The 60,948-nt window shown below is 40.8% G+C and overlaps 5 protein-coding genes across 5 annotated transcripts; 3 read left to right on the top strand and 2 right to left on the bottom strand.

Annotated features, from left to right (window-relative positions):
- Positions 1-4,262: 4,262 nt before the first annotated feature.
- LOC130722464 (uncharacterized) lies at positions 4,263-7,087 on the bottom strand. Its single transcript, XM_057573195.1, has 2 exons — positions 5,812-7,087; positions 4,263-5,158 (listed from the first exon to the last, which is right to left on the bottom strand). Exons 1-2 carry the CDS (start codon positions 6,761-6,763, stop codon positions 4,662-4,664), a joined length of 1,449 nt encoding a protein of 482 aa, XP_057429178.1. The 5' UTR covers positions 6,764-7,087; the 3' UTR covers positions 4,263-4,661.
- A 916-nt stretch (positions 7,088-8,003) lies between these two features.
- LOC130748707 (uncharacterized) lies at positions 8,004-8,654 on the top strand. The gene has a single exon (XM_057601953.1). It carries the CDS (start codon positions 8,004-8,006, stop codon positions 8,652-8,654), a length of 651 nt encoding a protein of 216 aa, XP_057457936.1.
- Positions 8,655-27,786: 19,132 nt separating this feature from the next.
- On the top strand, positions 27,787-29,956 carry LOC130748677 (uncharacterized). Its single transcript, XM_057601921.1, has 3 exons — positions 27,787-28,246; positions 28,382-29,155; positions 29,358-29,956. Exons 1-3 carry the CDS (start codon positions 27,787-27,789, stop codon positions 29,954-29,956), a joined length of 1,833 nt encoding a protein of 610 aa, XP_057457904.1.
- A 10,873-nt stretch (positions 29,957-40,829) lies between these two features.
- LOC130722422 (ethylene-responsive transcription factor RAP2-1-like) lies at positions 40,830-41,678 on the top strand. The gene has a single exon (XM_057573146.1). The coding sequence runs from the start codon at positions 40,918-40,920 to the stop codon at positions 41,425-41,427; it is 510 nt and encodes a 169-aa protein (XP_057429129.1). The 5' UTR covers positions 40,830-40,917; the 3' UTR covers positions 41,428-41,678.
- Positions 41,679-52,414: 10,736 nt separating this feature from the next.
- LOC130748669 (uncharacterized) lies at positions 52,415-56,080 on the bottom strand. Its single transcript, XM_057601911.1, has one exon. It carries the CDS (start codon positions 56,078-56,080, stop codon positions 52,415-52,417), a length of 3,666 nt encoding a protein of 1,221 aa, XP_057457894.1.
- Between the last annotated feature and the right edge of the window lie 4,868 nt (positions 56,081-60,948).

The raw sequence follows: 60,948 nt of genomic DNA, 5'->3' as shown, positions 1-60,948 counted from the left end.
TCAAAAAAATATAAATTCAAACATTCAATTATAATGTTTTGTTCTCATAGACCGATTTAATCTATATAAAAAATTTCGGGAAAAAAGAATTAATTCAATTATGCACACATGTGATGTATAAAAGGAAGATTAAAATACATATATTTGGACTTATTAGGTTGAGGACTTACAAACAAAACCAATATATATATATATATATATATATATATATAATTACTCAAATTTAATTTAAAATTTGTACATTGCACCTAAATTATTTGAAAATAATTTTTTCTATTAGTTTTAATATGAAAGTGTATTCATGTTGAATTTTCTTACTCGTACACGGTGAATTTCACTCTTATTATTTAGACATGTACCGATACAATGATTCAAAAAAAATTGATATACTAAAATCAATATTTGTCAAATTTTTTAGTTGCTAGAATTAAGGGACTAAAAGAAATGAGTATTCAACAAAACAAAACCGCAACAATTATCACACAACCTGTAAATTTCCTAAACTTATTAAAAAAATTATGAAGAATATACTAAAGTTATATGAAAAATTATATTTTTATTAGGTTTAACATGATAGTATTTTCTTGTTAAAATGTTCCTCCCTGTAGGAGAATATTACCCTTGCAGTTTGTATAAAAAATAAAAGTGGACTATATCATTATGTTGAACAAATTTCCCATAATACTTTATTGTAAACCAGGGAAAAGTTGTTAAAATTTATTTGTATATTTATTTTAATGTGTTTCTCATCCAATAATATATCTTTTGCTGTAAAATAAATACTAATTTTTATGTGAACGTTTTTTTCATTCAAAATGTTCCTCCCAATGGGAGCTATTAACCTTGTAATTTAAATATAAATAATATAAATTATATATGCATTAAATTATTCTAATCTCAGTTTAAAAAAATGTCTTCTAATTTTTGCACGACATATTTTCATCATCAAATTATCACATATATATACAATTATATAATTATGAAAAAGTACTAAAATTATATTAGAATTTATCCTTAAATTAATTTTAACTTGAATTTATTTTCATGTAAAATATTTCTCATGTGGGAATTTCTTACCGTGTAATTCAAATATTAAAAATTGTAACTATATATATATATTAACTTTTTAATCTTAGTAAGACATTTTTAGTGTCAAATTGCTCTTGTAAATATCAGTTATTGTGTTATATTTGTACTTATGATAATATATTACTACATCCGTTGGAAGAGAAAGTTCACACAAATTAATGAAAAAAATTAATTGTGTTGATTTTCCTAAAAGTATTATTTGTTTTCCTATTTCAACCTTTAGAATGTATTTTATCTTGTTTCATTTATTGTTTATGTAAAGACATTTCTAGGAAAATCATCAATAATGCTCTCTTGAAAATCTAAGTGGATATAGGAACAAATTTATTTCTTCAAAGTGGACAGTTAATTAATAAAAATAATAACCTTTTTATATAATTGTAATTATTTATAATTTTAGATAATCAGTTATTATGAAAAAATAATTACTTTGAAATGACTATTTCTTTTAAGAATAATCATTTTAAATTTTCTATTACCCGTATGTGTTTTTCAATATCATTAAAAAATAATAAGTTTGAAATGTGTTAGTCTTCTAAGATAAAAAACTTAAGATACTAATTATTGATTCCCGTGCATTATATTTTTCAATATAAATGTATTACCCAAAGTTACATGTTGTCATTTTTATATTTTCAATTCATGTTCAACATTACTCATAAGTTTTTTTTGGTACATCTGAAAGATAAATTGCAGCGGCAGGAATCGATCTCTGGGTATCCCCTACCCAACTCATATGTCCCCAGCTCCTACCACTTGAGCTATTACTTTCACAATCAAATTATAATTCTTCTGTATATATACCCTTAAATTATTTACACAGTTTGGAAAGAGTACTAAAATTAAATTCTTTTAATTCCATCTTAAAAGTATTTTCATGTAAAATGTTTCTACCCGTATGAGCTTTATAATATGTAACTTAAACATAAATAAATAAAAGTTATATATGTTCATTTATTCCAATTCCCATCAAAAAAATCATATTTTTATATATATTTAACTTTAAACTTATGAAAAAAAATCTAAAATTTGTTGAAGTTTATTGATTGTTATTTTCATATTGAAAATATTTTAATATAAATGTTCTTCCTTGTGGAATCCATATTTTTACATATTAAATTACATTTTTTTACACTATATCATTGTGATTTCCTAAACTCTAAATAAATACGGATGCGTAAAAAAATTTAAAGGATGCAATAATAATTCTCTTATATAAAATACTATAATATATTTATCAAAAAGCAAGAACATTTAAGTAAAAATCGCAATAGATATCTCTGGTGGAAAAACACCACATTCCAGTAAAGCATACAAAATTTTTGAATTTAAAATCCAATCTATTTAATTGTTAACCACCAAGAAAAATAAAAAACACAACTGAAAAATTTCAATAATTGACTTTTATTATGTATTTCAAATTACTTGCAAACAATTTGAGTATGAGGGGGAGACCAAGAAGTGAGGGATTTCCAATACAGTCTCTACAATAACCATTCATGATAACGTATTTAGTTTCTACAATATACTGAGAAAAGAAAAAGGAAACTAGTAAAATGTGGAAATTAAGGATTTCTTTCTTAAGTAATTTTTCATCACTCATTGTTAGGCTCATGACTAGATACACAAATTTCTGAATACATTACTGATATAACATGGTTTATAGTTCACATTTGAATACAACACCAACAAACACCAACATGGATCTTTTACAGTCATATTTTCTAGGGCTTTCTGCTGCAAATTCTTGACCATTAATTCTTATATTAAATGGTTGAGATTGATTCATAAAAAGTTAAATTGGTCAATTTTTTTATACATTTATCATTTTGCTGCTGCGGAGGCAGAGGATCTGAAACATCCAACACTCCTAACTGGGAGGCTCCTCCTTTAACAAAACCACCAAACAGAAAACTACACCCCCTGATAACTGTCTATACAGCATACACCCTACTACTACTACTACTACTTATTCTCAATTCTAATTTAAGTCCAAACTGAAAAGCTTGTATGATGAAGAATGTCCCATTCCAAGGGTGTTTCCAACTCTATTTTATTAATTGTTGCCAGCAGTTATATATCCAGTTTCCGTACATTAATATCTATATTTGAACCTTGCATGGCAGCGATTGAGTAGTTCTGGCTATGTCTTTTCTGCTTCTCGGTCCCCATATCTTGCAAGTGCTGCCATTGGCATCCTGGAGGAAGAAAATCCCAAGTTGATAACAAAACTGAAGAATAACATTGTTGTTTTATGGTATGGTGAGCTTTGTTCACAGTGCAAGTTGCTTCAGTAGAATCCTATTGTACACTAGTACCTGCTTTTCAGCTTTTGCACAACATCTTGTGGAAACTGTGAATTACTGTTTATTTGCATTTTTTGAATCCATTAAACAACAGTATAATGTTATTTGTTTGGCAATGCATTGGCCAGTGGCCACTGCAGGATTGTCAAAAATATCAGGGTTGACTATTGCAAGTAATCCAGGAGCACCCATTGTTTACCTAATTACCTGAGATTAGTGAAATCAACAGGTTCCACGCAAGATGACCTACATCTGCTAAGCTATTGCTGAAAGTGTAAGGAGAGTGCTGTTTGACAATGTTAATGGCTTGTTATCACTTTTTGCTGCTTGTGCCTAATATGGTGAATTGATAGGTTTGAGAGGAGATTCCTTATTGGTAGTGACTTCCAAAAGATCTACATTGGACAAATGTCGTTTACCTGTTGGAATTAAATTGTTTGTTTCTGCATCACATTCAGAGTTCGATCTTCTCAAGGCATCTGAATCATTGACAAGGGTTGACTTTTATTCCCTATATTTTATAAAAAAAAAGTGATTTTACTCCCTCACCAATGACTAAAAATGAACACATATTTTAATACTTCTTAAAGATTAATCGAAAAAAATTTAAATAGAACGGGTTGCACCAAAACAAATATATCTAGCGTTTGGGTAGTACTTTTGGAACTCAGTGATGAGGTCAAAAGCAACCTTAGAATCCATTTCAACTTGGACTTTCGAAGGTTTGAGGGGAGCTGCGAGTCTTAATCCCTTTAGGACACCCCAAAGATCTGAAATATGGACAGAGTAACTCTTCTAGTAACCTCTTTAGTAACCTATTCATCACACGTTTCAGAAAAAAGAAGTTCTACAAAAAGTTGAAGAGAATGCCTGAAAGTACAAATTTTATTATATGAACAATATTTACAGAAGGGGAGACAATATCCTCTTCCAAAAGCAAAACTGAATGTTTAGCCACAAGATAAGAGTGAGTAAACAATTAGTGAAGACAAACTGTATATTACTAGTTAGTCAATGTTAAGGCTCCCCAATCAGGGATGATAGATAAACTAGTCTGCTACGTATATGAATCTCTTTCTATGTGTGTTCTGTGTATCCCTATAGCGCTGAATCATCAATCATCTGTGCGTAAGATCCCCCTCACATGATGAGATACAGCAAGCATTCTTCCAAATGAAGGCGATACATAGCCATGTCCAATTGGGACAAGCAACCATGATGTTAAATACCAGAGCCAAGACAAAATCCATGTGCACTTGTTGTAAGCTATGTAGATGATCTGTATGGAGATTTTCCAGGACCATCTAAGACAATTTCAAATAGATCAGCCTCAGACTCCTCATCGAAATCCATAGTTCGAAAATAATTCCCATTGCTGTTGTGGCTTCCTTTGGTTGCAGACCGATTAAGCCATTGAGAATCAATCCTTCCCATAGAGAATAGTTCCTTGCTGTCGTCGTAGCTCAGGGTTGGCGAATTCACAAGTGGTGCTATAAAACATGGGTTTGGTGTTCTCTGCGCATTTGCAGGTGCATATTTAAATGCACTTTGTCCAAAATTAACTAGTACCTGAATGTCTATATTTGCAGCCAATGTTGGATAGAGTGGAGTGCCAAATCCTTCTGACTGGCAATGGATTACATGCATCAACTCTGAGTCTAATGTGAAGAAAACTTTCTTCTGCCTTGGATCAAACCCACAGCCAATAACCTTATCAGCTCCTATCCATTCTGCCTTCTCAGACTCGAATACAAGTTTCATTCCTGTAAGGAAGTTTCATACTTAGATGTCTCAATATATGTACATATATCAGAAATATGAACTGTGATTCTGTGAAGCATGTTTTAATGTAAGTATGCATCTTATGTGGCAATCTAATCTGCTTTTTGAATCCCAATAGACTAGTAAAATAATGAAACTGAGATCATAGTACTACTGCTATTTGTTATGTGTGCCCTATGGACTGAAATCTTTTGTAATCAATTTGAGTCTCATTTTCTGTCTCACCAATAAAATTGTGACATATCAATTAAAAATCACAGTGTAAGTTTGTAATTGCCCCTCTATGTCTTTTTAATTGATATGACAAGATGACATTGGTGGGATGGGACATGAAATTGAGACATCATTTGATGACAGAGGATCTTGACCTGTATGACTGTGAGTCTGTGACCATGTTGTTATACGATGAAACATTGAAAAAAGGTTGTACTTTGTGCAATGAAACATTGACTGTGACCATATTGTTATCCTTGTTCCCTTCCTAACACATCAGACAAAAAGAAAAAAGGTTGTACATTGTGAATCTGTCATGTTCACACTACACCAGCCAACAAATCTAAATCTAAAGGAATGAAGAAATGATCATGATGCATTTGCTCAAATGGTAAATAAATGAAAGTGGAAAATTTGTTACCATCAAGATAGACAGAACCATTGGAGTTGAACCCAATACTCCCAGGGTAGCTGCCTGGAACATTCAAAAGAACAGGACCACCAGTCGTTAATCCTAATGAGAATTTCACAGATTCACTCTTTTTCCCACCCTCTCTGCTATCAAGCTTAATTTCCTCAACACTGTTGATCTTATGACCATTGCTGCTGGTTACATGAACAAGAGCCTCCGAATTCCCTTTAGCATTTGAATTCCCCTGAACCAGAAGCATGGTCTTCTCACCTTCACCACCTTTTCCAACAGATTCACTGTCACCAACACCAGAATACAAGATGATGATTTCAAAATAGGCTTCTTGTGGGAAAGCATAGTTTCCCAAAGGAGGACCAGGCAATGGTAAAACTGTTCTAATCACAGAAGCAACACCCATAGAAGGGTTGTTGTTGTTATTGTTGTTGTTGTTGTTCTGATGAGAGTTTCTCATCCCAGGGTTGAGTCTCACCTTCTGCATAAACTCAGCTGAACCCCTTGAAACTTCCCATGTTATCTCAGCCTCTGATTCTCTTCCTGAACCACCCACTGCTGGTGGTGCTACACACGATCCCATTCCCAACAGTGCAGACTTCTTCGAAGAAGAAGCCATGTAACTCTTATAGTTCGTGAAAGCAAATCGAGACCATCCATTTTCACCAGCATCAACAGCCATGGAAGGATTCTCAGCCCAGCTGAAAAGAGTTGTCCTCTTCCCAGAAACCCCACTTCGAAAGGCATAGAAATTTCCACTTTTCTTGCTCCCTTGATCCAATTGAAAAGGTGAAACAGAAACCCCTATTGGCGGATTCTCCGTTCCAGGCTCAACAGAATTCCTACGCTTCTTGTGAAGACAACACCGCCAGATGAGAACCACCAAAAGGGTCGCGGCGAATCCGGCGGCGGTCGCCGCCGCCACCGGAATGAGTATCGACTTGTTCATAATCTTTACGGTTTATTCAGCTTACCCTTTTGCTTTGTGCATCGATGGTTCTGAATTCTGATCGGAAAAGAAGAAGAGAATGAGAGAAAGGAGAAGATTATGAGGTGGCGGCGTGGACTAAGACTAGTTCAATGAAAGCATGCAGCAACAGAGTCAGAGAGATGAAACGATGAAGTGGCACACAAAACAAAATCAAAGGTTGTGTTTGTTTGATGAAACATTTGGATTTGATTTATGAGAACCGACAAAGTCTAATTCATAGGCAATGAACGCGTTTGATTTGATATGATTAATGTTTTGTTTTCAAAGGAGAGAGAGAATTTTAGTCATGGAAGAACTGCGGTTAAGTTGTTGTGTTTTTGTTTCCAAGTCTTAACAAGCACTTCTAGAAAACTAATGTGGCCCAATTATACTAGTTTTCCACTAATCAGAAAGCTTAATATTAATGAATTAGAAAGGGATGTTTTTCCTGATTAACTTGAATAATTTAGACTCATTTCTTCTTCTTCTACTCATTTTATTTTCTTATTTCATTCTTCTTTTGCTATCACCTATCACATGTATTAATTTGCTCTCTTCTATTTGCAAGTCTCACAAGATTAGAGGTAGAGTTTAGTATCGATGTAGCTGTTCTGGGAACCCTGACCGGGAACGGACAGGGCACCCAGGACGGGGCTGGGCCCCACGGAACGTCCCGGCTAGGGGACACCTCGAGGGAGTTTAAAGGCCCCCTACTCCTGGGCCCCACCACCAAGGGTGAGGACAAGGAGCCCGGGGCCCACTATGTAGAGGTTGACCTAGGCCAACTACCCTAGGAGGTAGGTTGGCTGGTGCAGATCCGTAGGACCCCCCAGGCCGTTGGATCACTGTTCCTCAGCAGGAGATCCAACGGTGATCCGTGCCCCCAAGTACGAGCCATGCATGACGTTGCATGGCTCCAACCCTAATTCTACCTCCCCTATATAAAGGGAACACTCTTTCAAGCTAAAGGTAACGTATCCTCTCTATTCTCACCATTCTCACCACTTCACTCACTAACTTTAGCATCGGAGTGTCTTGTAGGAGCCCCTCCCGGGACCTTGCCAGCTTGGAGTCCTTCAGCCCGTCCAGATCCCCCTCACCTACCCCTCGTCAACGGGTAGCTTGGTCTCTCCCAGTTCAATTGGCGCCGTCTGTGGGGATCTGGTAAAACTCTCCCCAGCACCGCGTGCCGTCGCCTCAAGTCATCAACTAGCAAGCTATGGTAGAGACACGTCAGACTTCACGCCGTCCTGTTCCAACTCCTGAAGGCCATGTGGAGACTGTCAACGAAACTACGGATCGCAGAACCCCTCCTCCTCCTCCACAACACCCTCCTCCCCCGACTCCTCAACCACAACCCCCTCGCTCACCGGAACCTGCGGCCATTACCCCGCATGCGGCCCATGAGGCGCTCTGCCGTTTGGAGGCTCGCATCCGGGCAATGGAAGAGGACAATGGGGAGGGGCGAGAGCAGGCCCATAGTATGAGAATCCGAGACGCTCAAGAGGAGATTCACATGCTCCGAGCACGCCTGCGACAACTTGAAGAGCAGGAAACTCAATCACGCCCCCTGCCCGCGTTCTCCCAGGAAGAGGAGACGAACGGGGGCCCGATCCCACCCCCTATTACCAGGAAGCGCGTCGCCGGGCACCCGCGGCCGAGCGGGTGGCCAGCCATACTCCCCGGAGACGCTACTCTCCCCGCCGGAGCCCATCCAGGCGCCGGAGCCCATCTCCGACTCGGGATAGGACGCACAACCGCCCCAGGTCCAACAACGCGCTTGTCACCTATCCAGCGCCGATCAGAGGTCCTCTATCCCCGGAGATCATGGCGTTTCCTTTCCCTCAGGGGTGGGCACGGCCCAAAGTGAAGCTCTACGAGGGAGATTCCGACCCGCAGGAGCACGTGAACTTCTTCGTAGGCGCGATGCAGTATGCTGGGGCTAGCGACCCTTTATACTACCGATGCTTCCCCATGAGCCTTGGAAAAGGACCCATGAACTGGTTCCAGAACTTACCGAGCAACTCACTGCACGACTGGAACGGGGTCGCATCCTGCTTTTTAGCCCAGTACTCCTCGGTACGCAGCATACCGAAGACCGCACAAACTTTGGCTTTGGTTAAGCAGAAAGAGAAGGAGTCCCTGAAAGCATTTCTCAATCGGTTCAACAAGGAGGCCGGGGATATCACCGGTCTCCTCCCCGACACCAGGTTGGTCCTGGCCACCGCAGCTCTTGCACCAGGACCGTTCCTGACCTCGCTGGACGGCAAGCCAGCCAACACTCTAGAGGAATTTCTAGCTCGATCAGAGAAGTTCATAAACATGGAGGATGCCGCGACCCTGAGAGCCGCGAGTCAAACACTCGCGATCAAAGGACCGCCGAAGATGAAGGAGCACAAGGACCAGCCTTCGACCCGGGAGTCCCGACGGAAGGGTCAAGACGAACGGAAGTCGAAGCGGAAGAAGTATGATAGTTATACCCCGCTGAACTCCTCCCTCTCACGTATCCTGAGGGAGAGAGCCTCCACCGACCTCAGAGACCGTCCCCCCCGCTCCTGACGAGAGGGGACAAGCTGGATTCCAAAAGATTCTGTGAGTTCCACGACAGCCCGGGCCACAAAACTGACGAGTGCCTGAATCTCAAGGACAAGGTGGAAGAACTAATCAGAGCAGGAAGACTGTCCAAATATGTAGCTGTGTCGACGGGGGCCCTCCAGCGCCCGCGCTCGCCACCCCCTAGGCGGTCACCGACCCCCCCAAGACACCGAGAGCGAACTCCTCCCAAACGCCGATCGGCAGAACGTCGAGACAGGACTCCTCCGCGTCGCCAGAGCCCCGAGCGTCGCCAGAGTCCCGAGCGTCGTGGACGAAGCCGAGAACGGAGAAGAAGCCCCGACCGACACGGCCGGGATGAAGTCAGGAGACATCATGGAAGCAACCTAGTCAGCGTCGGTTCAATAGCAGGAGGGTGGGCCGCTGGCGGGCCCACCAACAGCAGCCGGAAAAGGAGTACCCGCGTCATCATGTCCGCGGCTGGGCGACCCCCACCAGGGTCCCTCCACCCCCCGAGGCAGAAGGTGGCCATTACCTTCTCGGAGGACGATTACAGCGAGGATACCGGTGAGGAAGACGACCCCATCGTCATTGAAGCCCTGATCGGCAACGGTAAGATCCGAAGGACTCTCATCGATACAGGTAGTTCCGCTGACATTATGTTTTATGATGCTTACAAGAGCTTAGGGCTATCGGTGAAGGACCTGCTCCCCTACGACCATGATTTGGTCGGGTTCACAGGGGACAGAGTCCTACCCTTAGGATATTTTGATACTTGCCTTTCCTTGGGAGATTACAAAATTTGCAGGACTATAAAAGCTCGCTTTCTGGTGGTGGAGTGTCCAACGGCGTACAACGCCATCCTTGGCAGGCCAAGCCTCAACACTTTCAGGGCGATCATATCCACCCACCACCTAATGCTTAAGTACCCCTGGGCAGGAAGGGCAGTACCAGTACGCGGTAACCTAGAAATGGCGAGGAGCTGCTACAACTCCAGCTGCAGACTGGCCAGGGAGGAAAGGAAGAGGAAGAAGTCCAAAGTGCACGACCAGCAGAACAACTTTCACGTTCAACACACCAGTTTCATGACCGACCTCGACCCCCGCGTGGACCAGTCTAGAGACGATCAACGCCTCAAACCCGACGGGGAGTCCCACCCCATCCAGGTCGGTCCCCTTCCAGAGAACACCACGAACATAGCTCGGGGCCTTCCCCGAGACCTCTCCAAACGGATGGAAAAGTTACTACTTTCCAATGGGAAGCTATTTGCCTGGTCATCGGCAGATATGCCGGGCATCGACCCCGCATTCTGCAGCCACAGACTTTCCGTCGACCGGAAGTTCAAACTAGTTGCTCAGAAGAAAAGGCAAATGAGCGCCGAGAAGCAACAGGTTATCCAGCAACAGACCACAGAGTTGCTTCAGGCCGGGATCATTCGGGAGGTCAAGTACACAACCTGGCTCTCCAATGTAGTCTTGGTCAAGAAGGCAAACGGGAAGTGGCGCATGTGCGTCGACTACACTGACCTCAACAAGGCTTGCCCCAAGGACCCGTTTCCCCGAGCATTGATGCGTTGGTGGACAACTCCTCGGGTTACGAATACCTCTCTCTTATGGATGCCTATTCAGGCTACAACCAGATTCCCATGCATAGGGACGATGAGGAGAAAACTGCCTTCATCACCGACCGGGGCACCTACTGTTACACTATGCTGCCCTTCGGCCTCAAGAACGCAGTGGCAACCTACCAAAGGATGATGACCCGAATCTTCGGGGACCTAATGGGAAAATCGGTCGAAGTCTACATCGATGATATCATAGTCAAGACCCCGAAGGGAGGGGACCACGCAGCTGACCTCGCCGTCGTCTTCGAGCAGTTAAAAAAGCACAACATGCGCCTCAACCCCGACAAGTGTACTTTTGGCGTTCGGAGCGGGAAGTTTCTGGGATATATGCTCACCAACCGCGGCATTGAGTTGAACCCTGACAAATGCCAGGCGATCATGAATATGAAGAGCCCGCGCACGGTCAAAGAAGTCCAACAGCTGGCTGGTCGCATGGCCGCGATCGGCCGCTTTTTGCCAAAGGCTGCCCTCCGGGCCCTACCTCTTTACACACTCCTGAAAAAGGGAGCCACTTTTGAGTGGTCGGCGGAGGCCGATGCAGCATTCACTCAGCTGAAAGAGACCCTCTCTTCCCCCCTATTCTGACTAGCCCAAAACCAGGGGAGACACTATACCTATACCTGGCCGTGCGGGAAAAAGCAGTGAGCTCTGTCCTAATCAGAGAAGAAGAAGGAAGGCAACTTCCGGTCTATTTTGTCAGCCGTTCATTGAAGGGCGCGGAGCTCAGGTATAAAATGCTGGAGAAGGTGGCGCTGACCCTACTGACCACGGCGCGACAACTACGGAGGTACTTTCAAGCTCATCGCATCGTGGTGCGAACCGATCAGCCGGTCCGACAGGTCCTTCATAAGCCTGACCTAGCCGGTCGGATGGTTAGCTGGTCCATCGAGCTCTCCGAGCATGACATCCGCTACGAGCCCAGGAGAGCCATTAAAGCACAAGTCCTAGCAGACTTCTTGGTCGAACTCACCGATGAGGAAGAGCCTCCTGCCGAGACCACTTGGGTGGTCAACGTAGACGGCTCGAGCAACAAGGACGGTGGCGGGGCTGGGATCGTATTGCAAAGTAGCACCGGGATGGTGGTCGAACAATCCCTCCGCTTTAACTTCCCAACTACAAACAACCAGGCCGAGTATGAGGCCTGCATTGCAGGACTGGTCACAGCCCAAGACCTGGGAGCTAAGGAGATACTTGTCTGCTGCGATTCACTTCTGGTCGTCTCACAAGCAAACGGAGAAGCTCAAGCAAAAGATCCCATCCTGGAGCAGTACTTGGCCCATTTGAAGCGACTGGCTTCAACCTTCACCAAAGTGGAGTTCCGCCACGTCCCTAGAGCCCAGAATGATCGCGCAGATACCCTGGCCAAACTGGCCAGCACTGGAAAACCTGGCCTGAATGGAACAGTCATTCAGGGGACCCTAGCCCTCCCCTACGTAGCTGACCCTGATCGTCCATTAGGACAAGTTATGATGCCGATCGATACCGAAGACGATTGGAGGACCCCGATCATCAAGTATCTCCGATCAGGATGGCTGCCCGAAGAGAAAGCTGAAGCCAAGAAGTTGGTACGACGCGCCTCCTGGTACACTATCGTTAATGATGATCTCTTCAAGCGGGGATTCTCCACCCCCCTTCTGAAGTGCTTGGCTAAGGACAGAGCAGCCTATGTCTTAGCAGAAATCCACGAAGGTAGCTGCGGCCACCATCCGGGTGGGCGTTCCCTTGCCCGAAAGGTCCTCCGAGCCGGCTATTACTGACCAACCCTAGAGAAAGACGCTGCGGAGCATGTTAAGCAATGTGACCCCTGCCAGAGGCACGCCGATCTGCACAACGCTCCTCCTGCCCATCTTTCCTCTCTAGTCAGTCCTTGGCCTTTCCACCAGTGGGGCATGGATTTATTGGGCCCGTTCGACACTGCACCCGGCCAACTCAAGTACTTGGTAGTAGCAGTGGATTACTACACCAAGTGGATCGAAGCTGAGCCACTAGCAACGATCACCACAGCTCGAGCACAACGCTTCTTCTACAAGAACGTTATAAGTAGGTTCGGAGTCCCCGGGGTCCTGGTCACAGACAACGGAACCCAATTTACCTCTAAAGGGTTTAGGGACCTCTTGAACGGGCTACACATCAAGCAACGATTCACTTGTGTCGAGCACCCCCAGACAAACGGGCAGGCAGAGTCGGCCAACAGGGTCATTCTCCGAGGCCTCCGGAAGAGATTGGGGAGTGCCAAGGGCGACTGGGCCGAACAACTCGATCACGTCCTGTGGGCATACTGCACCACTCCGCACTCGACTATGGGGGAGAGCCCTTACCGCCTTACCTTTGGCACAGAAGCTGTGATTCAGGCTGAAATAGGAGAACCGAGCGCTCGGACAGCGGGTTTCGACCCCAACCAGAACGATCAACTCATAGGGGAAGACCTCGACCTCCTAGCTGAAAGGAGAGCGGTAGCCAACTGCAGAGAGTTAATCGCAAAGCAGCAGGTAGCCATTCGCTACAACAAGAAAGCAGTTCTCCGCTCCTTTACCGCAGGGGACTTGGTCCTCCGGAAGGCCAGCGTCGGGGCACGATCAACCGAACGGGGAAAGCTAGCAGCCAACTGGGAAGGCCCTTATAGGGTGGTCGAAGCAACTGGCACGGGAGCATACAAGCTGGAAACCCTGGCAGGGAAGGAGATCCCTCGCACCTGGAACGCAACCAATTTGAAAAGATACTATAGTTAAGCCGCGACCGACCAGGCACCCGCCATCTATCCAAGCGTTTTCTTTTAATTTAGTCTTTTGTAATCAAGGGTACACACCCATCTCGTCCAAGTTTGTAGACGACTAGAGCCACGAGCTCCAAGCGTAGAAATGAAGCAGTTTTTTATGTCGAATTTGAATTATTTGAACTGGCAATACATACGACCGCATCGACAAATAATTAAAGACCCTCCGGGCACCAAGACCCATAGGGCACTAAGACCCGCCGGGCACGAAATTATTAAAGACCCATAGGGCACCAAGACCCGCCGGGCACGAAATTATTAAAGACCCTCCGGGCACCAAGACCCATAGGGCACCAAGACCCGCCGGGCACGAAATTATTAAAGACCCTCCGGGCACCAAGACCCATAGGGCACTAAGACCCACCGGGCACAAAATTATTAAAGACCCTTAGGGCACCCGGGCCCGTCGGACACAAAAACATTAAAGACCTTTTAGGCATGGAATAACTCTAGGACGAGTAAAGAAAGAAGAATGCAGTGAAAACAGAAAATATAATAATAAGTTCTTACAAACACCGGGTGAAAGGTAGGGACAACAAGTCTTTACAAATACAGAACAATAATTAGAAACAACGGGTTTATACAAACACTACTAAACGATCAAATAAGCCCAAACTACAAATGGAAACCGAATCTCAAGGAGCTGGCTCAACTGGGAAGGACGGGGTGAACTGCTTCTGATCATCCAGCGTACCAATCTTCCCCCCCAGCACGACCTTCCTATAATGGAGAGGACCCACGTCCAACCCCGGGTGGACCACCTCAAGCTGGGCCAATGCATTGTCGAAAGAGGCCTTATGTATCTCCTTAAGATTGGTCCTCATCTTTTTCCTCTCAGCCCCCAGATCGGCAACCTTCTTCTTGAGCTCGGCGTTTTTCGCCTTCAGGGCCTCGATCTCCTTAAGCTCCCCCTCGCGAGCCGCCTTCAGGTCTTTCAGTTCCTGCTCGGCTTTCTCCGCCCGGTCGCGCAGATAGTCATTGTCCTTCTCGCTCATTTCCAACTTAGTTGCAAACTGCCTGGCCTTTTCAGTCACCTCATGCACTTCCCCTTGCAGTTTCACCTTAGCAGCGGTCAACCCCTCGACTGCCTTCTTGGCCTCAACCAACTCTTTCCCCGCCTCAGCAAACTTGCGCTCAGCTTCGCCGGCCTGCTCCTTGGCCTCTTCCACGTCGAGCACCGGTCCCTGCTGCACGTGACGAATGACGGAGGCAGCCTGAAGCGCTGCTTTCAGAGCATAGTTCAAGAGATTGTAGGGCTCCTTCGTGCTCAGGAACGCCTGATCAAGCTCGTTGTACACCAGAGCGTCGATTTGATTGTTGTGCTTGTCCGTATCCACCGCATCGCGACCCCACACAGAAATTGGCTCCGGGGGACCCACTTGAGTAATCGGAGTCGCTCGTTCAGGAGTACCGACCTCCCCACCTGAGGAACGGCGTTTTCTCTTGACCGGGCGCTTCGAGCCGGCCTTATCCACCTCAAGGGAACCCTTCTGCTGACGTTCGGGATTCATTGGGCCCGACCCGGAATCCCTGTTTCCTTCATCGATTACCGGCTCACTCTGCCCGGCCCCAACGGGGTTGGCCCCGGCTAAAGGTTGCCCCTGGTTGCCAAGCCCGTCCCCTTCGTCCCGAGAAACCTCCTGTTCCCCCTCACTGTCAGTCTCGACCGAGTCGACTGGAACCTGAAGCGCGGCAACCAAAGCAGCATTGACCTCCATCTTAGCACCTGCATAGGAATCACAAGAAGAAAATTAGTAGGACGAAAGGGCAAACAACACGTTGGACATAGTAATAAAAACACCCTACCTCTCTCGCGCAGCAAGCAAGCGTTCTTACGAACGCTATAAGTACAAAGATCGTAACAACGCAACGGCCGAATGCAGAATTCTTTGGGTGGATTACCCCTTACTTCCTTCCGTATGGCGGCCACCAAGAGGTTTTTGAAGGCCAAGTCCACCTCCGACAAGGCCCCAGCCTCGTAACCAAAAGCACTGATCTTTACGTCGTAGTGCTTGGCGTTCCAGGTCAGCGGGAACCGGGCGCGACTGCCGCCGTTCGGAGCTCTCTCGAACCACCAGTGAGGGGGCGGAGTAGTAGGCGCCACCCGGAAGAATTGATCTTTAAAGTCCCGGTAAGACTCTGCGAACGGGTGAAAGATCTGGAGATCTTTACCCGACCTCAAGGTCACGATCCCGTGCCCGCCATATCCTTGAGTGTGGGCCACCTCGAATAAATGGAAAAATAGCGGAATCGACGGCTTCTGGCCAAACAAGACGCAAGCAACCTCGTACGCTCGCACGAAACCCCAAGCGCCGGGATGGAGCTGCGACGGCGCGACCCCCATATGGCGAAGAACGTCACATTGAAAGTCCGTGAGCGGCATCCTCACCCTCACCTTCTTCATGGTGTAGATATGCATGTACACCCCAAACGACGGGGTGTGGGGTAGCCGCTCCTTCTTGCCCGGCGAATACACCATGTGACCGGGGCCGATCTGAGTCTGCGACATAAAACGCTGACTCCAGAAATAATCTTCCTTCTCGTTTGCGTACTCCGACGGGAGATCGAGAATGGTGCGGCACCACTTGTCATACACGGCCTCGTCCCCCTTCAGATGAGGGTACTTCTCCCGATCGATCTTCTTATTCTTGGGAGCCCCTGACCGGGGCCTAGAAGTTAAGGCCCCGCCCGAAGCCTCGTCTACGGTCTTGCCTCTCTTCTTCTGGGTAGGCTTCCCCATAACGACACCTGCACAAGGGAAAACGCCGTATCAACACCTAGGTCGTTGGAATCGGCTCAAAGAAGGACCCACCCGGAATCCATCTTTGCCCTAGGCAGGACAACGCGACCGTGCGGCGGCGTAGACCCTCAGAGAGAATCCCCTCCGCCGCAAGAGGGGGCCGCCAGGGGAGGGGAAACTCCCAACTCCCCCAAGAGCAAGCCACCCTTTCTGCTAGAAGAAAGAAAAAATTAAAGCCTTAAGAAGGAAAGTCAAGTGAAGCAAGGACTTACAAGAAGAAAAGGGAAAAGCTTCCAAACGACCACCGTGCGAAAGAAGACACCACCGTGAAACACCGGTACCTGACGGAAAGAAAGGAGGAAAGCTTGGGGAAAATTCAGAAATGCGAAAGTGCAAATGAATCCCCTCCTCCCTCTTTTATAGAAAATGAGGAGGGAGACGTGACGTTTCGACAGCCCTAGTTTCCCTAATCATGACGTTTGGGGAAACCAAAGGGCTTCGTCCAATCAGACCCTGCCACGTCAGAAAAGAGGCAGTGACGGCGAAGCGACACACGCCTCCAGAGGCACGTGGGAGAGGAGTCGCGAAACGACACGACCCACCCGGAAACGACACGTACCACCTCAAGAGTCAGGTACATTAAATGCAGTGGGCCCAAAGCCTCACACCGTTTCCTTCTCCCGCGTCTTTTTGACTTCTCAAATTCAAACCCTGCGACAACCCACTCGGTGTGAGACCCGAACGTCCTAAACCACTCGGTGTGAGACCCGAACGTCCTAAACCACTCGGTGTGAGAACCGAACGTCCTAAACCACTCGGTGTGAGCTCCGGTCGGTCGACTCCGTATACACAGCCTCGGGAGGGCGCGCGTTGACCACCGACCTCTACATTTAATGCCCCGTTTTATTTCCCAAGGGAAACTCCTAGGAAAAGGCTAATGGGCGTTACCACCCAAGAACGTTTCGATTATAAATGGTAACCACCCCCTTGCAGGATCCACATTTTCCTAAGGCCAGAATGACCTCCATGGAGGCTTACCTGAAGGCGCTCAGGGCCGAAGATCTAGACGACAACCTATACTACTTCTACCAAACGCAAGCCACCACCCCCAGTAGGATCAGATCCCTAGTTGGCAGAATTCTGGCAGAAGACCCTGATCCCCAACTGAAGGCGGGGCTGCTAAACTTCTTGGAGCTGACGGAGGAGATGTGGGAATTACACCGGCGCCGCTCGGAGGTTAGCATGCTGATTTGGGGCCTCGAGGTTTCTACCACGGAACACCAGGGCGAAAGGAAGGGAACAATGGACGAAATAAAAGCCGAGCTGACCCCCTCCTGACCGTGAGAGAGAGTCTCGACAGAGACCTACGAACCGTTCACCTCCGATACAATGCCATGCGAGTAACACCCCCTTTCTAGGGGTACTGAATGTAACGGCCAAACGGCCCCCCACCATTAATGAATAAAGCTTTAAATTTCTGACCCTTATGTAACGACCCCGAGAACGTCTATGACACCACAAACACAGGCTACGAATAGCCCTCGCTCCGCTGGAACAGCCGACCAGGGCTAGGGGGCTACTGTTCTGGGAACCCTGACCGGGAACGGATAGGGCACCCAGGACGGGGCTGGGCCCCACGGAACGTCCCGGCTAGGGGACACCTCGAGGGAGTTTAAAGGCCCCCTACTCCTGGGCCCCACCACCAAGGGTGAGGACAAGGAGCCCGGGGCCCACTATGTAGAGGTTGACCTAGGCCAACTACCCTAGGAGGTAGGTTGGCTGGTGCAGATCCGTAGGACCCCCCAGGCCGTTGGATCACTATTCCTCAACAGGAGATCCAACGGTGATCTGTGCCCCCAAGTACGAGCCATGCATGACGTTGCATGGCTCCAACCCTAATTCTACCTCCCCTATATAAAGGGAACACTCTTTCAAGCTAAAGGTAACGTATCCTCTCTATTCTCACCATTCTCACCACTTCACTCACTAACTTTAGCATCGGAGTGTCTTGCAGGAGCCCCTCCCGGGACCTTGCCAGCTTGGAGTCCTTCAGCCCGTCCAGATCCCCCTCACCTACCCCTCGTCAACGGGTAGCTTGGTCTCTCCCAGTTCAGTAGCGAAGGCACAAATGAAGTATATCATCGTGGCGGTTGATTACTTCACCAAATGGATAGAAGCTGAAGCAGTGGCGACTATCACGGCGGCCAAGGTCAGGAATTTCCTGTGGCGAAGAATTGTGTGCAGATTTGGGGTTCCCATGGCTTTGGTAATGGACAATGGGACTCAATTTACAAGTAATGTCACCCGGGAATTTTGCGCAGAAATGGGAATTGAAATGAGATTTGCCTCGGTAGAACACCCACAAACCAATGGACAGGCCGAGTCAGCTAACAAAGTTATTTTGAAAGGCTTAAAAAAGAAGCTGGATGAAGCAAAAGGGCTTTGGGCGGAGGAACTACCAGGCGTTCTTTGGGCATATAACACCACTGAACAGTCAAGCACAAAGGAAACCCCGTATCGTTTAACTTATGGGACTGACGCCATGCTCCCAGTGGAAATAGAAAACCAAAGTTGGCGAGTGGCTCGGTTTAATGAGAATGACAACGGGGAAAATCTGATAGCAAATCTAATTATGTTGCCGGAGGAACAACGGGAGGCACACATAAGGAATGAGGCGGGAAAAGTGAAGGTTGCAAGAAAATTCTCAACGAAAGTAGTGCCAAGAAAGATGAGGGTAGGAGACTTAGTGCTCCGAAAAAATACAATACCCGACAAGCACAACAAACTCTCGCCCAATTGGGGCGGGCCTTACAGGATTATAGGCGATGTTGGAGGAGGAGCTTATAAGTTGGAACAACTTATCGGTCAAAAGGTTCCACGAACATGGAACGCCTCCCACCTGAAACAGTACTTTAGTTAAAAGAAACAACAAAGGTGAATGAAGCCGCACTCTTTTTCCCTTTCTTTGGAAAGGTTTTTAATGAGGCGGCATATGTAAGAATGAAGGAACAATTGTTTCCATATATGAAAAGTAATGAAAAGATCATTTCAATAGTATTGCTTATCTTTTGATTTCTATTACGAGTTTTATGCAGTGCAAATCGTATCAAGGTATACAATACCGCGAGGAAACCTTTCGGAATAAGAAAGTATCGCCATCAAATGATAAAAGCCTTGGCAATTCTAGTGGCCACTAGAAACCAAGCCACGTTGGAAAATCGGCTAGAGTATATGAAGCCAAATAAAAAGAACAATTTAGTAAACAACAGCTTAAAAGTAACAACGATTGAAATTAAACAAGTCATATTGAAAAAAGGATAAAGGGGCGAAGCCCACACATGATTTAAAACAACAAAAGGAGCAAAAAGGGCAAGGCCTAAAGCTAAAATTTAAACTTAACAAAATAAAAACAACAGAATAAATTCAAGCTACGTTCTCGTTGTTGGCGCTGTTTCCCTGGCCTGCAACAGCTTGAGGGTCTTCCTTTCCTTGGTCCTCGCCCTTGTTCTGGCCATCTCCATTTTTGCCATCTTCTTCTTCTTCAGGCTCACTTTCATCATCAAATTGAGGAAGGAGATCGAGGCTAACGTTATCCTCGCCAACCACTTGGCCATCCTTAATGTCCTTCAAATAGCCAATGCGGGAAAGATCAAAGCCTGGCTCAACCACACTTATCTGCTCTTTGGCCGCCAGAAAGCCTTGAGCAAATTGGAGGGAGGCGCGCCCTAAAATAGAAGCATTCAGACGATCATACTTCTTTTCCAGCTTTTGACACTTGGCCTGAACAGCAGTATGTTTGTCGTTGATGGCTTCTTTCAGAGACTTGGTCTTTTGAAGAAGCAGGTCTGAAGCCGCCAAGTCATCAGTTAACTTAGCACACTTCTCCTCAGCAGATTTCAGCTTTTTGTTGGCAGTCTCAGCATCAGCCTTAGCTCGCTCATATGCAGTCTTGTAATCGGCTGCCTTCTTCTCAAAACGGTTCTTGGCTGAAATCAACTCCTTCACACACTGAGCCATTCCCGCCACAGTGCTGGCGGCAGAAAGGGCGTGATGGATCGCCATAGAAGCAATGTTGGGGGGCCCTGACCGGAAATATCCTTATGGATCCGGTTGTCAAACGTACGAGTCATAAAGTCCAACCCGTTGAAGTGAGGATCAGATAAGCTCAGCAAAGGGGGAGGAGCCTCGCCACCAGTGGCTGAGCTAGAGCCAGCTTGGCCAAACGGAGTTGGCGGGCAGTTGATAATGCTTGAGTCTTGGTGGGGCGGCGGGACGTTGTCGTTTCCTTTCTTTTTCTCCGCCGGATGACTTTTAGAAGCTAAACCGGCTGGATCGAGTGTGGATTGATGAAGAGGTTTGCCGCCAGCAGCGCCTGAAGTCCTTTGGCGCTTTGGGTCCCTGACGTTGTCAGAACCCGAAGCACCGTCATTCTTCTTCTTTTGCTCAGCTTCGGCGGCCCTCTTCTTCGCCGCCGCAGTAGACTGGGCGAGGTATTCCTTCATCTTGATTGGGTTCGCGTCAACCTTGCTTTTTCCCATCGTAGCTGCATGGAAAGCACCAATTAGGCGAGATACATGAACAAAAAGAAAAACAAGTTATGTGCAAAGATTATAAACTTACTAAAAAATTGATTTAAAGTGCCGGATTTCGACGCCTCAATCAAGTCATGACCAGAGATTACTGGTAGTGTGCGAAGGTAATCGGCGATGCCTTGTTCAGATTCATCCAAGGCGTCGTATGAAACAGATATTTTTCGGCGAGGGTTTTTTGTCCAGTAAAAAGGGAAGAGGGGGTTATTGTCGGAATCTCGGAACAAGTTCTTTATTTCGGGCGACTCCATAACTTTGAAATATTTTTTCTGCCATACTTTGTAATGGCTTTTAAGGGCGGTGAACCGGCTCATGTTCTTACGGGCCAAAAGGGGAACCCATTTCACAGAAGTAGGTTTGGTGGTGACTGACTTATAGAAAAGGAAAAACAAGGGGTAGGTCGGAGTGAAACTCAAGTGTTCACAAAGAATTTCGAAGCAGCGGATAAAACCCCAGGCATTGGGTTGGAGTTGACAAGGCGCCACGTTCAGAAAGGAAAGAACGTGACATATAAAGGGCGAGAATGGAAGTTTGATATTCAAGTCTAAGAAAAAATAACCATAAACAAAAAAGAAATCCGGCGATTCATCGGCTGGTTCTTTGCGCAAAAGAACGTAGTCATCCTCGCCACATGGGAGAACATTCAACTGAAGATCTTCATTGTTAGATGTGGCGGGATTTATCTTCGTGAACCCTTGGGCAGATATTCGAAGCGAGTTAATGCTCCCAACACTGCTCCAGATGGAACGCAAGAGACACTTATCTTCAACCAAATGTGCATTTGAGCGCCATTCGGGTGAAGATAACTCTCCATTTGAGGAGAGAATTGAATCTACAGAGCCGGCGGGACCGGAATCATCGTGAGTAGAAGGCGAGGAGTGAATTTCAATGACATTTGGGACAGAAACTTCCCCCTCCGTAGAAGGTGAAGAAAGCTCCAAGGAAGAAATAATAAAATTTTGCAGTGACATACCGGGTAGTTTCATAAAAAGAAAAAGGAAGACGAACAGACTCAAGAAGAAAAAGCAAGAAGAGGAACAAATTCAAGAAGAAAACAGAAGTAAGTGAAGGGTTTCAAGAAAGAGGAAGAACTAACCGGGAGATGAACTGCAAGATTGAGTAAGGAGGACGTCGGCTATGGGGGAGCACCGCGCAATGATGACGGCCGGAGCAAGGGAGGTTTGCCGGAGTTTGAAGAGAGAAAAGTGAAGAACCGCAAAGAAAGTTTTCAGGAAAGAGTTTTAGAAAAGTGAAAAGTGAAAAGTGAAAAGTGGGTTTTTATAGAAGGTGAAGGAGGAGAGAGAAGGAGTGGGGGAAGATCGTGAAGAGACGTGGGATTCGAAATTTGAAAAGGCATGAACTGAAAAGATGTAACTCCTCGAGACGCACAACAGCATTTATGGCAAATGATGACGAAATCCCGGAAAATAAGGGTTACGTGCGTCAGTTGAAAAGACGTGACTGACGGCTAAGAAAATGGCGGTGTATCAACCAAAATAAACATGAAAGTAGCGCCATAATAGTGAACAACAAAAATGGCGATGAATAAATAAACAAGAGTATGGCGACATACCTGCAAACGGCGAAAGATAATATCGCGACACATCGGGCGACAAAACAGTATATAAAGACGACAAAACAGTATATAAAGACATTTCGATTCGAGTTACCCGAGTCTCATGTCTTGGGGGCATGTGGACTAGGCGGGACATAAAAGTTATTTATGCCCGCCCAAAAAGGAGCAATCATGCTAACGAAGACAGCCTGGCGAGAATCAACGACACGATGTAATAGCTTTGCTCTTCCTCAGGTGGACCCGCAAGCCAGCTGGAAGATTCTCTTGGATTTGTCTTATATGCATAGGGATTTTGGCCCTGATTGTCAGGCCCAAATATAGGAAAAATTCACATCATGACCGCACCCTCTATAAAAGGGGAGGTCATCAACTTGTACTAGACAACTTTTCAGCATTAATGAGAATATTCCTTTTATGATATTTTTGCCATTCCAAGTACTCTGCTAGGGTTTACTTTCAGTCATTCTCTTACGTAAGCTTTCCCTAGTATAGAACAGATTTGAAGGCCATTTTGTTGATTACAATTTACATTTTGTGTTCTTAAGACATTGTCCTAGTACCCTTTCAAAATGGAAGGGTTTGGAACTCTTCAATACATTATTTAGAGTATTTTTATTTTGAAAATTAAATTTTAACTATCTTTCAATATATAGTTTATAGATAACCACATTCGAAACGAGAACACATGAACACGAAACTATAAAAAATACTCAATTTTAAACTAAAGAATTAACATGATCATAATTCATAAACCTTATGGAAAACAAGTAACTCTAGCTCCTCTAACTTCTGCCACCACTAGCACCACCACCACCGCTATAACAACGGTATCTGCCTCCACCATAACCATTGTCGTCGTTGTAACCACGGTTTCCACTTCACGACGACCATCGCCGTGGTGTCCTCCTCGTCTACCACCTCCGCCTCCATTACGAGCTTGAGCATCATTTACGATGATGTTATGGTTGTCAAGGTCCTAATTGTTAATCCCCTCGATCACGTCTCTCATGAACTGCTATTTCTGATTTAGAGATTTTTTTTAAAATTAAATTCAGACTATCCTTTCAATAAATGGTTTATAAACAACCACATTTGAAATGAGAACCACATGAACACAAAACCATAACAGGTACTCAATTTTAAACTAAAGAACTCACATAATCATAATTCATAAAACCTATGGAAAACAAGCAACTCGGTCGGTGTATCATCTTTTTTCTCATTTATTAGTTAAATACTTTTATTTACTTAGACATTAAACTAAGTGAGTGTTTTTTCTATATTTTGAATTTAATAAATTTATAGTATATTTTCAATTTTTTTTTGAAACAGTATATTTTAAAATAAAAATCCCTTAAACTTTTTTAAAAACTAGTGTTTTAAGGGCCATTGTTAGTATTTAATTTGTCTCATAAAAGAACCAGCTAGCTCCAGATATAATATTTGTCTCATTTGATGAATAATGGTCCTTCCAGGGTGTCAAACTCATTGTTGATTGTAGGGGATACACCTCCTGAACGAGTGCAAGCAATATTGGTGGTCGGTGAAGCCCAACTAGCTAGGCAGTCAAATAAATACAGTAGTACAATGGGCTTTAACCACTTGTTCCGGTGGTTATATGAGTACACTGTTTGTAGTATTAGTTAAGTTAAAATGTTGTTTTTTTTGGAAGTGTTAAAATGTTGTTAATGTAGAAATTATATTGATAGATATATGATAGTTATTTTTTTTTAAATGAAAGTGACATTCTTTTGCTTGGGGTTGTATGTTAGTTCACCAGAGTGGTATAGATATATGACAATGAAAAAGTACTTATTAAAATGGTGTCTGGTCTGATATGGACAAATCAATGTATCTTACAATTGGGCTGACCAAACTTATGTACCAAATGGGCCGGGTAACCCATGGTCCAACCGGATCAAAACCCAAGCTATAAATAATAGGCACCACCCAAGCGGTGGGAGACCTATCATTTCACGCATTTTTACTCGTTTGTTTACTTCTTGTTTGCTCTCTAGTTTGATTAGCCTTATCGGCAGTTCAATACCGGAACATTGGCGCCCACCGTGGGGCCGAAGGATACTTTCCTAGGCTTCATTTTTCACTGCAATGGTGACGCGATCCGGTGCGAACGGAGAGAGGAATCATGTCCAACAAGATAATGTTCCTCCCGATGTTCTTCAGCGGATCATGGATGATCTCAATGATCTCCGTCAACACAATCAACAGTTACAAAATCAACTTACTGATCTCAATCAGACTCAGGGCTTACGAGAGGGCGATCGACGAATGACTGAGACGGTGGTGGATTTCCAACCTTTCACAGAGGAAATAGCAAACACCGTCGTCCCAGATAATTTGAAGACACTAAAGCTTGATTCTTACTACGGCGACACAGATCCAAAGGACCATTTAGTGTATTTTAACACAAAAATGGTTATTGTAGGCGCGTCAGACGCGTTGAAGTGCAAAATGCTTCCATCAACTTTCAAGAAGTCAGCAATGATTTGGTTTACAACTTTGCCTTCAAGGTCAATCGTCAATTTCACGGAGTTATCAACAAAGTTCTTGTCTCAATTTTCAACTAGTCGTGCTCAAAAGGTGACTCCAGCGACATTATTCAATGTTCGTCAGGGACCAAATGAGACTTTGCAGTCTTACATGGGGCGATTCAACCAATTATCTGTTCATTTGGAGGATAAGATGCCGGAAATCTGCATTGCAGCTTTTGAATTGGGTTTGAAGCCTGGAGGCTTAAACAACAATTTAAGTAGGAAACCTGTGGAAACAATGGCGCATTTACGTGAAAGAGTGCAAGGGTACATCAGGGAGGAGCAAAGCGACCGAATAAAAAATAACCGCCCAAATGCAGCGGTTACGGGGCAAAAACAGCAGTTTGAGGCGAAGAAGGGAGCAGTTACGGATCAATATTCGAAGGGAGGGACTGAACGTGGAGATACAGGATATAATAATCGAAACCGTTATGACCGTTCTCATTTCAAGAATCGTGCTCAACCGTATGGAGTGCGTGGGCCAGGGCATTCGATGACGTGGACTCGGAATCAAAATGATCGTGTTGCACCTTTGGCGGTTAATTTGACCGATGCTTTGCACACGTGTTTGGAGGCGAACGTTATCTGTTTTCCGCGGCAACCAAAGCCGTCAACAGGTTATGTGGATAAGACGAAGTGGTGTGAATATCATAGGATTTCGGGACACAATACTGATGATTGTTTTACTTTGAAGAAAGAGATAGATAAATTGGTGAAGGCTGGATGTATGAAACAACTTGAAGGGCGAAACAATTCAGATGAGGCAGGAACTTCAACAAAGCGAACTGAAGATGGAAAGGAAGTTGAGAGTGATGGTCAAAACAGACAATCAGAAGGGAAAGCGAAGGGACGAATTCATTCTATCTTTGGTGGATTCCGAGGTGGGGAAATAACTAATTCAGCTCGAAAGAGGTATGTTCATTCAATCAATGCTTTTTATTCTAATGATTGGAGAAGTTGGGCAACCAACCAGCCAGATACTACTTTTACTGTGCGAGATTTTGAGGGAGTTCAGCCTCAGGAGGACGATCCAATTGTGGTGATGCTGACGATCGCTGAATATGAAATTGAGAGGGTAATGCTGGATCAAGGGAGTTCAACGGATTTAATTTATGGAGATGCTTTTGAAAAATTGGGGCTGACAGAATCTGATTTGCAACCTTATGATGGATCTTTGGTGGGTTTTTCTAGCGAAAAGGTGTTTGTCAGAGGTTATGTGGAGTTGAGCACTATATTTGGAGAGGGGGAAAATGTGGAGACATTTGCTATTAAGTTCCTAGTAGTAAAATGTACTTCACCATACAATGTGCTTATTGGGAGACCCTCATTGAATAGATTGGGGGCGATCAATTCTACCAGACATTTGACAGTCAAGTATCCGCTGAGCAAGGGAGGAGTTGGAGTCTTAAAGGCTGACCAAATCATAGCCAGAAAATGTTACTCTGAAAGCTTCAGACAGTATGGTCATATGGGAAAGAAAGCTGTGAAAGAGGGACATCGGGTTTATGAGATTGAAATGAATCAAGGCGAAGCAAGTTTGGATCCTCGTAATAGATTTATAGAAAGCAAGATGACGTCAGAGGAGGAAACCAAAGTAGTGGCAATTGGCGAAAGGAATTTAAAAGTTGGCACGAGTTTAACAGTAAGTCAGCAAGACAGGTTGGTTAAACTTTTGGCTGAGAACATGGATTTGTTTGCATGGAGTGCGAAAGACCTTCCTGGAATTGATCCGGAATTTATTTTTCATAAGTTAGCCTTAAATCCAGGAGCAAAGCCAATTGTTCAGTTTAAAAGGAAGATGGGTGAAGAGAAAGTAGAAGTTGTAAAGGTAGAAACTAATAAGTTATTGGAAGCTGGATTTATCAGAGAAGTAAAGTATTCAACGTGGTTGGCGAATGTTGTTATGGTGAAAAAGGCTAATGGAAAGTGGAGAATGTGTACTGATTATACAGATTTGAACAAGCATTGCCCGAAGGATTCTTATCCTTTGCCAAATATTGACAAACTTGTGGATAGGGCGTCTGGATTTGGAATGCTCAGCCTTATGGATGCATATTCTGGATACCATCAAATCAGAATGTATGGACCGGATGAGGAGAAAACAGCTTTCATGACGAATCAGGCGAACTACTATTATCAAACCATGCCATTTGGGCTCAAAAATGCAGGAGCAACTTATCAAAGGTTGATGGACAAAGTTTTTGATAAACAGGTGGGGCGAAACATGGAAATTTATGTTGATGACATGGTGGTAAAATCAGATGAAATGTTAACGCATTGTTCGGATTTGAGAGAGGCTTTTGGGGAGCTCAAAAAGCATAATATGAGACTTAATCCAGAGAAGTGCTCGTTTGGGATTCAGAGTGGAAAGTTTCTGGATTTTATGATCACAAGAAGGGGAATTGAAGCAAATCCTGATAAATGCAAAGCTATTATTGAAATGCAAAGTCCCACCTCAGTGAAAGATGTGCAAAAGTTGACGGGAAGAATTGCAGCCCTAGCGAGATTCTTACCATGTTCTGGAAATAAATCAACTCCATTCTTCCAGTGTTTGAGAAAAAAAACAAGGCGTTCCAATGGACAGAGAAGTGTGAAATGACGTTTCAAAGTTTGAAGGAGAACTTATCAAAACCACCAATCTTATCAAAGCCAGTGCCAGGTATTTCGCTGTCAATATTTATTTCAATATCTGATAGCGCTGTTAGCTCAGTTTTATTGCAAGAACTTAAAGATGATTTGAGGATCATATATTTTGTGAGTCATGCACTCCAAGGGGCAGAATTGAGATATCAAAAAATAGAAAAGGCTGCTTTGGCCTTGATTATATCCGCCAGGAAGTTAAGACCTTATTTTCAAGGCTTTCCAGTGGTAGTCAAAACTGACTTACCACTTCGCCAAGTGTTACAAAAGCCTGACTTAGCAGGAAGAATGGTTTCATGGGTTGTTGAATTGTCTGAGTTTGGAATTTCATTTGAGAAGAAAGGACAGGTTAAAACACAAACTTTGATTGATTTTGTTAATGAAATGTCTCCAGACGAGAAGAGTGAAGAGTTAGGTGAATGAAGTTTATCAGTTGATGGTTCGTCCAATATTAAGGGTAGTGGAGCTGGAGTAATTTTAGAAGGACCAGGGGGCGTAACAATTGAACAGTCATTGAAGTTTGATTTTAAAGCCAGCAATAATCATGCAGAGTATGAGGCTATAATTGCAGGTCTGAGATTGGCGATCGAAATGGGCGTACAAAGCATCAGGATCATGACAGATTCACAAATAGTGTCAAGACAAATCCAGGGAGAATATCAGGCGAATGATGCACAGTTAGCCAAATACTTGGTGAAGGCTCAGAATTTGATGAAGCAGGTGGCGAAGGTGCAGATCAACCATGTTCCAAGAGAAGAAAACACGAGGGCTGACATCTTGTCAAAGTTAGCAAGTACCAAGAAACCAGGGAACAACAAGTCAGTGATTCATGAAGTTTTAAACAGTCCCAGCATTGAAAATGAGGAAGTTATGGCAATTCCAATGGTGATAGATCAAGACTGGATGGGTCGAATCAAGCTGTGTTTAGAGGCGGAAGGGGCTGATTTGCTTTTATTTACTAAGGATCAGATTCGAGAGGCAAGCCACTACACCCTTTTGGGTGATCAATTGTACAGAAGGGGAGTAGGAGTTCCACTGTTGAGGTGCGTTTCCAAAGAGGAGGATGGCATAATTATGTTTGAAGTGCATGAAGGAGTGTGTGCAAGTCACGTAGGTGGAAGATCTTTAGCAGCAAAAGTCTTGAGAGCAGGGTTTTACTGGCCAACTTTGAGGTCAGATTGTATGGAATGTGCAAAAAAGTGTGTAAAGTGTCAGATGTACGCAGATTTGCATAGAGCACCGCCGGAGACGTTGAGTTCAATGAGTTCATCATGGCCATTTGCAATGTGGGGCGTGGATATCTTGGGACCTTTTAGTCCAGCAGGTTCACAAGTTAAATTCGTCTTAGTGGCAGTGGATTATTTTACTAAATGGATCGAGGCGGAATTAATGGCGAAGATAACAGCTAGAAAAAGTTAAAAAGTTTTACTGGAGGAAGCTAATTTGTAGGTTTGGTGTTCCGGCTACAATCATTTATGACAATGGGACACAGTTTACTAGCTGAAGTGTGAAAATATTTTGTGCAGAAATGGGTATTGAAATGCGTTTCGCTTCGGTGGAGCATCCACAATCAAATGGGCAGGTAGAGTCCGCAAATAAAGTGATTTTGAATGGAGTCAAAAAGTGTTTGGCCGAAGCAAAAGGATTATGGGTAGATGAATTGATTATTGTTATTTGGGCATACAATACAACTCCACAGTCCACAACGGGCGAGACACCTTTCAAGTTAACTTATGGGGTTGATGCTATGATTCCAGTGGAAGTTCAGGATGTAACATTCAGGGTGTCAACTTATAATGAGGAACATAACGATATGAATAGACTTGTTGATTTGAATTTGGCTGATGAGACTCAGGCAGAGGTTCGTTTGAGACAAGCAGTGGTAAAGCAAAGGTCAGAAAGGCGATACAATACAAGGGTGGTTCCAAGACAGATGGAAGCAGGTGATTTGGTGCTGAGAAGTAAGACAAGAGGACCCGACGATTCAAAGTTGTCGCCAAATTGGGAAGGACCTTACAGAATTCGAAGGGAGTTGGGACAAGGGGCGTACCATTTGGAAGAATTGTCTGGGCGAAGGATACCGAGGGCTTGGAACGCACAACATCTCCGTTACTATTACAATTGAAGTGCAAGATGTTCGTCCAGTTTGCTTTGTGTTTGTACAGTTTGTTTCAGTTTGTGTGTTGAAGACTACGTTCGTTGTTTCAGTAGTGTGTGTGAAAGATTGTGTTGGTTCTCCATGTTGTTTAGGATTATGTTTGTTGTGTAAGACTAAGTTTGATGTGCTCTTTTCTCTACCTGAAAATGAGAGTTTTTAACGAGGCATCACATATTAATGAATAACAGGTATGCACTCTTTTCTCTACCCCAGGCGGGAGAGTTTTTAACGAGGCATAACCTTTTTAAAAAACGTTCAAGGGCGTAACATTTTTTTTTTCCTATAGCGGAAACGTATCAACTAAGGTCTATCAATTGGGAGACGTCAGACAATTGAGAAAGAGTAAGTCTCTTAAAACAAGAGCATTTGACCACGAATTCATAAGCACAACCTTAAATTGGATTTAAGCTTGTCCAAACTAAGCACAAGTCTCCACGCGAGCATATTAATGAAATCAAATATTGTGACTTTGATTTCCATGGATAACTAAGTCAAAAAAATGAAAATTTTGACTAAGTTATATACACAAAGGCCTTATGATTCCAAAGTAGTTGATTGAGTTTAAACTTTACAAAATCTGTGAGATTCACTCAACAGTATTGTACTATATACAGTAAAATAAGAAAAGCGAGATGATTCTAATCGCTTAACACGTTTTTTTTTGTTATAAACAATGAGGAAAGGCGGAGCTCTGATGAAAAGGTCAGTGAATGAAATTTCCATTAAGTTATATTTTGAGCTTTGATATTGAGGTTATATCTTTAGTTTGATAGTTGCTTAACATAGGGCGTTAGTTAAAGAATAAGTTACTTTTAGATTTCTTTGTCTAAGCGATGCAGTAATTCAGTATGCTAGATGAAATGTTTATTGGGCGAAGATTTTGAGTGGGCGAAAAAGTTAGACATTTATGCGAAACTTAAGCATTCATGTGATACTGAAAGGAAATTCATCGCATTAAGGGAAAAGTTTGTTACATGCAAGCAAAGGGAATAAAGGAACAAAAAACAAGAGAGAAAGGAACATAAAACTAGAGAGACCGGAGGTCTTTAACATGATTTGCTAAAAAGGAGGAGTACAGGAATTGGAGCTAGTGGTTCTCTCCTTCCCCCTCTTTGTTGGTGACATTTTCTTCTTCATTTCCTTTTTCTTCTTCTTCTTCTTCTTCTTCTTCTTCTTCTTCTTCTTCTTCTTCTTCTGCATTGTCGGGGCTGATCAACTTACCATCCACAATACGGGCGTAAGGATTGGAGCCTTCAAAGTTGATAGTCAAATTATGGTTGAGAAAGGTGATCTGATTCAGTGCTTTGGCGAAGCCAGCCTCAAATTGGTCTAGGACAGAGCATTTCAGTTCAGCAACTTCAGATTTAAATTTGGAATTTTCTTCCAAAAGTTGGTTGTGTACAGTAGTCATCTGGACGATATCAGCTTTCACCTTTTCATTCTCTTCAGTCAATGCTTGGAAAGAAGTTTTGTTTTCTTCAGCAGTCTTCTTCAAATTGGCAACTTCCAATGCCAAATCAGCAGCTTTTTTCTCATTCGCCTTGTTGGATTTGTCCAACAACTTCATTGTAGCCTTCATTTTTTCAATTTCCTTCTCCTTTTCATCAACAAGTTTTGTGCTGGCGAGACCATTAAACCCAGCAGATTCTAACTCAATCATCTTGGAGATGGCAGCAATCTCTAAGCCTTTAGTCATCATGGCCTGACAAGCTACCTTCTCTCGGTCCGCCTTAAAGACTAAATTTGTTTCCACCAAAGAGTTGAAGTCAATCTTTGAGTCCCACAGTGAAGTTACTTCATTAGAAGATAACTCTTCAAATTCCTTCAACAGGTTTTTCCAGCATGGGAGTGGGCCAATTGACGAACAACCTTTGTTCGTCTCAAGAGCACCGCTTTTGCTCATGAATTGTTCCAGAGAAGTTTGGTTGGAGGCCTTGCTCTTGGCAGAAGCAAGATCTTCATTTTTCTTCTTCTTCTTAGTAGGATGACCCGTTTCAGTGCCTGAATGGCTAGTGTCTTGATCAGCAAGCGATTTTGAAGGATTCCTCTTTTCACGAGCGGCTTGTTGTTCGCGGCGGAAACGAAGGATGTCTTCCTCTGATAGGCGAGCCATTTTTCCTGCAACAAGTAAGAGTGTTAGAGTACCAGGAAGCATAGCGTAGAGCATGAAAAGAAAATGCAAATTAGGATGCCTTACCAATATACATACCCACTTGATTTTTAGAAAGAGCGGTCATAAAATCTTTAAGGTTTAGTCCTAAGTTCGACAGGAATTGGCAATCAACTAGTTCTTCAGGAGTCAAGGCATCATCAGGAATTTTGATGATAACTTCATATTGGTTCGTCCAATAAAATGGAAATCGAGGACTTCCATCGTCAAAATAGAATATATCCTAACAGCGATCGGATTCACGAAGTTTGAAAAATTTTCCTTTGAAATGTTTGTAATGACTCTTGTAGAGAGTAAATAGCCCCAAACCCCTAGCAGTAGCGAGCGAAACATATTCGCCTCTAACATTTCGCCCACATGTTTCAAAGAAATAAAAATATTTGTTGCTAGTGGGTTCGATGTCTAAGGTAAGGCAGAGAATTTCGAAAGCTTTCAGGTAAGCCCAAGCATTACCATGAAGTTGGGTAGGAGCTACGTTTAGGAGGGTTAGAACAGAGCAGGTAAAGTCAGAAAAAAGGAGGTTGTATTTCAAATCAGAAAATAGATTTTCAAAGAGGTAAGTGAAGTTTCGCCCTATATTGTCTGGTTGTCCAAAACAACATGGTTCGTCAGGGGAGCAGGGAATTATGTCCAAGTGGGCATCTAGGCCATCTTTCCTAAAGTTATATTTGGTAACTAAATCTACAACAACTTTTGGAGTTTTGATTTTAGAAAACTGTTTTTTGATTTTGCTAGCAACCCAAAGTGAATTAGCAGTAGGTGAGACGTTAGATGCAGAAACTTCTCTACGAGTACGTTTAGAAGCCATTTTCAAAGGTTCCTGAAAGTAGAAGTTCGAAAGTGTAAGATGAAGAGAGAAATCAGGTTTGAATTTCTGGGTTTGAAATGCAGAACATTGTTTCTGGGTTTCTGGGTTTGGCAATATGAGATGTTCAAAAGTTCAAATATGGAATCAGGTATACAAAAGAAAAAGAGGAAAGGGAAAGAAGTGAAATTTACCTTGAATACGTAGAAACTTGATTGATTTCTGGGTTTGCTGGTGATGAAGGCAAGGGAAGGATGTTGAATGATGATTGCACTTGTTGATGAAGCAATGAAAGGGTAATCTCTTTTCGTTGCAGTGAAAAGAGAGAATATGTGTAAGGGAAAAGTGAGAGTGTGGAAGAAAGGTAAAAAATTTGGACCTTATATAGAGAAAGAAGAGAAGGTGAAAAGGTGAAGTGAAAGGGTGCGTTAATGGGTGAATTAAAGGATGAGCAGACGCGTGCCTTCACACATGCATTGAAGGGACATATTCTGACGGTTGGACGGAAAGGGCATATTGGTCTGACTAAAATTTGAATTTGAAGAGATTTGATTGGAAGGGACATTTTCGTCCGGGAGCAATGACGTTCTAAAAAGGTTTGAGCTTTCTCACCGAATGGAAAGGGTATGTTAGTCTAAGGAGAAACGTTTCATGAAAGGGTATGACCTTTCACATCTAAAATTAATTATGCTTTTAATAATATTTATTTGCTTTGATGATCGAGTTAGTGGGATTTGCAAGTGTCTATTGATACTGTGGCACCAAGTTCCCAAATATATGCAGGATCTTTTGTTGATATATTATGGCAGGTGGAGTAATGGTAACTTTGAAATTTTGTCACGGTCAGAGCATGTGAAGTGACAACTGAAGAGATTTGACGATTCAACACGCGAAGAAAGAAGATAAGAGGAAAGTTAGGTTGATGTGATTATCGTTATCTGTTTGTCAAAGTTTACAAGTATTAGAATTTACACGCCCATTATTGGGCATTGTATTTGATTTAATAGTTGAGGGCTTATTAAAGACACATTCGCCTTATACTAAGTCTTAGTGTCTTGAGGGCTTGTGGTCTGATATGGGCGAATCAATGTATCTTACAATTGGGCTGATCAAACTTATGTACCAAATCAGCCGGGTAACCCATGGTCCAACCGGACCAAAACCCAAGCTATAAATAACAGGCACCACCAAGCGGTGGGAGGACCTATCATTTCACGCATTTTTACTCGTTTATTTACTTCTTGTTCGCTCTCTAGTTTGATTAGTCCTATCGGCAGTTCAATACCGAAACAGTGTCAAATACATTTCTCAAGAACAAAAAATTTGATAATCAATATACCAAAAATGCATCACGATCCACTTGACTTTTATTCATCATGAAATGATTCACTCATGTCATGATTTATTAATATAATGCATTTCATGATAAATGAAAGTTTAGTACAGCATAAGATTTTTTTACATATTGGTTGTCATGGTTTATGTATTTCCTTCAAATGCATTAGAGATTTTTTTTAGAGGTGTTTTCTCTATTAGCACCTATACTATTTCGGGAAATTAACATATAATCCCCGATAAAAGAAGGCACTTTAGCTTATTCAAAAATTATTATACATCTTTGACGTGTACAATTGAAAATTATATTCAGAGATGTATGATATTTTTTAATTGAACGAAAGTAACTCCTTTTATTGTGGATGATACGTTTTTTTTATGGGAAAATTTTAAATTTAAGCAAATTAAGTCTTTAAAAGACGATCAATGACACAAGGAGATGCTAAAACGCCTAAACCAAAAGGGCAAAACTTATGTGTAGTACCTTAGATAGGTACTACCTTAGATAGGTATTGGCTGGTCTTAGTATTAGCCAATCATAGGATAACACATGAACTAATAATCCATGCCAAATGGTAATTATAAAGTAAAATAAAAACCTACTAACGTTTTTGTTAATCTCATTTTTACTGATAACTGAACATACCATGAATGTATTAATTAAAATGTTTATCAAAACACAGGAACAAATCTATGTTCAAGAGGAGGGAGCAATTGTCCTGACAACATTTTCATACGCCGTACTAGTAATAATAGTATATTATGTATCAATAGAGTAGCTGACTGATTAGCTAAAAAATCAATGAGTTGAAATTTTGTTTGCATTTGTGTTAGATGAGTTTTCTTAGGATTGCAGGGATGAGTTTCATTAATAATATCTGCCCTAGTTTAGGATTTTTGTTTCTGGGCCTTTGACCCAATTTTAACAAAAATAAAGAATGTGTTAAAATCACATGTAACATTGCTCCCACAAAATAAAGTTTATGAATCCCCTCAAACATACCATAATTCTAGGTAAATGAGATTCTGACTGACTATTATCTTAATTAAATGGATCATTATAGATACGGTCACATATGCAAGGAAAGACAGTGAAGCTTAAAGTCCTTTTCTAATCAAGCAAAATGGAAAGGGAAAGAGGAAGAAAGCCACCATTGATCGCAATCATCAAGATATCGAGGGGGGAAAAGGCTATTCGATCATAGCGGAATTTAAATGTAAAGACACTTTCTTTATTTTTATTTTTTGAAACTAACACTTTCTTTATTGATATGAGTAAAATTGTGAGCTATATAATGATGATGAATAGCTTCCATTTTTCCCTTTCTCATTTTTTTTCTTATCCTCTTTCGAAAGCTATTGTTAGAACAGTACCTCCCTTTACTCAAAGGGGGTCAAGAAATGCTAGAGCTTTTAAGAGCTCATGATCTCCTTTGTCTCCATTCTTCATTGCAGAAATAATATCTGTTCCTAATATTGATTAACAGAACCAAAGAAAAAAACATGTCACTCGATGTCACACCCGCGTCAGCAAAACAGTTAAACTCTTCAAGTTTACACCTCCAACCAACATCAATTTAATTTCATATATGTAATTTTATTCTTCAAGCTACTTCTAGTGATTTCTCCTATGGAGAATCAATTTTTGGATCGGAGTACTCTAAAATGAGAGATTCACTCTGAGGATAAAGTAAATCATTACAATTAAGTAGTTTTATCGATTTTTTAAAGTATGTAATCACTATTCGTGATTGTAACTGTATCTCATTTCAGAGGATGCAAATACATTTTTTTTATAAAAAATGTTTGGAATAGATACCGATAATTGTCAAACGGCCAACTTATTGTGAAAATAAATCTTAAAGAGCATTAGGTAATTCATTTTTCAAACATTTACTTAGGGTGATTAGAGTAAGAAAAAGAAGGACAGCCTTTTCTTTGTCAAAGGCCAGCCGCCAGCCCATCTTGACCTGGCTAAATTGACATGACTGTAGAGAAAGGCCCACTTTTTGTCAATAGAAAGGCCCACAAGAAGGTCCATGAGGGAATGTCTTGAAGCAGCTCAATTGAATGCGGTTTGCTATAATTAGTAATAGTTTTTTTTGACCCAAAAAAAAAAGTAATCGTTATTGTGATAGCAAGGTAGAAAATAACCAATCTTATTCTATGTTGTGAGTGAGATTCAACCCAAGATGGCATCAAGATGTATCAAAAGCTTTGGTTGATGTTGGATTTAAACTTCTTGTGCGCAATGTGATATCTTTTGAATCATAACCTTCATTCCATTTTTTTCTTGCCCAAAGAACATAAAATTCACATCTTCTTACTTGCAAGTTAATTATTACAAGAAATTTAAAAATACTCTGATTCAAGAGTAAAAGAAAAAGAAAAAAAGAATTTCTATTTACACAGTCATCATCCTGCGTGTGTATGTAGTGAGTAGAACATAGTCCACATGAACTTTTCACATCACTTTGGTCTAAAATTTCTTTCGATAGTTTTATCTCATATTTCCCTTGTTTTCTTCTTCCTCTCCCCCCCCCTCCCCATCACCTTTTCTTCCCAAAATTACTTCGGGCAAACCACCCTCACCCACCCATCTTGCGACCGCTATTAACCACCACGCTCAGACCACCCTAAATCTCCCTCTTTAACCTTCACCATTCGAACTATACTCCAATCCAGCCTTCGTCACTCCAAGTCATAACCCAACCAAGCCCTTTTACTAGCTAACAACAAGCACACAACTTCATTTTCGTATTTATCACCCCCCACCGAGCTAAGTCTCGGACTACCAACTCAAAACATCACCTCTTGTTCCAAGAAAATCATTCATCGCACGACAATGCCCCCATGATTTCTCACTATCTTTGCTCCATCCAACCCACACGTTTCCCTCAAACTGCAAGCTCCACTACAAATCTGCTTCTCGAGCCACTAGTCTCATCGTGCATTGGGCAAAAATGGTACATGTAAGTATTATGATGTCACCTGTCCTTATTTTAAAAAAGCGAGACTAAAAAGCTATGCAATTTGTTTAGGGTCTAATTTAGATAACCCACTATTTATCAAAGACTATAAACATATGTATGAAAAAAAATTAAACCAATTAGATATTCAGCCCACTTGATATATTTATGATTTAACATAAATTTGTGTAGGCTTATAATATGAGTTTCACGACTAATTCCAAGTTTCGAGTTTAACTATAACTTCCACATTGGTTGATGGTTTGAGCTTCCTGTATCCAGTAAAATCTTAATTGATGAGAAATCCTCCACGGGGAGATCTGCTAACGCTCTTGGGGCCATATATGCTGACATAACGTTAACTCGCTTGCGGTAATAGCTGGTCATACATACTTAGGAGTATGTTTCTGCTGGTCTCCTGAGCATGTCACTCACACCCAATAGTCTTAATGTCTTTTTTCCCTTTATTATTATTTTCAACAAAGGAGGAACTTGTGGTAGTGGGGACTGGCGATGTTACATGCCTCTCATTATAGCAAGAAGGAATTTGATGAATGTCTAATCGCCGCAGAACATGCGTTTTCATATATTTATAGCAGTTGGGAAAGCTACATGGTGGTTAATTTTATATCCATAATGTATGATTTGTGAAGGACTAGAGGGGCTTGGGTAATTAACCATGTGTGTTGAACGAATGCAAGTTGCAGCTTGCAAAGACCAGCAGTTAGTAATGTCGAATGTATCATGATTCATTCAATGATTTTTTTCAGGTCGAATTCAATGAATTTTTATAAGTGGACAACTTGGGTTGCCGACTGAACTTCCTCCATGATGGGCCGTCAGGTGGTACCCGCGCCTTACATCACCTAGTTTTTCATTCTTTTTTCCCCTTGTCTTTACGTATGATGCACTGAATTGGATCTCTCACTATCCTTAAAAACTGTATTGATACGATCACACTTATTTTTACTAATTTCCTTCCTATTTTTTTTTTCATATCACTTATTATATTCTTGTATATTTCTAGTTTTTACTAGTAGTACATAAAATTCAAGAAAAGGAAATCAGCAATTGGAAGTCAGTGACTCTTTGGTAAATAGTTATGATCTATTCACCTTTATATTTCACTTATATTCATTTTCATCAATTTATTTTTCATATATTTCTTTTATTTTGCAATCACATTATTTATTATATTATATATTTTCTTTTACGTGTGAGTGGAAATTAAGTGTAAATAAAAACTTATTATTTGAAGTATTTGTAAGCCAACATGACCCGACATATACATCACTATCACACTTTCGCTATTCACATTAACTAGCTATTACTATTAGTGTTTCGCTCCAACTGGCAATTGATCTGTGTAAACTATTGTGCTTGACTGCTTGCCCAACATATAGTGATGGAGCCAACAGATGGTTAATCATCAAAACTTTATAGAATGTTTCTTTTGAGGATCCAACAGTACTAAGCATGGTAGAAATATTTTTGATTCACTCACACTTACTTTTCTTTTCATTTAATATGTAGCGGTTTTAATTATTATAATCTTCATGCATTTGAAAAAGAACATGAACTTGCAGATTGTATCAGTTAAAAAATTACCACAAATCTCTTAACTGCATGCAAGGTCTGAGACCATTATAAAGAAGACTAATGAAATCACACAATGTAGTGTAGTCAGGGGCGGAGGCAGGAATTTCATAAGGGGAGGACTAGGATCTAAAGAAGTATAATTTGTATGAAAATTCCAAATCCCTTTATTGAAGGCTAATCTTAAAGGGGACTTTTTACAAACACTTGGTGTGCATAATTTTATTACTTTTTTTCCAAGTAAAACACAAGCACCACAAATTCAATCTCATATAATTAGAGCAATTAAGTAAAAAAAAAAACAAAAATGAACCAATATTCGAGTTTGAACTCATGAAAATTTGAATATCCATAAAAAAAGCCATATGTAAGAAAGTGAAGAGCAAGAGAGAAAATAAGAAGGTTCTTATTAGTTTAGCAAAATTCTTGAGTTTTCTCTCTTTGCCTTGTTGGAGTTAAGTTTGAATTAATTTTTTTTATCAATTAATGAAGTGTTTCATTAAAAATGCTAAAGGCCCACAAACTCATACAAACGTGGATAAAAAAAAAAAGCTGAAGCTACAAGGCCAAGAATAAGAAAATGAATTAATGAAATAGTGCCTGCCAGCTCTTTGTAGAACTGTAGGTAAAACATTGAGAAAAGTAAAGAAAATAACAATAATGAATGCACCCACTAGATACTCGAAACAAAAGCTTTCTTCAACAAGCAAAAGAAATTGATCTGGGAGCAGTTTGTCTTCAAAACTGAAAAAACGAAAAAGCATATCAGCCAAGGTAAGTTTTTTTTTAGTTGCAGAAGCTGTAGCAGCTAGTTCATGAGTCCTTCTATTGCCTTCCCTTCCCTGGAAAACACTTCTCTCCTTCCCTGAATTCCAACCCTTCCCATAAACCCTAGTCCATCATCCCAGAAACTCCAGCTTCCATGGCGTCAAAGAAGAAGTAATCGGAAGCCATCCATGTACAGGGGTGACTTTCTCTGCTTCAATTTTTTTTTGCTGAGAAATTCCAAAAAACCAGGGGTGACTAAGCAGGGGAAGTCACCCCTGTGCCTCCGCCACTGAGTGTAGTGGTTATTGGTTAATTCACTTCTTACTTTAATTATGAGGTTGGGAGTTTGATCTCATTCGTTGAAATAAAGCATATATTATGGTCAGCTTAGTGCAAACATCAGCGGTGAAGAGATTAATCATTACTATTAGCGATGGATACTCTGGACTAAAAAAAATAAAGACTAACACTAAGTTTGTTATGCATGAGTTACATGAGAGAGAGATTTGGGTGTCCAAGTTGCTTGTATCAGTTGTATCATGTATGTGTACGTATGAGCGCTGTTTTTAAATTAAATCATTAAATAAAAGCAAACGTGTTTTCTCTTCAAATGCCTAAACCCGTCGACCCTGGCGGTCACGGCACCACAAAACGCCACGTTGAATTTAATATTCAAGAACAAAATTGCCTTACAAAATTCTGATTATTAAGAGAGAGATTTATAGTTGTGATGGATTATGTCGGCCATCTTTGGATTTATCTTCAAGAAACCAATGCCCAACGTGGCGGCTACCCTAGTCGACAGATAGACTTGCACCCAAGTGGGAAGGGAAGTTCATTCCTTTCACTTCACCCTTCCCACCCTTATTATACGATCATTATTATAGTACAATTCATTAATAGTAGTATATCTATATATATGTATTAATTAGAATACGCTACCGACTCATTTTGACACTCACTTTTCAACATAATTTTTGTTAAAATTTATGTAGATTTTATTTTTAGTTTAGTGGAATCCACATCAATATTAACTAGATTGAATTGAGAGTGTTAAAATCAGTGTTGTTGCTCATTATTTTTTAATTTTTTTCATAATTGTCTTGATACAAATACAAAACAACACAAAACCAACATGAAGGAAGTGTGTGTGAACAGAATCTCCATGACCTGTAGCTTTTGCTTACACTTAGCAATTCATATATAAAGAAAGTTGGTCACATGTTATTAATACTAGCTAGCTAGGTACTTCAGCTAGCTGCACGTTTTAGTCGCACGATTCGTGATGATGATTAAACTCATGGAAGAAGAAAGAGATTGTTGTTCCACGAATTCCACGATCACAACCACCAGCAACAGCAGCAGAGAGAATAAACGGAAGCACCAACAAGACAAGCCGTACAGAGGAATAAGGCAGAGGAAGTGGGGCAAGTGGGTTGCAGAGGTTAGAGAACCTAACAAGAGGTCCAGGATCTGGTTAGGCTCTTATGCTTCACCGGTCGCCGCTGCACGCGCCTACGACACCGCCGTCTTCTACTTGAGAGGCCCCTCCGCCCGCCTCAACTTCCCGGAGTTGCTGTTCGAGGACGGCGGTGTCATATCGGCGGAGCAAGGCAGCGACATGTCCGCGGATTCAATACGGGAGAAAGCCACCAGAGTCGGCGCTAGAGTGGATGCTCTGCAAACCGCTCTGAAGGCATCCTCGTCATGCTCCGGTTCAAGTCAGACCACCACGGAAAAACCAGATTTGAACGAGTATCCAAAATCTGATGATGATGATGATGAAGACTCCTAGCTTTTACCTTGAAGATTAATTAGTCACGAACCTATTAGCGTATGTTGTTGTTATGTGTGGGATTTGAAAGTGCCTCTTAATTCGCCTATCTTCTTCTTGTTTATTCCTCTAGCAAGATATTTCCACGGTCGACAAATCATAGGACTAATTTCCTCAAAACTTAATGGGAGATCATATTAATTAAGTATATATTCAGAAGCAGAGAATATGAATTTGATTCTAAAGAAGTCCAATTATATACCGTTATGCTATATCTATTTTCTTCTTTTTGAGTTTAGTACGTTTATCATAGATTTAGAGTACATATTTTCTTTCAGTTCATTAGAAACTAGCATTTAGCAAGAAAGGAAGAGTACTAAAATCATATTTGTTGTTGATTTTCAGGGTTTTAATTTTCATTTTTTATATTTAAGGATATTAATTAACAATATTTATATTGATTCAGTTTAATTAGTAACAAATTGGCATTGAAGAAAAGTCTTTGATTAATTGTGCTTGTGAATTCTATCATGTGTTATCTGGATGATTGATCAAGATATGTAACAAAAGGCAATACGTCGGTGGGAAAAGAGGCCAAGGGGGAATATAGATAAAGATAGGAACAGCAGTGGCCAAACATAGCCGCATTGATTCGAAACAAACAAACAAACACAAATGTTTCAGTCGACAAACACTAGTACGTACTAACAAACAAGTGGATATAATAGAGATAAGAAAGAGACCATGAGCACCAAAATTAGCAGTTGCTCATGACACCACACAATCTCTTCTATCCAAAAACATTGAGCAAGATAGGCGGCGGATAATAGTGTAGCTCAATCCCAAAGAGAGGTTTTCACATGCCACAGTCATGGGGGAGTAATTGGGGGATGGTAGCTTAGAGATAGCTTTGTTTTATATGCATTAATAGCATGCGTTTGGATATTAATTAGATATTAATTTTTTTTTTGAAAAGAATTAGATATTAATTGAATTGAACGTGAATCGATTTTCTAATTAAAAGAGTTCAATTCATTTTTTATTTCAAAGTGGATGTTAATAGTATTTGTTTTCATAATTAATATCGGATATCCAAACAAAGTCTAAATTCTTTTATTTATTCAAATACCTATTTTAATTTAGATAAAAAAACAGAAGCAGAAATACAAATACATGTCGGAAAGATTTTTTGTCAAATTAATATTTATGTTTCTCAAGTTGCAATTGAATTTTATTTATAGGGTGTTATGTATTATAATTTTTTCCCTTTTGGTCAGTGTTACTAGTACTAGTCAAAATGTTCAATCTTCAGGGAATCAGGGTTGGGCGGCTTCCGTTGCGGCTATTTCATTTAGTTTTCCAATCATTGCAGAAAGATTCCACCAAGTCAAACTTCAAAAGTCTACTATGAATCACAAATAGAGGCTTTTTTACGCATACCCTTATTAGTTTACTACTAGTAATTATTTCAAGCTGGAGTCAATTTTCTTCATTAGTTGGTGCACTATAGGTTAGGTGGTAATTATTCTAATAAGTATGCTTTTAATCACATTACTTTGAAGTGCTAATTCAAAGTTGTAATTTTTAAATGCTAGACACCGTTATTTCATTTCTAGAGAAAGAACTTTCACTCTAACTTGTCAGGACCATATTGATTGGGAGGCGGCTTCCCCACTTCGATTTATTCTTCAAATGAAAAAATAATAATAAGATATTAATGACGGTGTGTAACCTAGCATGACATAATTTTAAGGAGTTAATGAAGACAATAAGCTCCATTCATGTTTGGAAAGGGCTTTATTACGAGGGAAGGAGCTAGAATGCATGGAGGATTTATTTTAAGTTTTTAAATTTAAAACATCAAATAAAATTTGTGATAATATATAAATAATTTATAATTGCATTTATTTACGTAAAGCTAAAATTTCATTAAAAAAATAGAGATTGAATGAATGAATATAAGATTGTAAACTAACAGGAACATTAACGGACATAAGTAAAAAATTTAAGAAAAAGTGAGTTACCACATTCTATAAACACTTGAAGACGAAGTGGAGGTAAAGCATGAGCTAAGACACTTGATCTAATCAAGCACAAGAAACAAATAAGAGTTGTGCTTCACCCTCCCATTACTGGCATTCATCGCAGATTGGCAATCATGTTCAACCTCAAACTCTTGAAATTTATGCTCAAAGCTAATTGTAGACCCTTTCTAATATTGTCAACTGCTTTCGCAAGTTCTTGTCCTTGATCAATATCCTCTTTAGAGATATCATTGCTCAAATCACTTTTCCCTTTTGATCACAAGTGACCACCCCAGAGCGCCACTTAGATGAACTTGTGTTCCATCAGAGCCTAGCTCAAGAAAACTAGCATACCGAGCTTTCTCGCGCCGCGATAAATATGCATAATTTCTTCCCTAAGTAGTAACACCTTCTGCAAATCAAATTTGTTGGCTTACTCGAAATTCACATAGCTCCCTCAAAACCCTAACAATAATAGTAGTAGCCTCAGCCTCGGTCCTTCAAAACAAGAGTAGAAGAAACCAATTCAACGATTTCTGTTTGGGCTTTCAAAATTAATTTAGTACCAATCCATTGTGGTTAAAACTCAGTTGTAATATATAATGGCGACTCCCATTTGACGTCCAAGACTGAAATAAACCATACCCTCATATATACTTCCAACTTGTCACACCTCGGACATCATAGTTAAAGGGCACTCAACACCCACATAATATTTTTTCATAAGACGGCATAAAAAGTGAGTATGACAAGGAAGGACCTTTAGCTTCCACAAATGCTTCCAAGTGTCATAATCAGGTGTGATTGAGGACTCGCAATGTTAGAAAAAGATCGAAGTCGCAGTATTTAGTTCACTCAGGATTGGGTTTCTTTACCATGTGTTCTACTTATTGCTTCGAGAGGTATTCATGTTTGACATCTCCCACTCCTTAATGCATCGGTAGGTCGGTTCGACCAAGAAAAAACTATCTTGATTATCAGCTCAAACCAAAGAATCACTCCCTTGGACCAGCTTCAAAGGGGAGAAAATACCTTTGCACCAAGTCATGGTCCCAACACATAGAGCCTCTATTAATAAGACCAAAAACATGAGAAACCCCATCATAATGTTTGAGGGACCCCACTTTGAAGTCAGATTGTTGCAGTAACCAATTGTCCCCCCAAATACGAATATCACAATCATTATCAATTCTCTTAAAACTTCTTTTTTTAATAATTCAGCTCGCTTGTTCGATGCTCCTCCATATATTTATGCTCAATTATCACTTTTTTATTTTAAAATTAGTTAGAGTTTTTTTTTTCATGTACGCTTAGTATAAAACTCATTTCTGCGTTGATATTCAATGGTTTCATGTCATACCATTTTTTTTTTTTTTTGCATGGAACATGTCATACCAATTTAAATGCTCAAGAATTTAAAATTTATTTTCTGAACGTGTCAAAAAATTATTGTATGTCAGTGTAAATGAGTTTTATGAATATTAAATCCAAATAAAAATATGTCATCCTTTCAAAAATCTCTACCAGAATTAGTGCCAGGGGATTATACTATCTTGTATATAGTAACTTTTGACGATGTTCACTACGCATAGACACATTGGTCCAATTTCATTTGGAGCGTTGCTGCTGCAGCCTGTCCACTGTCCAGTGCCCAATGACTGGATTGGCCTTTCAATCCATGGATCAAAATATCTCAGGGCCTGCACTTTGTGGGCCTAACTCAAATGTTGACAGCCTGGTCTATCATGAAAATGGATTGAATATTTTGTGGATGAACATTTGTGGTGCTGTTTTCTAAAGCTTTTATTTTGAGCTTTAATTTAAAAGTTACTTTTGAAATAAATAAAAGTTGGGTTAAAACAGACTTTGTTACAAAAATAGAGAAACAAAGAGTAATTTCAAAAATTGGAACATTTATTTGTTTCATTTTTTCTTGCATAGTATATTTGTTTTATTTATTTATTTTAAATGTTCTTATGATCCTGTTTTTTGAACTAAGGTGTTGCAGAGCTAAATTGTGTCTTACTAATGAGAGCAAATTTAAATCTCACTCATATAAATTTAAAGATGTTATATTCATATTTTTAATTGATATTACATAATTTCATTAACTGATGGGAAAAGAAATACCGCTTAGAGACAAATGATCATGATCCTTCTATAGCCAAATAGAGATCTCATGTCTCCAAAGTCCAAACTGTGTCTCAACTAAAAACCACCATGTATGTTTGCATGTGTCACACTCCTGTTATTTTTAATTTGATATGTCAAAATTTCATTAGGGAAAGTAGATCTCGTTCAAAAATTATACTCAAAAAATGTTTTACTCAAAAGCAAAGGTAATGATTAAGATAGACTTGGCAACAATAGTCAAATTTGAGCTCTTTGAGTTTGTGCAAACAGCACAAAGAGGTAAAGTTAAAGGAGCATATAAGAAGTAAAAGGAAAAGAAGAAAAAGCCAAAGAAGCTAGGAATATAAGCGGGAAAGTTTGTACAGGGAAGAAGGGGTCATTCAGTGCCATCAAGTCAACTAATTATGTTTGGACTGTCTTCCATTCACTTCCCCTAACCCAGTCCAGAAAAACAAATTCCTTTTCTTTTCCCTGCCAAATTTGCACCCACTTTCCCTTACATGAAATGACACTCATTTCACCATGCGATCATGTCCTTCATTCCTTCGCTTAACTTTCTTTCCCTTTCTCGAGAAAAAAGGAAAAGGACAACGGGGGAAAAGGAAATTAATTACCTGTAAACACACAAAGTCATGTGTTAAGTGCATATAAATATATATGCCTCCTCTAGAAGTAAGGTGGTAATATAAATATCATCCAATGAATGATTTCTACCCGCATTTCACTTTAATTGGCATTATACATTAGAGCAATTCGTGTTTTGTATTCACAACAACCATCCCTTTCCGCAATTTTCCAAGCTAAAAAGGCTTCTAAACAAAATGAGGACTAGGAGATATAAATATAAAGTTACTGATCGTGCAACAAAATAAATGGGTGAACGCAAAATCTACCCATGTTCTTTTCCTTTTCACCTATATATATAAGAAAAGTATATACACTCTAGTGTATGGTTTGTACATTTGGGTCATCATACTACTCGCTATTAGAACTATGGAGGCCTAACTCAATCCAAAAGTTGGTTCAAGAGTTGAGGGTTGCTATATCCTTTATAAGTACTTATTTGGTCACATCTCTAGCCAATGCGAGACTTCTAACACACTACATGATGTACCAGGGCGGCGGCGAGGCTGGATGAGTAGTTGTTGGCGCGGGTTACGTTGGAGAAGGAGATGATGAGGCGCCTGATCGGATTAGTGTTTGGGTATGGGGGCTGCGGTGATTAGAGTTACCACAGCAGTGGAGAAGAGATACAACAAAGGGAAAGGGAAGAATTGAAGGAGGTTGTGCGGAAGAAAGGGTAGGAAAAAAAGTGGCGCGGCGGCGACGCAAAGCCTGTGTGCGTGAGGCGGTGCAAAAGTAGAAAGGTTGCACGGTCGTCAATGAACGTAGGGAGGCTAGGGCTTGGATCAGATAAAGTCTCGTGATACCATATAAGAATATGAGATAATGTGGTGCCTTTCATTGATCATTATCAAGAGTATATATATAGGTAAAGTCAAACCTAGGAGTAATTACAATTACAATAAATCAGGCTTAATTACAGGAAGAATATTCTATTCTATCACCCGGGTCTTATCTTCGTCGAGAACTCATACCGACGATCTACTATTGCCGAGTTAGGACTTGAGAGTTCACAATTAATACACCCCTAATGGATAAATTGGCCATCTAACTTACATTTAACGAGCATACTCTCAAGAGAGCCACTACCGTAAGTAAAGATCAAATCAAATTGCTCCTCCCAACATTCTTATTCTTCCTGCATGAATCCCTTGATTAACGACCCATTACTCTAGGACCAATCATCACACTTGAGGAGAAATAGAAAAGGCCGCTGAGCATACATTCACTCTTCACTTATATGCAAGAAGGACATTTGACTCGGAAGATTGGAGGGCTCACCACAATCCATGCTGTGCCTAGAAATCCAAGTGTCGTGGACCGAATGTAGGATTCTCTGACCTCTTCCTATATGAGGAGATATGAAGCTGACTAAGGAAATCACAATTCTTCCACTAGTCCATATTCAGCATAGAGCTCTCCATAACCTCGAGAACTCTATCTCGGATCAAGCAAGAAAGGGTACTACTTTAGTACTTCCTCACCTATTTCTATTGAGAGTTAGTACCCATTCCTAATCTTGACCCACATGTAACCCTTTTCCTACTGTTGAAGGCCCTCCAATCGATGCCCTTTTCAGATATCCCACTTGCAGAGATAGAAATTAATGATTTAATTAATTTCTAGTATCAAATGGGCCACATCACGTTTCTAGTTATCTAGTACTCCCTTCGTTCCTATTTATCTGTCCAGAAAGAGAAGGTTCACACAAATTAAGGAAAGCAATTAATTGTGTTGATTTTCATAAAAGTATTATTTATTTTCCTATATAACCCTTTAGAATGTATTTTATCTTTCTTCATTTATTGTTTCTATAAGGGCATTTCTTGGAAAAACATCAATTAATGCTCTCTTGAAACTCTAAGTGGAGAAATATATAGGAACACAATTTTTTCTTCAAAGTGAACAGTTAATAAGGAACGAACGAAGGAAGTATCAAATAATATTAACTAGGATTAAAATCACGCGATCTTAAAAAAAAATTCATGTGATGCACATTTGATGTTGGCATAGTGCTAGGGACAAGGTCATTCAATTCAACTATATCTAAGGCTTAAATCTTAAAAAATTTAGAGTCTTTAGAAATATGAAGAACACTGAAATTTTGGGACTTGATGTTCATGGTCAGCATGTCTTTATGACAAGTAAGCTTGAAGGCTGGATGCCCACAATTCTTAGGTTAATTACTGTTAAAGAGTGGATATGAAATATTGTAACCAAAAAAAATAATCAGAGTTAAATGGTGCACAAGCTGTATACCCTTTAGTTATGCTAGCCACTTTGACCTGAGATGAAGAAAAGAAAAGAACTAACAATAAAAAGAAAAAAGTCATGCGACAAAAATTATGCTTCCCGGCCATGGCAACAATCACTAACAATTTAATATGCAAACTCCCTATATTTCTTTTCACACATACCAATGTCTTTCCTCTCTAATCTCTACAAAGATAGAAATAAATGATTTAGAATTTTTTTAAAATCAAATGGACCAAAATCACATTTTTAGTTAATCGAATAATATTTTTTTTGAAAAGATTAATCGAATAATATTAACTAGGATTGAAATGAGGTGCACGTGCATCGCACGTTTGATATTGACATAGTGCTAGAGATAATTTCCATTAAATCTCACTATATCTAAGGCCTCAATCTTAAAAGATTTAGAGTCTTTAGAAATATAAAGGACACATAATTTTTGAGACTTGATGTTCATGGTCACCGTGTCTTATGACAAGTAAGCTTGAAGGCTGGATACCCACGCTAATCAGGTTGATTACTGTTAAAGGGATTGAGCTGCACGATTTTTGGAACAATGGTTCACGCATTCGTTTTCTTGCAAGTGTTAGAAAAAAGTGCTTTAAAATAGGAGAAAGATTAATTTGATCATCCTAAGGGAAAATGAATGGGAAGGGGGTGCCGTCAGCTACCCTTCAGGCTGACGGGGCCCCATGGAGATGCAGGAGCCGCCAGTCGGATCCGAAGTGAGCCGAGGAACCGAGTGACGCGCCAGCGCTACTAATTGAGTGTAAGCACGTAGTTATGCTGTCAGTAAGAAGGGAGCCGACGCCTTTCGAATTCGAAGCACTTTCTAGTGTGCGCTGTTTTTTGATTGCAGCTAGCGAGCAAGAAAACGGATGCGCGCTCTACTTCCACCAGCTGAGTTCAAAGCACGAAATAAAGTATTTAGTCTGTATCTGAACCATAGCCATATGCTGAAACCATAAAATGAGATTACCGAGGCCCCAGATGGAAAGTCTTTATTTTATGCACCAACGCATGCCTATCACCAAATTCTGGCGAAATCCGGCTTGCTGACTCATGATTTACACCTCCGCCTGGTGTAAAGAGATGACTTTCCCCTGGGAGTCTTTCTTCTTCTTAAAGAAGTGAGTGTATGGAGTGATTCTTGCGGCACATACTAGGGGGTAGCGACTGTTTATTAAAAACATAGGACTCGATCGAAGAGAGACAGTGGTGACTCGCCAAGAAAGATTTTAGAAGTGCTACCTGGCTACAGTCGGTTGATGTTATAAAGTCCTCCATTATGGAATGGTGCGATTCATCAACAAAGGAAGTGAGAGCGAGGGCTAAGGGGAAAAAGGTGGGTGGCCCCTTATGCGCTTTTTTAGGAGGATAAAACTCGGCTAGCGAGGAGAAGAGCATGACTGCGAGTGGATTCGCTAGCTTCCTTTCCCTGTCTTGTGGCGGGCTAATAACTAATAAATGGAGGAGTCGTTTCCAGGCTATCGAGCGGACCACCTTTCTAGTGGGTCATGATGTCCCGTGGTTTGGAATAGGCCGACTTCAAAGGCAAATAAAGCAGGGGCAGAATTTCCCATAGGAGCAAATCTCTCCTTCTTGATCTCTCTCTGGAACAGAAAGAACGGGTATCAAATACTGTGATTGAAGAAACTATCAGAGCTAAATTGTACACAAGCTATGTACCCTTCAGTTATGCTATCCACTTTGACTATAAAAGAAAAAAGAAAACAAAAAAGAAAAGGTCCATCAATAAAAATGGAAAAGTCATACGGCAAAAATTCTGCTTCCCAACCATGGCCACTAACAATTTAATATGCAATTATCTCTCCTTTCACCATCCCAAGGTCCTTCCTCTCTAAACCTAGCAGATATAGAAATTAATGATTTAATCCATTTCTGGAATCAAATGGACCACACTGACATTTTTACTTATAGTTTTTTTTTATAAGCAATAAGAATAATATTAAAATGAAGTACAAGGGGTACTTCAACCCAATATAAGTAGGAAGAAAGAAAAATAGCTAAATGTAAGAACATTTACAAAGGTAAAGATCCAACTTCTACCAAAGAAAACCCAACACCTCCAAGGAAAAAGATTTTAGAAGAGAAGGCCTCATTAAAACCTTACTAGGAAAAACCCCCTTGGAAAAACCTAATGAAGGGAAAAGAGTACCCCAATCTAAAATCAAAGGTGAATCCAAGGAGGGTTACAATAAAACATCAATTTAATATCATCAGCAATAAATCCCAAAGAACTATACACTCCTAAAATATCCTTCCAGTAAGTAGACTGCTGCCACATGCAGAGAAGCAACAAAACACCTTCTTCCCACACAACAAGAAAGACTGCCTTCTCAATCTAACATCCAACATTGCCACAAGAGAAGAAAACGAGCTCCCAACAATAAAAGGAAATGAATAAATCAATCCAATTCCAATTCCAACGTAACCTAACTTCCAAGGCCCAAGCAAATAATATCCCCTCACATGACAGAAAGACACATCAGAGGTTCACTAAACCATTCAAAAGTAGAATAAGTGAATTGGTTACTCCTAGATTTTAACCATTCCCAAGTCTTTAATTTAATCTGATTAACAGCTACCTCTACCACAAAAGGGACCCCACGAAAAACAGTATCATTCCTACTGATCCACACCTGCCATATCACCGCCAACCATATTAAGGAAAACATCATTTTCCTACCAGATAAGCTACAACACACAAACTGAGTGAAATGTTCCTTCAATGATCCAGGGGAGACAAGCACTATGCCTAGCCATAGTAACTTTAAAGTTCATTTAGTTCATTTCTGGAATCAAATGGAATCAAATAATACTAACTAAGATTGAAACTTTTATGCACGTTTGACATTGGCATGATACTAGGGACAAGCGTCATTCAATTCCACTATATTTAAGGCCTCTGTCTTAAAAAATTTGGAGTCTTTAGAAATATGAAATATGAAAGATATTGAATTTTTGGAACTTGATGTTCATGATCACCATGTACTTATGACAAGTAAGCAGGAAAGCTGGATGCCAATAGTAATCAAGTTGATTACTGTTACAGAATGCCTATCAATTTTCAAATGTTGTAACAAAAGAAAATATTAGAACTAAAGGGTGCACAAGATGTGTACCATTCAGTTATGCTAGCCACTTTGGCAACAAAGGAAAAATTAAAAGGACCATCAATAAAAAGGGCAAAGCCATGCAGCAAAACCGATCTCTCATTTCATCAGACCAAGGTTCTTCCTCTCCAATCCCTGCAGAGAAAGAAATTCATATTCTAGTTAATTTTTAAAATTAAATGGACCACACTCACATTTTTAGTAATTTAGTATAGAATAATATTGATTAGGACTGAAACTGCGCGGTGCATGTGTGATGCACGTTTGTTATTAGCATAATACTAGGGACAATGGCCATTCAATTCCACTATATCTAAGACGTCAATCTTAAAAAATTTAGAGTCTTTAGAAATACTAAATTTTTGAGACTTGATGTTCGTGGTCGCAATGTCCTTATGACAAGTATGCTTGAAGGCTGGATGTCCACAGTAATCAGGTTAATTACTATTAAAGAATGAGTACCTAAACATATATACTATCAAAGCTAAAGGGTGCACAAGCAGTGTACCCTTTAGTTATGCTAGCCACTTTAGCTGGAACGGAAAAAGAAAAGAAAAAAGGTCATCAATAGAAGGGAAAAAGCCATGCGGAAAAACTCTGCTTCCAAGCCATGCCCACAATCACTGACATTTTGATATGCAAACCCCAATCTCTATTTTCACCAGTCTAAGTTTCTTCATGATTTACTTTTTATTTCTGCAATTAAATATACTACACGCACAATTTTAGTTATGTAGTATCGATAATATTAACTAGGATTGAAATTACAGGATGCATGTGTGATCTTGACATAGTTTTTTTTTGATACATCGGAAAACTAACAAAACAACTAAACTACGACAAAGCTAAACGATCTCTCAATAAGAGGATCTCAACTTCCGGGGGAGGAACTTCAAGGATGCAAAGATCAACGTTTGGTGACGAGGCTCCCTTCCTAGCTAGCCAATCCGCGGGCTGGTTACACTCTCTGCTGATAGTACTTAGGGAAACATACCAATTCCTAGCCATTAATTCCAAAATATCATCAAGAATGGGCAAGAAAATACGACTGTCAACATCATTCAGTGCTTGAACCAACGTGCCACAATCCACGGTACACTGTACCTTTCTCCACCCTTTATCCCACGCGATCTGTAGCCCGATCTTCAGCGCCATTGCCTCTGCCAGCAGCGCGTTTCCTCCGCCCATGTGGCTGAAAAACCCGGCGAGCCACCGACCCTGGGAATCACGAGCCAACCCGCCCGAGCCCATGCAAATCCTCTCCCTGCTATAGCTTCCGTCAAGGCACATATTCACAGTTCCTTCCCCAGGCGGATTCCACCTAGTGGACATCATAGTTTGATCATCTTCTATCTGATCTTCCTCTGTGAATCTCATGATTTCATCATGCTCATGACAAATACGACGCCACGCCTCATGAACTGGCCACGGAGAGTCTTCGAAAATCATATTATTGCGCCACTTCCAAGCACCCCACAAGCAAGCGATGAATTTGATTCCATTCGTCCCTTGTGCATGCCGAGACACCCAATCCGTGCATCCACTCACCTGGAATCCTGGCCAAGCGAGAGCCCCTGCTCTCATCCAAATTTCTCTTGAGTGCGGACAATCTCTAAGGCAGTGTAAAGCATCTTCCTCCGCCGCTGAGCACCGGGCACAACTCGGGGATGATGATAGAGTGCAGCGGAAGCGGTGGCTGTTTGTTTGAATTGAATTATGCAGCAGCAACCAGATGAAAATGCGTATACGCTCCGGAACCTTGAGCCGCCAAACCCAACGCCAATCCAGCAGCGACGCCGGCATTTGATTGTGCTTCTGTAGCCATGTATAAGCGTCCTTGACGGTGAAGCGACCCATGTCGTTACTGTCCCACACCCACATATCTCGACGGTTCTGCACTATCACGGGTTCTATGTGCTGTAGGTGCTCCAAAATTGCAGCAGGTACAGGCGTGTATAATCTCTCCATATTCCACCTCCCTGCCACCATGACATCTTTTAATGTTAATTGAATATCATGGATATCCACGAATGGCACTTGGTTTGCCATGATTCCCCTGCCGCTCCAATCATCAAACCAAATGGATGAATCTCCTGTGCCTAATCTAAACCTGAATCCTTCTCTTAGTTGGTCCCGAGCCTTGAGAAGCCCCTTCCACACTGGCGAGTCTCGCACCCTGGCTTGGACCTGCAAAACAGAAGATGACCCCAAATATTTGTGTTTCATTGCCTGAACCCACAACTTTTGAGGTTTGTGAATAATGTTCCAAATTGCCTTGCCAAGCAAAGCTGTGTTGGCTAAATTCATGTCTCTCACCGCCAAACCTCCTTGATCTTTCGGGCTAGATACTTTCTCCCACCCAACCAGATGCCACGCCTTTGTTTCATTGCTGCCACCCCAAATAAATGACCTCATCATCTTATTTATGCGATTTGTGATACCTCGGGGTATATAGAAAACTTGCATGGAATAAGTCGGAATGGAAGCAATTACCGACTTCGCCAGACAAATTCTTCCAGCTAGATTGAGCATAGACCTTCTCCATGTGCCCATTTTCCTTTGGATATTCTCAATAAGGCATTCAAAATTTCTCCGATGTATATGACCCCCTTTTAGTGGAAAACCCAAATATTTGCCCAAGTCTCTAACAAAGGGGATAAGAGCAATGTTAGAAATTTCCGCCTTCACCTCCGCCCTAACGCCCTTTGAGGTGATAGCTTTGGATTTTCCCATGTTAATCTTAAGGCCCGAGCATTCACAAAAGGACCTCATGGTTGTAGCAAGGAGATCAACCTGGGAAGTCGTTGCCTGACAAAACAAGAGAACATCGTCTGCAAAGAAGAGATGGGATATCGGAGGACCTCCTTTTGAAATCCTTATTGGCTTCCATAGTCCAACATCCACCCTACTTTGAATGAAGACAGAGAGGCGTTCCATGCAAAGCACAAACAAGTACGACGAAAGCGGGTCTCCTTGTCGGAGCCCTCTCCCAGGTCTAAACTTTGGAAGACGGGATCCATTCCAGAGAATAGAAATCTGGGAAGAGGTTACACAACACATAATCAGGTTAATGGTTACCTCAGGGAAGCCAAAGTACACTAGAGTCTCCTTCAAAAACGACCACGAGACACTATCATACGCCTTTTCCAGGTCAATTTTGAATGCTAAATTACCCTTCTTAGCAGTGGAGAGGTGCATGTGGTGAATGATCTCTTGTGCCAGAAAAGCATTATCCATAGTTCCTCGACCTGGGATGAAACTGTTCTGCATTGGCCCAATCAGTGTATTAAGGAACGGGCGGATCCTATTAACCAACACTTTAGTAATAAGCTTGTAGGTGACATTACATAGGCTTATTGGGCGGAACTCCTTAACCATAGACGGATGATCAACCTTAGGGATGAGGACCATCAGAATCTCCAACACGTCTTCATGAACACGCCCTTCTTGGAAAGCCTCCTTTACTAAACTCCAGAGGGCATCCCCCACGTGGTTCCAATATTTTTTGTAGAAGAAAGGTTGGAATCCATCAGGGCCTGGTGCAGTGAAAGATTTCATACTCATCAACGCCTCCTTAACCTCCTCTTTTTGGACTGGTTGTACTAGAAGATATTTAGCCTCCTCTGTCAGACTCGGGAAAGCTGCGTGGCTAAAAGTTACCTCTTCCACTGTAGAGCTAGTAGCAAATAAGTTCATAAAGAAACCTTGCACCTCCTGCTTGAGAACATCCTCATCGGAGCACCAGTTACCATCTCCCATTTTAAGATGGTGGATATGGTTTCGCTTTCTTCTGATGACAGTTTGGGTATGGAAATAGGTTGTGTTTCTGTCCCCAAATTTTACCCTATTTTCTCTTGCTTTCTGATACCACAACAGTTCCTCTTGTTTTAAGATGCTTATGTATTCCCGTTGCAGGTCCGCTTCGAAGAGAACCAGGTCTGAAGTCACCTTATGATCAAGTTCTCGCTGAACTCCTCTTAGGCGCCCTTCAACGTGTCTCTTTCTCCTGAAAATATTCCCAAAGACTTCCTTGTTAAAAACCAGTGCAGTCTCCCGCACCCGGTTCAGCTTATGGTGGATATTCTCGTCGCTCAACCTCCAAGAATTTTCCACTAATGATTCAAATTCAGAATGGTCCGCCCAGGCAGCAAGAAAACGGAAAGGCCGATCCTGACTATCTCTTGAGTGAACTGTGTTACCGCATTGGAGAAGAAGGGGATTGTGGTCAGAATGGACTCTGTTCAGGACCTCCACAAAAGCATCAGGGAATTCCACTCGCCACTCAGCATCACCCACCGCTCTATCCAATCGTTTCGACACCGTGAGCCTGTTATTCATTTTCCTGAACCAAGTGAATTTGCGCCCCACTGATCCCAGATCAATGAGATTGCACCTTTCCAGAATCGATGCAAAGCGAGCAGCTCTATTTGGTAGGAAGTCTCCTCCCCTGACTTCAGAAGGAAGAATAATTTCCTTGATCTTGACATAGTAATTAAGCATATTTTTTAATCTTAGGCTTTGATTATTAAATGATGTCATAATTACATGTGAGTAAGATTAATTATATTACACGTGGATGGTTTAGAGTGGTTAGGAGTGAGAAATGTACCCATATAAACTAATAATTGAGAAAATAAATGACAAATATGCATTATGACACGACATTCACTGACAGATTTATAATTTTTTTTGTGGTGGGAAAAAATATACCTATAAATTTATCGCGCTGAAAACATAATACTCCCTCCGATCATTTTTATAAGAAACACTTTGGAGATTTTTCTTGGTCCTTTTTATAAGAAACACTCTTATAAAATTAAGTCAAATAATCAATACTAATGCAAAGGGACTTATTCCCAATACAAAAATATGGAGGGAAATTGCAAGCACCCAATAGATATGATCAACATTTATGGTAATTAGCATGATTGTTATTGTAAAAAGGAAAAAACATCATTGGAATTAATTAAGCATAGTAGTTAATTTTATAAAAAATATTAGTTTCCTTGGTTTGTGTGATATTGTCCAAGTTTTTCTTATAAAAAAGACCGGAGGGAGTATATTACTATCACTTTATTTTGTAGAAAATCACGTAGGAAGAAACAACTTCTTTTAACTTTTAGGCAATATTTGGTTCAACAGAGGGGAGAGATTTTAATCTAGGGGAGGGGAGGAGAGATATTTTAATAGTTTATGTTTGGTTCATTGGAGGGGAGGTGAGAAGAAATAACACATTTTTTGTTTGGTACATGAAGGGAGGGGAGGAGATTTATAATTAAATTACTTTTATACCCTTTATGTTAGGGCTGCACATGGTTGGGTAAATTGGGTTTGATAGATTTTCAGGCTAATTAGGATCCAAACCAATCAAAATCGTTTGTGTTGGGTTGGATTTCGTGAATTTTCACATGCGAACCCGAACCAACCAGATCCGACAATATTCGGGTCGATTTGGATGGATTGATTGGATCTCTATATTATAATAAAAATAAATCTGGAATATTTTTGAAAAATATTAAAAAACAAGTATTTCAAATCTTTAACATGCAAATACATCATAAGTTCATAACTACCGTCTACACACATCTATATAACAACATATAACTAAAGAAGTACTTCAAGTCTTTAAATTAAATATGACAAGTAATTACAAATAAAATAGTCTCAAAGTCTCCTAAAAATCACTCTAGTAGTAGGACTCCATGAAGGTATGAAAAACACTAGAAATGGGGGTTTGAATAGGGTTTTGCAAATAAAACGTTTCCTTTTAAGCTATCAAGGAAATCGCTCGGTTTCAAAGGATAAAGGAGATAATGGCACAATGATTTTATCCTGGTTCACTTGAAAATCCACAAGCTACCTCCAGTCCACCCGTTAAGGTGATTTCTTCCTTCGTTGAATGAAGGTAATCCACAGGGCCGGCCCTGGGCCTGTGCAAGCAGGCCCACAGCCCAGGGGCTTTAAAAAGAAGGGCCAAAAAAAAATCCCATTAAACTTTTCCCTAAAATAAAATTTAGTTATAATAATCAATGTTCAAGATGTTATTAATGACTTGAGCTGGTCTAGTGGTTAGTAACTGTGTATGTTATTTTTATGTATCGAGTTCAAATCCCACCTTTTGGCTTTTGACATGTTATTTGTTAATTAATTTGAATTGAAAGAATTCAAAAATTAAAGCAAAAGGTCGCATTGCTTGGATTCGAACACGCTACCTCTGGGCGGGTTGCAAGAGGCCAGTTGCCAAACAAACCAACATAATGGTTCTGATGAAATTTCGAACGTTAAAATTATTAGGGGTCCATTTTTATTATTTGCCCAGGGCCTCCAAAATATCGGGACCGGCCCTGGTAATCCACTAATCAAAGGTTGTTACGATCTGCACTAGCACAAATTGCTAAGTGACTAACACACCTAAGAACTAGTAACCACTAAGACACACAAGTCTTAGTCTTCTCAAGGATTCTGACCTAAACTGGTCCCTTAAGGAACAAAAAACTTTGAATAAAGTTTGGGTTTACAATGAAGTGCTTCTAAACAAGCAAGTGTAAACAAATTTAGAACAATGAAGAAATAGAATGTTAAGGTTCGCTTGAGTGTATTTGAATTGCAATGCTATCAGTTTCTTAGCCATTTCTTCCTTTCTTCAGCCTTTAAATATACCAAGCTTTACGTAATGTTTCCGTTGAAGGATTCTATCCGTTGGAGGGCATTTCTGAAATTTCCAAAACCTGATGTGGCTGATCATCGTTAGGTAGACTGTCAAAATAGTACACTGCGCTTGTACTTTTTATAGTGACCCTTGCCTTTTGCTTTTGACTTCTGATCTTCAGAGACGCTTGTTATTGGAACTTGTGAAGCTTCTGATCAGAGTCACGAGGTTGCTTGAATCTTCAGAACTTCAAGTTTTCAGCATCTGGAACGTTCACTCAGAACTTCTGGTCTTCAAAACCAGCTTTCTTTGGGTCTTTCGAATCTTCAAGTCTTCAGAGTCTTTGACCGTTCATCCATAACTTCTGGTCTTTAGAGTCTTCAGCACTTGATCTTCAGAACCCATTATCAGAGCTTCATCTTCAGAACTTCTGAAGGAATAATCTACCGTTCATCAGAACGTAGTGAGTATGGAAGCGGATTGATGGTCAATGTTTGGTCTTTGACTTCTAATGAATTCATCTCTCAATCAGAATTAGAACACGTTTGTCAAACACTTAAAAGACAAACGTTAGAGTACCAAAATTGTTCATCCACAAATAAATACTTGTTATCATCAAAACCTAGAGATGCACAACATAATCAAATCATGGTCTTACACTCCAAGTCTCCATAAATTTCATACCCTACTAGTTTAGGTAAAAATTAAAATTATAAAAAATATATATTAAATTATATATTATTATTATATGATTGGATTTCGGGTTGGGTTGGATTGATTATTAGGAATCTGATATCTGATATAAAGATGATTGGATCGTAATAAAATTCATCCGCATTTTTACCATTGGAACGGATTGGGTTGAATAGTTTCATTGGGTTGACCCGACCTATGTACACCCCTACTTTATGTATTTACTTGTGTTTTGTAACTACGAATTTGGTGATGGGCATTTTTCAAAATAATGAACATTTTAGAAGCTACAAGATCAGAAATTACAGTGCTTACAATTGGCTCAGCTAAAAAAAACTTGTGTTTTGCAACACATTATAAGTTCACTGCATTCAATAAATGAACGAATCAAACATCGTTTTTAGAAAATTATTTTGTTAGTTTCAAATGAATTTAACGAAATGAGACATGTTAATAACTAAATACCTAAAGAGTTCAAGACATCTAGAAGTATAAGATCAAACACATTGAAGACAAAATTCTGAGAAAATAAATCCCAAACCAGCACATATTCAGACTCAATCTATTCACATATTCAAAGATGCAGAATGGCCAAAAAAGTAATGCAACAAAGAGCAATAAAAACAGCAACAAAAACCAATAAATACTATAAGAAAAACAATCATAAAACTGCAAAAGGACCAATATATATTGTAGACCAAAATACCACATATTACTAATTAAGCTTAAGTCTCAAACTCCATAATCAAAGTCATAAAGCTGAAGATGCTCAAGTACAGAGAATTGAGCAAAATATTTGCAAAATGTTTTTAGCATCCAATCAAGAGCATCAATTGGCAGTTGGATTTGAGGAGCCAAACATCATATGCATGATCACATCCTTGCGTGCTCCAACCAGACATTGAAGAATTGTTTTAAGTTTGCCAATGTCCTGCATTAATGAGCAATAGATCATAGGCAATAGACTTTCATCACATCCACATTCTTTGATTAACTTCCATACTTCTTCCCCATAAATTGGAGGGTTGTAGTGATATTTTATTATGACATTTCCTTCTCTTAGTGCTGCTGCAAGCTCCTCCATTGCTCCTTTAATTTCAAGTAAGTCACCACCTTTGTCTTTGTTACTAGCCACTTTTGATTTCTTCCTTTTGCTACTAGTACTTGCAGTAGGTGAAGGATCTTGAGATTGCATTTCATGGGTAGAAAAATTATCATTACCATCATAAGCATAAGCATCAAAGTCCTCTAGTGTCACCTCATTCTGTTGTATACATTCATCAAGATCATGAATGGAATCAACAAAGTCAAATCCAGCTGATGAATTTCCTAGCTTTCTCATTTCTGATGCGGTTTCAGCTTCCTCTCCAGTAGCTCGATCATTCCCATAAAGTATCGCCATATTTTCATAGTTTAGAATTGGGGTATTTCTACAATGTGAAGCTCTAGGTTTTGACTGGTGAAAATTTAAGATTCACAAGTTTGTCAACAAGTCAATAATGACATATTAGTAAATAAAAATTATAGCATGTTACCTCAATTAGAGCCTCCCAAACTTCTGGCTCAGCATCCCATAAATGAGTAGACGGGTTCCAAGCAAACCCACTCATACCATTCTTAAAAATATCATACAATTCAGAAAATTTAGTTTTCAATGTCTTCCAACGATTTTTGACATTGTCCTTGTCAATTTTCCTCCTAAACAATGCACTTAGCTCACTCATGATGTTGTCATATGCATTGGTAGTGAAGTTACCATTAACTTTGTTACCTTTTTCAAACTCGTGCATGAAATAATCGATAAGAGCATCATCCATGGTTCTTGTCCAAATCAAGGTACCATTAGCATTACGTGTCATACCGTGATATTTATCAATTATAGTATAACACAATTAATAAAATGAGATGGTGAACAATTAATAATATGCAATAAAACATGTCTTACTTTAAGAAACACAACATTACAATAAACTCAAACAAATTCAACTAGAAACTCAACATATATCAACATAAAATAAACAAAGTA

Source organism: Lotus japonicus, chromosome 1, assembly GCF_012489685.1.
Source record: "Lotus japonicus ecotype B-129 chromosome 1, LjGifu_v1.2".
Classification (NCBI taxonomy): Eukaryota; Viridiplantae; Streptophyta; class Magnoliopsida; order Fabales; family Fabaceae; genus Lotus; species Lotus japonicus.
Note: the sequence above shows the minus strand (reverse complement) of the source record. Positions and strands in the feature narration are given on the sequence as shown.

What these genes read in the sequence shown, in the direction of transcription:
- LOC130748707 (XM_057601953.1), top strand. Translation starts at nt 8,004, where the DNA reads ATGGTAGAGACACGTCAGACTTCACGCCGTCCTGTTCCAACTCCTGAA.
- LOC130748677 (XM_057601921.1), top strand. Translation starts at nt 27,787, where the DNA reads ATGACGTTTCAAAGTTTGAAGGAGAACTTATCAAAACCACCAATCTTA. An exon ending in CGAGAAGAGTGAAGAGTTAG is followed by an intron (nt 28,247 to 28,381) that starts GTGAATGAAGTT and finishes ATAATCATGCAG; the next exon opens with AGTATGAGGCTATAATTGCA. An exon ending in GGGACCTTTTAGTCCAGCAG is followed by an intron (nt 29,156 to 29,357) that starts GTTCACAAGTTA and finishes TATTTTGTGCAG; the next exon opens with AAATGGGTATTGAAATGCGT.
- LOC130722422 (XM_057573146.1), top strand. Translation starts at nt 40,918, where the DNA reads ATGATGATTAAACTCATGGAAGAAGAAAGAGATTGTTGTTCCACGAAT.
- LOC130748669 (XM_057601911.1), bottom strand. Translation starts at nt 56,080, where the DNA reads ATGCTTAATTACTATGTCAAGATCAAGGAAATTATTCTTCCTTCTGAA.
- LOC130722464 (XM_057573195.1), bottom strand. Translation starts at nt 6,763, where the DNA reads ATGAACAAGTCGATACTCATTCCGGTGGCGGCGGCGACCGCCGCCGGA. An exon ending in TGGTTCTGTCTATCTTGATG is followed by an intron (nt 5,159 to 5,811) that starts GTAACAAATTTT and finishes ACTTCCTTACAG; the next exon opens with GAATGAAACTTGTATTCGAG.